We start from the raw sequence: 59,676 nt of genomic DNA on the forward strand, positions 1-59,676 counted from the left end.
GTGTGCTACATAGGTTTTCCCAGCATTCTAAGAGCTAATCAATTAGGTTGTCAACTGGTGGTTTATAGCTCAGCTCCAGCTTGGTTTCTCAGTGACCTGCAGTCCAAAGCATGTGAAGTCTTCAGTAATAGGGTCTTACATCTAGTTCTGGTAAGCAACTAAGAACCTTAGTCTGTAATGTTAGGGAAGCATCAGACGCCTTCCTGTCCAACAACTCACTAGAAGGTATCCCATCCTGGCACTGAAAATTTTCCAATAACATCCTAAGGCTGCGAGCACACCATTATTCACTTTCATGGGATACTTCTACCCAAACATTTTGTTGTTCTTGTTTCATTTTTCTAATGCAACAACTGATACAGAAAATAAACATAGTACATATAGTTATGGATACTTAAATAAATTATATTTGAAGTGAATTAATAGCAGATAACTTTTAACTTAATTGTGTTCCTAGGGACTTAAATTTACTGGAATTATTTTAAGAAGAAATACTGACTTCTTCATGGAAAGGAATTTGAAGGGATAAAAAATAAAACCCACCATGGATATAAGTTATATTCCTCAAGATTTATCCAGCTGTCCCACATTTGAAAATAAGTCCTGTCCTTTGAGTAGCCGCTCTCCCCATGTGCGAGGGATAATGTACTTGCTTATGACTGGAGCCATGCTCATCACCATCTTTGGGAACCTGGTCACTATGATTTCCATATCTCATTTCAAACAGCTTCACTCACCCACCAACTTCCTGATCCTCTCCATGGCGACTACGGACTTCCTGCTGGGTTTTATCATCATGCCATACAGCATGGTGAGATCAGTGGAGAGCTGCTGGTATTTCGGGGATGGCTTTTGTAAATTCCACACCAGCTTTGACATGATGCTGAGCCTGACTTCCATCTTCCACCTCTGTTCCATTGCCATCGATCGGTTCTACGCTGTGTGCCACCCTTTACATTACACCACCACAATCACTGTCTCTGTGATCAAGCGACTGCTGGCCTTCTGCTGGTCGGCCCCTGCCCTCTTCTCTTTTGGTTTAGTTCTGTCCGAGGCCAACGTTTCCGGGATGCAGAGCTACGAGATCCTTGTGGCCTGTTTCCATTTCTGTGCACTCACATTCAACAAATTTTGGGGGACGATATTGTTCACGACCTGTTTCTTTACGCCTGGCTCCATCATGGTTGGTATTTATGGCAAAATCTTCATTGTTTCCAAACGACACGCTCAAGTCATCAGCAGTTTGCCCGAGAACACAAAAGGGGAACTGAAGAAAACATTATCTAAAAAAAAGGACAGGAAAGCAGCGAAGACCCTGGGGATAGTAATGGGGGTGTTTCTAGCTTGCTGGCTACCTTGTTTCCTGGCTGTTCTGATTGACCCATTTTTGGACTACTCCACTCCCATGATCGTACTGGACCTCCTGGTGTGGCTTGGATACTTCAACTCGACTTGCAACCCCCTCATTCATGGCTTCTTTTACCCATGGTTTCGGAAAGCTCTTGAGTACATAGTGTCAGGAAAAATATTTAGCACTAATTCAGAAGCTGCAAATCTATTTCCTGAAGCACACTAATGAAAACCTATCACAAAAGTGAAGCAAATATAGAAAATGGCACTGCTATTATTTTTGACCTGGAACCATACCTTTTACCCAAGATCACTGCAGATGCTTGCCTATGGTATTGAGACTTGGTCAAGGTAGCTCTTTTAGGAAGTTAAGGTGACTGGGCCCTTGAAAGTAAGAAACAGGAATCTTTTGGTCTATCCTTGCAGTCTTCACTTGCTAGATATCAAATGATGATCTGGATTCTTATCTTTTGTGTAAAGGAGATCTGTTTTTCCACAACCTGGGCCTCTCCTGGGAGGAAGGTCTCTCCTAAGATTTAAATCTAAGCCCTAACATTGTGGTTGGTCAAGTTTTGCCCACAGAACTTGAGGTCATGGCTAGCCTCTTCCTGAGACAACCCTTAGCCCAAACCAATGAGCTGTCCCTCAACTCAGCTGAGCTGGAAAGTCAGGCCCACCACAATAAGCTGATAAATACATTAGTTGGGGAGAGGGCAAGCCCTCTGATCTGCCTGACCACTTGGGAACCTCCAGCTGCTGGTGAGTTTCCCTTAGGCTCTGCCAGGCTGGCCAAGCAAGGGGGGAGAGTCCCCTCGCTCTCACTTTCCACATGGGCTCCTTCTCCCCATGGCAGGAACTCTTTGTACTTTCTTTGCTGTTCCCTCTATGGTTTTTTCCAGGCCCACCACGTGGGCTCTCAAGCCATGTGGGTGTCTTTCTTCGGCTCTGTACTTCCCTCAGTAAATATAATAATTTAATAATTATCCTTCTCAGTCTTGTTTTGTTCAATTCTTTGCTTAAGATTAGACACAAACTTAGGGTTTGGAGTTCAAAGACTTTCCGGGACACCTAACACCCCTTTACAGCATCTCAGTGAACACCCTTCTATCACCTACCCAAGAGTTCATTTCAATGGCTAGGACCAGCCAATTTCAATACAGTCATCATTTGTTATTTTTCAACTCTGTATCCAGCATGCACTCACCTCAGATGGGCGGGGAAGATATACGAAAGAAATATAAAGCGCAATATAGAAAGAGTGACCAAGAGTTATCTATGAGACAAGGTCTAGGAATGAAGAAAACATAAAATCCTCATGGTTTGGGTTCCTTTCTCATTCCACTGTAGGGATTCAGAAGGTCCCTGTGTCCCATTTGAGTTTTTATTACACAACTAGAACTTTTATTTAATTGTTTAAGAAATCTTTTAATTTAATTTACTTATTTATTAGAGAGAGAGAAAGGCACATAACGAATGGGTGCCCCAGGGCCTTTAGCCACTGTAAACAAACTCCAGATACATGCATCACCTTGTGCATCTGGCTTATGTGGGTCCTGGAGAGTTGAGCCTGGGTCCTTTGGCTTTGTAGGCAAGTGCCTTAACCACTAAGCCATTTCTCCAGCCCTTATTTAATGTTTAATTTACAAACTACTTATAAAAGCAGAATTTATTTTTTTCTATATTTGTAATTTATTTATTAAGCCAGGCATGGTGGCACATGCATTTAATCCTAGCACTTGGAAGGCAGAGGTTGGAGAATCACTGTGAGTCTGAGGCCAGCCTGGGACTACATAATGAATTCCAGGTCAGCCTGAGCTACAGTGAGACCCTATCTTGACAAACAAAAACAAAAACAAAAAAAGCATGTGTGTGTGTGTGTGTGTGTGTGTGTGTGTGTGTGTGTGTGTATGTATGTATGTATGTATATTTGCAAGCAGAGAGAGAGAGAGAAGAGAGACAGACAGAAAGAATGGGCATGCTAGGGCCTCCAGCCACTGCAAATGAACTCCAGATGCATGTGTCTCTTTGTGCATCTAGCTTTATGTGGGTACTGGTCTTAGGCTTTGTAGTCAAGTGCCTTAACTGATGAGCCATCTCTCCATCATAGTGATAGCAACTTTTAAGTGACAGCCATCGCCTAGTGAATTCCTTAATGTTTTATTTGTATTATCAAATTAAAATATTTAACTTTCTTTTTGATATTTGTCACACTATTATACTAAACATTTCTCCAAGTTAAATAACTCTTAAGTTAAATGACTTACTTACAAATATGTTCAGTTTAAGATTCTTAGTAATTGTAATACCATTTAGCAAACTATGCTTTCCAACTTAAAACTCACACCTAGCTCAATTATGAAATAATACACACTGAAGAGAAATCATAAGACTATTGTGGTACATGCTCTTCATGTTAAATTTGCAAACACTGTAAATGCTACCATGGGTAAATATACAAAACAGACTTTCTAAGCAAAGCACAAATGATATACTTCATAGGAATCTATCATCAATGTCTTAGTGCCATGCCACAATCAAACATTTTTTATTTATGGGCTGGAGAGATGGCTAGTGGTTAAGGCACTTACCTGCAAAGCCCAAGGACCCATGTTTGACTCTCCAAGTCCCATGTAAGCTAGATGCACAGGTGACACAAGATCAAGGTTGCACATGCCCACTAGGTGGCACAAGCATCTGGAGTTCAATTACAGTGGCTGAGGCCATGGCACGTCATTTCTTTCTCTCTCCTTAATTTTTTTGTTTTTTGCAATTTGACGTATTTGAGTTTTACTATAGTTAAACTAGGGATGCCTAGCCTGTAATTGTTTTGCCTTTTGCAAATTAACCTCTTTTGCTGCTCCTGCTTTTAGAAAGATCATCTTCCCAGGCAAGGAGCCTCGGCAAAGCTGTCTCTGGTGATGGCTGAAGTGGAGAGAGTCCAGTGTCCCACTGAGGCATCCACCCAGAACCTGTGGCTCAGGCTTTGTCAAGCTGACGGTTCTCTATGGTTTTATCTTCATGCTAAATTACTGTGTTTACTCAAACGTCACTGAAACATTTGAGTTCTTTTCTGGGCTAATCAATTAAAGCCATTAATAGAGCTGTAGTAGGTATATAATGCTTACATTACTGTTAAATCGTAAATAGCCATAAACCAGATCATTTTTAAAAAACATTTATTTATTTGCAAGGGGAAGGGAAGAGAATGGGTCCCCAGGGCCTCTAGCCACTGCACATGAACTCCAGATGCATGTGTCACTTTGTGTATCTGGCTTTATGTGGGTACTGGTCGAAGCTGGGTTGTGAGGCTTTGCAGGCAAGTGCCTTAACCACTGAGAAATCTCTTCAGTTCCTAAATCAGATATTTTAAAAATGATGTATACCCAAATAATACTAGCAAGAATAAAACCACAGTAACAATGCACCTCCGCAGAGTGACCTTCCTAAGCTCCTGAGGAGCTAGCATTCTTGTCTCATGTCTGAGAACCTGTTCTGAAGAACCCCTGCTTCATGCTTCTAGATTCTGTTAAGCCCACAACCATCTTGGTTGTCCAACCCTAGGTTGGTGCTTCCTACAGCACTATTTGAGTTAATTTCATTGTTTTTGTTTTGCCTTTGAAGTCCTCTAATAGCTCTCCTTTAAACTATTTATTTGTTTGTTTGTTTATTTATTTATTTATTTTTGGTTTTTTGAGATAGGGTCTCACTCTGGCCAGGCTGACCTGGAATTAACTATGTACTCAGGATCTCTTGAACTCATAAGGATCCTCCTACCTCTGCCTCCTGAGTGCTGAGATTATAGGCATGTGCCACCACGCCTGGTTTATTTATTTATGAGAAAGAGACAGAAAGAAAGAGGGAGAGGGAGAGGGGGAGAGAGAGAGAGAGAGAGAGAGAGAGAGAGAGAGAGAGAGAGAGAGAATGAGTATGGGCATGCCAGGGCCTTCTGCCACTGAAAATGAGCTCTAGAAGCATGTGCCTCTTTGTGCATCTGGCTTTATGTGGACACTGGGGAATTGAACCCAGGATACCAGGCTTTACAATCAAGTGCCTTTAACTGCTGAGCCATCTCTCCAACCCTCTTAATAGCCCTTAAAACAATTTTTGAGCTTAATTTCTTTTGATTAAAACATTATTGTTTTCCTTGCTGTTTTCTTGACTGTATCCTGACTGAAGAAATCTAAATTTATTTTAAAAGTTCACTAAAGAGGACTGGAGAGACTGCTCAGTGGTTAAGGCACTTGCCTGCAATGCCTAATGACCAGAGTTCAATGCCCTAGTATCCATGAAAAGCCAGATACACAAAGTGGTGCATGTATCTGGAGTTCCTTTGCAGTGACTAGAGACCCCATTTTATTTTTTTTCTCCCTTTCTCTCACCAGCTATCATCTCTTTTTCCTTGCAAATAAATAAATAACTCTGTATATATTCTTTGGTTTTTTTGAGGTAAGGTTTCATTCTCATCCAAGCTGACTTGGAATTCACTATGTAGTCTCAGTGTGGTCTTGAACGCACAGCAATCCTCCTACCTCTACCTTCTGAGTGCTGGGATTAAAAGTGTGTGCCACCACACCTGGCTTAAATATTTTTTTTTTAAATTTATTTATTTATTTGAGAGTGACAGACACAGAGAGAAAGACAGATAGAGGGAGAGAGAGAGAATGGGTGCGCCAGGGCTTCCAGCCTCTGCAAATGAACTCCAGACGCGTGCGCCCCCTTGTGCATCTGGCTAACGTGGGACCTGGGGAACTGAGCCTCGAACCGGGGTCCTTAGGCTTCACAGGCAAGCGCTTAACCGCTAAACCATCTCTCCAGCCCTAAATAAAGTATTTTTAAAAATATACTAGAACCCATGTGTTTTTTGTCTGGGTAGGTGTTTAGAAAGAGAATTCTTGTCATTCTAGATGAGTATAGAAAGAAAACTCTACCGCTCCAGTCATCCCTACTCACCAATGTGTTTTGTTGCATGAATAAAATCCCCAAAAGAGACAATAAAGTTAGTTTTTTTTTAAAAAAAAATTTATTTATTTATTTGACAGAGAAAAAGAAAGAATGGGTGCACCAGGACCTCCAGCCACTGAAAATGAACTCCAGATGCATGTGCCCCCTTGCTAATGTGGGTCCTGGGGAATCGAACCTGGGTCCTTTGGCTTTGCAGGCAAATTCCTTAACCTCTAAGACATCCCTCCAGCCCTAAAGTTAGTTTTTAACAACTTGATTTAAATACGAGTAACTTGATTCTACCTTGCTTGAATACTGAAGTCTATGATGTTCTCCAAAGCATTGTATATTTAAACTTAGTGATTTAAACTTGATTAATGATAAAATTATTGATAGAAGTTAAAGTTACTTGAAACTTAGTGTACATTATCTATGAAATGAATAGAACCTCTTTCCCCAGTGATCATACTGATGGAACTTCTCCCTCTCTCTCTCTTTTTGAGGCATGATCTCACTCTAGCTCAGACTGTCCTGGAATTCACTGCGTAGTCTCAGGCTGTTCTTGAACGCACAGACATCCTTCTACCTCTGCCTCCTGAGTGCTGAGGTTAAAGTTATGTGCCACCATACCAGGTAGACTTGTGTCTTTTTATAGGTGTTTCTGGATGGGGACAGTGCTGGGGATCAAACTCAGGGTGACGTGCATCCTAGACAAGATCTATACTATTGGGCCACATCTTCAGACTCCTCATTTGTTTTCTTGCTTGCTTGATTTTTTTTTTTTTTTCAAGGTAGGGTCTCACTGTAGCCCAGGCTGACCTGAAATTTACTACATAGTCTCAGGGTGGCCTTGAATTCACGGCGATCCTCCTACCGCTACCTCCTGAGTGCTGGGATTAAAGGTGTGCGCCACCACGTCCGGGGATTGCTTGAATTTTTAAAAATGTATTTATTTTCAGAGAGAGATAGAGAGAGAGGGAAGGAGAGAGAAAAGGAATGGGCACACCAGGGCCAATGTTACTGCAAAGAAGCTTCAGACCCATGCACTACTTTGTGCATCTGGCTTTATGTGGGTACTGGGGCATCGAGCTAGGGCCATAGGCTTTGCAAGCAAGTGCCTTAACTACTGAGCAATCTGTCCAACAGGCTTGTTTGTTTTTTAAGATACAGAATGGGGCTGGAGAGATGGTGTAGTAGTTAAGGCACTTGCCTGAGAAGCCTAAGAACCCACGTTCTATTCCCCACTACCCACATAAGCCAGATGCACAAGGTGGTGTATGGGTCTGGAGTTTGACTGCAGTGCCTAGAGGCCATGGTGTGCCCATTCTCTCTCTTTCTCATAAATAAGTTAATAAAATATTTAAAATAAATAAATAAAAACATTTTTTAAAGAGAGAAACAGGGGCTGGAGGGATGGCTTAGCTGTTAAGCACTTGCCTGTGAAGCCTAAGGACCCCGGTTCGAGGCTCGGTTCCCCAGGTCCCATGTTAGCCAGATGCACAAGGGGGCGCATGCGTCTGGAGTTCGTTTGCAGAGGCTGGAAGCCCTGGCGCGCCCATTCTCTCTCTCCCTCTATCTGTCTTTCTCTCTGTGTCTGTCGCTCTCAAATAAATAAATAAATAATTAAAAAGATATATAAAAAGAGAAACAGAAGACTCACTATGTTGTCTAGGTTGGTCTTCAATTCCTGGGATCAAGTAATTCACCTTTCTAAGCATCCTGAGTACTAGAACTTGGCCCACTTCTGGATTTTGGTTTTTAATTTGGGCCAGGTTATTTATTTGAAAAACTGTAGATTCACAGAACTGTGGTCTGTAGGAATATCCCTGACTTCTACATAACAGCAAAAGAAACTATTTTAAAGAGTCAATTCTTTTTTTTAAATTTTTATTAGCATTTTCTATGATTATAAAAAAATATCGTGTGGTAATTCCCTCCCCCCCCATACTTTCCCCTTTGAAATTCCATTCTCCATCATATTACCTCCCCATCACAATCATTGTACTTACATATATACAATATCAACCTATTAAATACCCTCCTCCCTTCCTTTCTCTACCCTTTATGTCTCCTTTTTAACTTACTGGCCTCTGCTAGTAAGTATTTTCATTCTCACGCAGAAGCCCAATCATCTGTAGCTAGGATCCACATATGAGAGAGAACATGTGGCACTTGGCTTTCTGTGCCTGGGTTACCTCACTTAGTATAATCCTTTCCAGGTCCATTCATTTTTCTGCAAATTTCATAACTTCATTTTTCTTTACTGCTGAGTAGATATCCATTGTATAAATGTGCCACATCTTCATTATCCACTCATCTGTTGAGGGACATCTAGGCTGGTTCCATTTCCCAGCTATTATAAATTGAGCAGCAATAAACATGGTTGAGCATGTACTTCTAAGGAAATGAGATGAGTCCTTAGGATATATGCCTAGGAGTGCTATAGCTGGGTCATATGGTAGATCAATCTTTAGCTGTTTTAGGAACCTCCACACTGATTTCCACAATGGCTGGACCAGATTGCATTCCCACCAGCAGTGTAGAAGGGTTCCTCTTTTTCCACATCCCCACCAACATTGATGATCATTTGTTTTCATGATGGTGGCCAATCTGACAGGAGTGAGATGGAATCTCAGTGTAGTTTTAATCTGCATTTCCCTGATGGCTAGTGACGTAGAACATTTTTTTAGATGCTTATATGCCATTTGTATTTCTTCCTTTGAGAATGCTCTATTTAGCTCCATAGCCCATTTTTTGATTGGCTTGTTTGATTCCTTATTATTTAACTTTTTGAGTTCTTTGTATATCCTAGATATTAATCCTCTATCAGATATATAGCTAGTGAAGATTTTTTTCCCATTCTGTAGGTTGCCAAAGAGTCAATTCTTCACTAAGGTCTAAAGAATTTGCTTTGAAAATATTATCTTTCTCACCATGGTGGCATATATCCCAGCACTTGAGAGGCAGAGGCAGGAGGATTGTCCTAAGTTCAGAGCCAACTTGGTTTACATGTATGTTGCAGACCAGTGAAGACTGCAAAGTGTGACATCTCAGAAAGCCAAAGAAATAAGTAAATAAATAAAAAGTGATCATTCAATCTAGCACTTGGTAATAAGTAGAGTGAACAGCTGATGGATTTCAACTAAATTTTCTCTCTCCCTTTTCCCCTATTTCACTTTCCTCTGATCTTTCTTTTCTTATTTTCATTTTTCCATCCTTTACATCTTTTCTTATGGAAAAGTTGTCTCTGAGGCCATTTCCATGAGAGCACAAAAACTCTCTGGAGTCAAATCTCTGGTGACTCACTGTGATCTCTGTACGCAGCACAGAGATGGGTGTGAAAGGACTCACCTGTCCACAGCAGGACACAGGAAAGGCATCCTCACGAGGCCTATTTTGTGCTTAAATACTGAGGAAAGCACAGCCTGCTAGTCACCTCTCTCCAGGAGCTTGTAGCTACGTGTCTACTCTGCAGGGAGATGAGCAGGGGACTGCGTCAGAGGACCAAGTACAATGACCATAAACTGGTAAGACTCTGGCATACCACGTCACTCTTTGTTCCATGTTTGGAGATCTAAATTACCTAACTAGGAAAACAAACTTGGGTAAAGTAAAGAAGACTATATTAGGAGAGGAAAAAAATACATTTTTCTTTTGGCTTTGTTGTTGGCATGTCGAGTAGAACTACACTTGTCATACTGAAACCAGGCACATTTAAAATAGATGACTGAAATTCTCAAGAGCAAATGATGGATAGATTTGACATTCACTTCATAAATAATATCCTTCATCTAAGAATATACATGAGTGAAACATTAAAGCAAGGTAAAATCCCTTATTTTTATATAGTCCCCAAAGTAGAGGGTTTGAGTTACGTAATTGGTAAAAGAAGAGAAATTATACCAATTAAAGCACCTGGTATGTGTCTTCTTCTAGCTTTCCCTATGTATTTGTAATACGCCATTCAGGTGTTGAACATTCTCTCCTGATTTAAGGGAAAGACATATGTACTAATAGAGTTTAGGCATTTAATATTGTTACTTCTTTTTTCACTCATATTTGCTTTGAGAGTTTAGGTACTTTTCTGTCTTTCTAGATTTCTGAGACAGGATTTCTCTATACAGTCTGTATTCATCTCAAACTTACAGTCCTCTTGCCTCAGTTTCCTGAATGTGGGGGAACAAATATGTACAACCACACCTAGTTTGTATTTTCAGTCATTATTTCAGAGTGTTTCTGTCTGTTTTATTAATCTGTAATCATTTCCCTTAAAGAAATAACTTGAAAGAAACTGCAACTCCTGTTCCTCTCCAAAATTGCTATTCAGTGTTTCTTTTCCACCACCTATGACTTCCTAGGGGATGGAGTATAATACTGTAATTAACTTAGTTTTGCTACTGGAGCTAAGGGAAATGATACTGGTGGAAGAGAAAAAGCAAAACTACTTCCTATAATAAGTGAGTGATGCTATGGAGGGTTTTACTTAATTGTTATCATATTAAAATTACTGCACAAAACTTTATTTGAATGTGAATCTTCATAAAAGGATCTCTAATGTATCCAATTTTATACTTGCAGACAAAACTTACCTCTACCTCACTTCCATTTATCTTGTAAAAATTCCCTTGGAAGAACTCAGAAGCCAGAAGTCAGAATGCATTAGGTAGTTACTGGCCAAGAGATTTCAATAAAATGAAGCCTTTTTTTGGGGGGGAGTTTCAAGGTAGGATTTCATTGTAGTCTAGGCTGACCTGGAATTCACTCTGTATTCTCAGGGTGGCCTCAAACTCACAGTGATCCTCCTATCTCTGCCTCCTGTGTGCTGGGATTAAAGGCATGTGCCACTCTGCCCAGCTTTAAGCCTTATTTTTTACATTAATCTTAACTATTCACTTTGGTAATAATTTTAGAATAAATGTATACATTTTACTCTATCTTCTGCTTTAATCTAATATCCAGCTACCTAAATATTTTCCTAGTATGTATAACTAACTATGTAACAGGAACATGAGAGGATACTGTTAATTTACATAAGCAGTTCATTCCATAATTTATGAGAATGAAAACTGGGGTATAGATCACTGGGAGAGTAACTATTCAGCATGCATAAGGCCTTGGGTTCGATCCCCATCACTTCCTCCCAAATTTACTTTTCAAGCCCAAGTTACATTGTATCAGTTCTCTGGGGATTAGGTTTGCAAGACTGAAATTTAAAACTTCAATAAATATACAGTGAAGTATTGGGTGCTTTACTGGTTTATCCAGAGGAATAACATTGCTTACAGATAGTGGTAAATGCCCAAGTAATTCTGTGGTTATTGTTAGTTATTATTAAAGTTATTTTAAAAGACATTCAAAACAATTATTTTTTTTAATCATAAAATCAAAGAAGACAAGATAAATTTGATTTATTAAATGAGGTAATTAAATGTTTAAGATTATATTACTTTTAGTTGGGCCTGGTGGCACACACCTTTAATCCCAGGACTTGGGAGGCAGAGGTAGAGGTAGGAGGATCGCCATGAGTTCAAGACCATCCTGACACTACATAGTGAATTTCAGGTCAGCCTGGGCTAGAATGAAACCCTACCTCAAAAAAAAACAAACAAAAAAAGATTATATTACTTTTTGTAGCTTAGAGTTTAGGGCTCAAAAGACACATTATCAAATAATTTGTGCTATATGTGCTGGTTGACAGTGCATAATTTATAAATGAGCTTAATAACTCTTTATCCTCTTTATATTTGACTTCTTTATGGCTTGTAACAATTTGATTATTACAGTTAAAATATTATAGAAAGATAACAAAATGAGAAAATTAATGACTATATGCAGAGAAAATAAAATGTGCCAAAGGTAAGATTTCAAATAGTCCACAGACATTGGAAATAATTACTTAGATATTATAACAAATGACAGAAATATTGTTTTTTAAAAGTGCTTGTATTCTCATTACTATTTTTTTTTCATGCAAATCTGACTCAGGAAGTGCTTGTGGGTCTATTTTCCCCAGGGGTCAGTGAGTTTGAGTCCATTCCCAGGCCAAAGTCCATTTTCTCAACTTGGTTTTAGACCTCACAAATGCTTAATATTGGCCTTCAGTGCTGCACCCAGACTCAGCACTGGAAAAACAAATGAAACCAATGCCAAGGTCTGGTGAGTCAGTCCCATTGCTTTCATATTATAAAGGCTACAAAATGACAGCTTGCACAATGAACACTCCTCTGTGTCAAATCTAGTACCAGTCTGAAATGAAATCGCAACCCTGAGGTCCTCAACCAGAGGTTAAATTCAGAAATGTATCTCCTAAATGAAATGAGAGCCTATGACATCCAGAAGATCTCGCTTGAGTTATTTTTCTCCTTTTAACATTGTTTACGTATAAACTTGTAATCTTCAGCATGTCTTTATTTTGGCATACTATTACTCTAAATTCTGTATAATATATTCTTCACATTAGAGAGAGAAATGTTTCCTTAATTCATAAGTGGCAAGATTAGAAACATTTCAATTGCCTTGTTTTATTTTTTTTAATAGAAGCAGTTCACCTTCTGTTTCATGTAATGTAAACATTAAGTAATAGTTTCACAGGTCTTGATCATTATTCAAAGACTTAATGTTTACCCAGGAAACTGGTTAATATGAATGGGACAGGATAAAGTCTTAATTTGCTCATGGGCTTGAAATCTTGAATCAAGCTACAGAATGTTTCAATGGAATATTCATCCATATGTGTGATTTGGATGTTGGATGACAGAACAGAGTATCAGTTCAGTTTTCTCCAGCCCCTTCCTGTCTTAGGCTAACAACATTCATTGGCTTCTTCCAAGAGTTTAGGAGAACACAGCACACTTCCAACCCTACCCCAGACTCAGACCCTGTGCTTCAGAAAAATCCATAGGTGATTTATGCTCACATGGTCAGCAGGGACTTAAAAGCTTGCATTGAACGAGCAAATTGGCCAGGCCTCTACAGATAATTGCCCTGTCGGTGAGTTTCAATTGCTTCTTTCACAGAAAAGAACCCATCACTTTTGGAAAAGAGTCCTAGTTCACACAAGGTAGAGACAATGGATTCACCTGACCTCCCTAATCTTCCAGAAGCACAGCTTTGCTTTGCTTTGGCTAACGATTCATGCCCTAGAAAGGAGCGATCCGCGGCTACAGTGTGTGTCATGTACCTTCTCATGACTGGGGCGATCGTGGTGACGATGCTGGGAAACACGGTCGTGATCGTTTCCATCGTCCACTTCAAGCAGCTCCACTCCCCGACCAACTTCCTCATCCTCTCCATGGCCACCACAGACTTCCTGCTGAGCTGTGTGGTCATGCCCTTCAGCATGATCAGGTCCATCGAGTCCTGCTGGTACTTTGGAGACCTCTTTTGCAAAGTACATAGCTGCTGTGACATCACGCTCTGCACCACCTCCATTTTCCACCTCTGCTTCATCTCTGTGGACCGCTACTACGCTGTGTGCGACCCTCTGCATTATGTCACTAAGGTTACCATCCCTGTCGTGGGGCTCTTCCTCCTTCTCAGTTGGTCCATTCCCATCCTTTTTGCTTTTGGCCTGGTATTCTCGGAATTAAACTTAATCGGCACAGAAGATCTTGTGGCAGCCATGGACTGTGCAGGTTTGTGTGTGCTGATATTTAACAAGCTCTGGGCGGTGCTTGCCTCCTTCATAGCTTTCTTTCTGCCTGGGACCGTCATGGTGGGGATTTACATACACATTTTCACGGTAGCCAGGAGGCATGCAAGGCAGATTGGCACAGGTCCTAGGATGAAATGGCCTGGCTCGGAGAGCAAAGAGCAAGTGACATCCAAAAAGGAGAACAAGGCCACCAAGACTTTGAGCATCGTCCTGGGAGCGTTTGTGTCGTGTTGGCTCCCCTTCTTTGTTTTGACCATCACAGACCCTTTCATCGGCTTTACAACCCCTGAAGATTTGTATGACGTTTTCCTCTGGCTGGGTTATTTCAATTCCACATTCAATCCCATCATCTACGGCATGTTTTACCCTTGGTTTCGCAAGGCATTGAGGCTGATAGTCACGGGAATGATCTTCCGCCCTCAGTCTTCCACCTTAAACCTGTTTCCTGGGCATCCTTAGACAACGCTCCCTAATCAGGGAGATACTTTTCTAAGAGAATCTTGGATGCTCCTTCTTCTGGTAGAAATAGGCCTGGACTAACTAGAGGAGGAAACTGGGCTAGAGGTATGATGGCCACTTGAGAGAGATCAATGGATCCCAGTCTTCCTGGGGTAGCCAAGCTCCCAAGATGGTCCATTTATGGGCTTCTAGGGAAGGCACTCCTAATGAAAATAAACTCCTTCCACCAGCTTGCTAAATAAAGCTTTGGATTTTAGAATCTCATTCCTTTAGCTTAAATCCAATGGCATTTTCCTCACTTGAACTTCACAGATTATGATACTGACACTCTGTCTATTGCACTGAGGGGACTTTCACTTGAATGCAGAACATCAGAGGCTACAAAACAGTCGGGTTCCAATCATGGACAGACGTGTAGTACATCTGAGGTTATTGCTCTCTTGCTTGAATATATGGAAAGCCTGAGCTATGGAACATGTGGGTGACAGGAGAAACAAACAAACAAACAAACAAAAAAAAAAAAGCAGACAGTAATCATTACTAATACTTTATTGGTCCAGACATGAACCTCTTTTCACAAAGAATTGATGTGAAGTTTGTAATATTTGATAAAATTCAACTGTCATTAAATGAGAAAAAGAAGTAAAGAAAGTTTTAGGAAAATGTTCTTTTTCCTAAGTCACATCTTTGATGTAGGTATATATATGATATGTGCACATACGTGTGCAAATGCTGATTTTCAGTCAGCAAACTCAAGTAGTTCCCTTGCCCATAGCTTTAAGATATCTCTTTTCTCAAGAATGTCTTGTCTCATGTCTTCATTTCACTCACTTTTGTCCCTTATTATCTTATTTTCATCTTTCATAATTTTTGTATTAATATCAGAATAATTGATTAAACAGACTCTTTATCTTCTCTTGGACTGTCCAAATGACATCATGCTTCCGTGGTAGGACACCTGGATCTTGAGGTTTCCCATGTTCATGGAGATACCTACTAAAGACCTTCTTCATGAGCCTGTTTGCTTTTTTGGAATCTACCTTTGCTCTAGTACTTTTAATTAGGAAATTATGCCTTAGTTCAAAACATCTTAAATAAAAAAATTCTTTTTAGTTGGGAATTCTCCAGTACTTTCTTCATCTGCATGTTGTGTTGAATATTTGATCTTCCAGAGGTCAGGATTTGATTATCACAATTTTTGGTATGGAGGACTTTAAGCAAATCACTTTTTTTTTTTTTTTTTTTGCTTTGTTTTGTTTTTCAAGGTAGGGTCTCAGTCTAGCCCAGGATGACCTGAAATTCACTATGCAGCCTCAGGGTGGCCTTGAACTCATGGCAATCCTCCTACCTCTGCCTCCCAAGTGCTGGGATTAAAGGCATGTGCCACCTCGCCCGGCACTATTATTATTATTATTTTTTAAATCATAGGACTGTATTTGGAAGGTAAATTGGGCTTTAGAATGATTGGCAGCTGGTTCTTTCTTTCTGGTTGCAGTAATTTAATCTTTTAGGAGACTTCCTCTCTCCAGAAAGCTGAAGGCAGCATTCAGTGACTAACGTATTCTTTCTTCTCAAAGGGTCAAAGAAATGGGAGGAGTTTCTCAGAGGTAGAACTCAGCCCGGATCTTGAAGCAGCAGTAGGGCACCTTCATGATAGGGCGGTTTACCATTACTCGCTTTCCTCCTGGCAGCTCCTCTGCAGTGCGGACTCTGGAAGGATAGCCGTTCATCCATTACACCCTGAACTCAGTGGATCCTTACAATAACACAGAACCAGTGCCAGTATCCAGTGACCAGAGCCTGAGGCCATGGAATCACTCAACTTTTTTCGTAAGAAAGCTAAAGAAAGAAGAGTTTCTGGCACAGTTGGATGGCTCATCTCCAGTCAAAATCACCCTGTGCTTTAATAAAGATTGTTATAACTTGTGACAGTGTCCCTGCACATGCACTGAGTGTTCACAATCCTCTGACACACTCTTCCCGAGCTAGTGCAAGTGGAAGTGAAGCACCTCATTGTGCGTCTCTCCACTGCACACTTTCCAGGACTCCTCCAGGTAGCTATTTTCTGAGGAAGTTGACGGGTGCCATGGATACTTTAACTGTGTACCAAAATCCATTCAGGCCAATAAATATTTATTTAGAACCTAATGTATGCCCATTGCTTCTCTGAGTGCTTAATGGTTCAGAGGCAAATGCAATAAACTCTGTCCTCAAGGGACTTATGACCTAGTGGGAGACACCACAGCTACTCAGTGACACTGAAAGGTGGTGTGTGTTGTGTTACAGCTGTGCTTGGGAAGTTTTGAGGGCATGGAGAAGGAAAATTTAGCCTCATTTGGGGTCTAGGGGAGAGTGCCTGCATTTTAGGTCAAAGGACCATATCAGCAGGATCAGTAAGGGAAGCTGAGCCTCCACTAGAACTAGGATCAAAGCTGGGGAAAGCAGCTATAGCTTCAGAGGAAAGAGGACTGAGCCAATCTCAAGAAGCCTTGCTTAAGGGGACTAGTTCCGTATGGCCAGTTGTAGCCACTGAAGTAGGGCTTCGTAGCTGAATCTGGTGGGGGAGTCAGGAGCGAGCAGCTGCCTCTGCATAAGTGAGTGCCCTGCAGTCCTGGCCCATGAATCTTAAGGCAGATCGAGAAGCTGGGTGGAGAGCAGAGGCCAGTGAGCTCAGCTGGAGCCTGGTGGGTACCTACCTCTGTCTATTCAGCATCACCTTTCAAATACTTGCAGAAGGATGGCTGTAGCTTCACTTGTGCCTTCCAAATCTCACACACGTCCCTGCAATTTGGGATTAGATTAGATTAGATCAGATGATTAGGTTAGAAAGAGATTTGGGGAGATGCAGTTTCTAGCACACTTTGTCACAGAAAATAAAACAAGCAAAACAGCACACTCTCTGTGTCTGAATAGTCAGTTTAGCCATCCAGTGAGGACAGGGGAAGCCACAGGAGTCAGGAATGGCTTGGGGAGCCTCTTATGTATGCTGCTAAGAAGCTCCCTCCATTCAGTGAGTAGAAAACATTGAAATAGGTGTAAATTCCCAATATGATATATTTCCTCTCTTTGAAAAAATAATTTGAATTTTATATAAACTATAATGGGATTTTCTTTTTTTAATCCCCTCATCCAAGCTCCTATTGCCTTGGAGGTCCTCCTCAGTGGGGTTATAGTGTTCACTATGGGGTCAGGAAGGTCTCAGTCATTTCCTGTGGGGTAGTGGAGGGACCATGCTTCAAGATATTTTTACCCACTCTGTGACATTTACAATCTTTTTTTTTAAAATTTTTTTATTTATTTATTTGAGAGTGACAGACACAGAGAGAAAGACAGATAGAGGGAGAGAGAGAATGGACGCGCCAGGGCTTCCAGCCTCTGCAAACGAACTCCAGACGCGTGTGCCCCCTTGTGCATCTGGCTAACGTGGGACCTGGGGAACCGAGCCTCGAACTGGGGTCCTTAGGCTTCACAGGCAAGCGCTTAACCGCTAAGCCATCTCTCCAGCCCACATTTAAAATCTTTCTATCCCCTCTCCCACAATGTTCCCTGAGCAATAACAGGTATGTTGGTAGACTGATTTAGTGTTGAGTTCTCTATAGCCTCTGGGTTTTTGTTTTGATAGGTTTTGATTGATCATTGTGTTTGTCATCAACCTGGGGCTGGTTATCAGGGACTAGCAGTAAGAGAAGTATTCACGTTGCCTCTTCCCCTGCAATTTCTCCCGGGCCCTGGCAGATGTGGTAGAGGTGGCACATCTCACGGTGGGCAGTCAACTTATTTATCCTATTGATGGATCTTGGTTCTCCTCCATTTTTTCTACCATCTGTAAAATAAAGCAGGTTGAGAGATTATTATTACTATTACTATTATTATTTACAAACCCATGCTTCTTCTCTAAAGAGCAGTGGAAACTTCTCTCTAAAGTCTGTGAGTCTCCTGACAATGGGATTCTGATTTTGTTTCCAGGACTAGATATGAGTTCTCTCGCACTGTGTGGGCCTCATGTTTAATCAGAGAGCAATTGGTTACCCATGGAGGCTGCATGCCACTGTTGCACAAATGTGTATTTCTTGACCAACTGGTTGATTTTGTAGTTTGCAGAGTCTCCTGCTTATTCATGTTATTAGTGACCACTTCCTTCCAGCAGCTCCCATAGTGCTTCAGGTGGTTGCTAGTTTGTTTCCTTTTCAGTTCCAGCATGATATTGCGATGTCCTGTGACCACAGCCAATGGTGTCTTCAACAATAGGCTCTTATTGTTTAGCTCTGGTAGGTAATTAACCATTGTGGCAATGGCCTGCATTGTTTGGGGGACCTCATGAGTATCCCTGGCCAACAGCTCACTGTTGGGGGCCAACCCAATTCTGGTCCTGGGGACATATTGGCCAGAACCTATGGTTTTCAAGTTAAGCTTTTTCCACCTTCTGTCCAGACTGTCCCCCTCCCCCTTTATTGGTGGTTATGTCTTGTAGAATACTAGTCAGAATGAGAGTTTCTAAGAAACTGACTCATGCTATCTTAATTTTTGTGTGATTCCCTTCCCACCCTCCCAACACCCTATCCCTCTAAGCTTCCCGCACCTCTGATGTTTTGTCTATCTTCTAATTGATCAGGTAACTCATCCTCTTCCAACACTGTATTTTAATATCTTTTCTCCTACTTCATGAAAGCATTTTGGTTCCACATAGCCGAAGCTGGCCTATAGATCTCCGTCCTTCCGCCATAGCCTGCAGTGTTCTGAGATTGCAGGAGTGCACCTCCATGCCTAGCAAACTGTTTGATTCCAGGGAACCCATACTAGATGCCTCAGTGTCTCATCACTGACTGAAAACAGTGACTGTGTGGGCCGTGGGATGGTATTTAGGGTAATAGACATTGCTTACTCAGAAGAAAAGGGATGAAAGACACAATGTAGAAGCTGGCATCTGGAGAGGTCTGTCCAATGTTCTCACATCAGGGAATATTTTGTGCTCTGTCTCACAGAAACAGACTAGTCTATCTTTCAGAGTATGGACCCTCTTTGCTGATCAGAAAAGCTGATTTTTAATCTCCACTATATAAACTAATATTTTTCCTTTTTTAAAGATTCTTGTCTTTAGGAGGAGAGATTTTTTCACAGGTCCTTATAGATGTAGAGTGACACTTACTAAAAAAATCCCTCTGGTTTTGTAAATCCAAGTTACCATAATTAGTCAGGAGATAATCTGCAAACAAATTTGGGTTCGACAGTTTGATAGTAGCATTCCTTGCCATACATGATGATGATTAAGTAATGATCTCTGATATCCCATAAAATATTTCAATAAAATGCATCCAAATATACATAGGGACTTTCAAAATTAGGAGGAACTATGATATTTGGACTGTTTTAAAGCCAGTGGTAGGGTTTCATGCACAGCTAGGAAAGCAGAGTGTGCCCAAAGCATACATAAGACCCATAGAATTTTTTGAGCAAAACTAATGAGTATTTTTCCATCTGCTAAAAAATAGCACAGACCTCTTAGAAAGAGCAAAGCAAAACGTCAGGTGGCATAGAACTAATCAGTGAAGGGTGAGGGATGTAGCGCAGTTGGTAGAGTACTTGCCGAGCGTATGCAAAGCAGTGGGTTCCATCTCAGCAACAGGACACTTGGTGTGCTGACACACCCCCAAAATCCCAACACTGGAGATGGAGGCTAAAGGATCAGAAAGCTCAAAGCTCCCCTTTGCTACATAGCAAAGCCAGCCTGGGTTAGAGACTCTGTCTCCGAAAAGAAATTAGCAAAAAACAAAGCACTGGAGGAAGGAAGGAAAGTATAGTGAAGGTATTAACTACAAAACCAATAGGAGAGATCCATGGTGAGCTATCTATCTGTAAACGTGGACCTGAAAAGGAAGGGAGCAGATCCACTCCCACTGAGCTAGGCAGGAATGGATTCTTACCCAGGGAGCAGCAAAGAATTGCCATCCCCCAGCCATGGGCAATTCACAAGGCCTGTGTGAGAGATGAATGTATGTAACAGGCTTCATTAAAGAGGAGCATGGGCTGGAGAGATGGCTTAGTACTTAAGGTGCTTGCCTGGGAAGCCTAAGGATGCAGGTTTGATTCTCCAGTATCCATGTAAGCCAGATGTGCATGGTGGTCCATGCATCGGGAGTTCATCTGCAGTGGCTAGAAGTCCTGACACATTCATTCTCTCTCTTTCTCCCCCCTCCTTCCCTTCTTCCCTCTCTCTATCCCTCTCCCTCATAAATAAATACAAATAAAATATTTTCAAAAAGAGGAGCAGGAACTGTGATAGGCACTGACTTATATTGGAAGCTAGGAAAAATTTCCTCCTTCCATGAAGAGTATTTATAGGAGCTTAGAAAGAGACAGGGATCTATAATATAGTGTTGTATAGGCTGCTATACATGAAAGACATACACAGTTGAAGGAACATATGGGTAGGGCATAGATCCAAAGACTAAGTATTTATACTTTAAATGTAAGTCTAAAAGAGATTTGGCAAGATGTGGGAGCTTGGAAAGATATCAGAATGTTCCTGTGCTTAAGACATTTACCAGCATGCTTGGATAAAATATGAATTCCTTGAGGGCTACCCACAGAGCAATATAAGGTAGAAACTTAACCAAATTTTTGATTCCAGGCCTTCATACAGGAAGAATGCAGAATAAAAGTGGATTAATAAAAAAGAGAAATCAATCAATATTCACTGATCACCTACCACACTCTAGTAAGTGGTAAATGTGATTTATTTAATCTTTGAAAAATTGTAAATATTTTTATTTTTATTTATTTATTTATTAGATGGGGGGTGGGCATGCCAGGGCCACTAGCCACTTCAAACAAACTCCAGATGCATGTGCCTCCATGTACATCTGGTTTATGTGGGACCTAAAGAACCAAACCTGGGTCCTTAGGCTTCATAGGCAAGTGCCTTAACTGCTAAGCCATACCTCCAGTTCGAATCTTTTAAATTTTTAGCACTCACTGTAATCTATAGATTAGAAACTCTGATTCTCAGAGAGATTTAGATAGCTTTTCCAAAATCATACAGTTCAAATGTGCTGGCTTCCCTTCACGGTTGACACCATGCTTGACAGCCTTTTCAACTTTTTCACGCCACCACTAGTTTTTGACATCTTTATCTGGTTTGCTTATTTCAACTCTGCCTGCAACCCGATCATCTATGTTTTCTCCTACCGCTGGTTCAGGAAGGCACTGATGCTCCTCCTGAGTCGAGAGATCTTCTCCCCAAGGACAGCCGCTATCGATTTGTACCAAGAGTGACTCCTGTGGCAAGCAGGGGCTTCCAGGGCTTAGGTGGAGGAGAAAAACAAACACTCTTGTCATTCAGTGTTCTCCTAGAAGAATGTATGAAAAGGACCCAGTGAGGCCCCTGGATATTCAGTGGATAAACCAGAATGCTGGGGAAGTATTTGGCATCTAAGTCATTGCTTCCTTGAATTTAAGAGATAGAATTTGACAGCCCCAAGGTCTGCATTTCAGAGTTCTTTTCCCACTTCTGACACATGCACCACCTAGGTGAGACGTTGCCTGTCTTTAAAATCTTCCCTCCCCTCTGCCGTAGTTTCCTCACTTACAAAATTAAGAGTTTGTATGATTAGAGGCCTGGAGGTAAAATACTGCATTCTCATACTTCAGGGAAGCACGTTTGGGTGATAATTTGGTTTGTTTCACATTTCATGATTATAGTCAATATTTGGAATGTCTCATTTTCAAAATGTTCATTTTATAATCTTTGTCTCCCTGGAATTCAGCTGTTTAAAATTTGCAAGCTTCAGGGCTATGGAGCTAAATAGAGAGTTCGTTTGCAGAGGTTGGAAGCCCTGGCGCGCCCATTCTCTCTCTCTCCCTCTATCTGTCTTTCTCTCTGTGTCTGTCGCTCTCAAATAAATAAATAAAAAATTTAAAAAAAAAAAAAGAAAAGACCTGTTCCACAAAACACCATAATATGTTCAGTATGGACATTTATTATTTTTTATGTGCCTCTAATCATTAATCATTATTTTGTTCCCTATAAATATGTTAATTAAATTATGTTGCTTTCTTTTTTATTTATTTATTTTTATTTATTTATTTGAGAGTGACAGAGAGAGAAAGAGGGAGGGAGAGAGAGAGAGAGAGAGAGAGAGGACAGTGGGTGCACCAGGGCTTCTAGCCACTGCAAATGAACTCCAGACGCGTGCGCCCCCTTGTGCATCTAGCTAACGTGGGTCCTGGGGAATCGAGCCTTGAACTGGGGTCCTTAGGCTTCACAAGCAAGCGCTTAACCACTAAGCCATCTCTCCAGCCCTATGTTGCTTTCTTACAACTTAGTCAAATACACCATAGCTCACCTTCATTGGCAGTGAATGAGTAATGCACATGAGTTTATATGTGTGCAGGTATAATAGATGTCTGTGTAAGCATAATAGATTTGCATATGTGTGCAAATATAAACTATATATATGTATGTAATAGCTGGGAAATGGAACCAGCCTAGATGTCCCTCAACAGATGAGTGGATAATGAAGATGTGGTACATTTATACAATGGAGTTCTACTCAGCGGTAAAGAAAAATGAAGTTATGAAATTTGCAGAAAAATGGATGGACCTGGAAAGTATTATACTAAGTCAGGTAACCCAGGCCCAGAAAGCCAAGCGCCACATGTTCTCCCTCATATGGGGATCCTAGCTACAGATGACTGGGCTTCTGTGTGAGAATGAAAATACTTAGTAGCAGAGGCCAGTAAGTTGAAAAGGAGACATAAAGGGTGGAGAAAGGAAGGGAGGAGGATACTTAATAGGTTGATATTGTATATATGTAATTACAATGATTGTAATGGGGAGGTAATATGATTGAGAATGGAATTTCAAACGGGAAAGTGTGGGGGTGGGGAGGGAGGGAATTACCATGGGATATATTTTATAATCATGGAAAATGTTAATAAAAATTAAAAAAAATATTTGCAAGCTTCAACTGTCTTTTTTCAATGATCAATGTGGACATATGTTGTGAAACTGATAACTTTCATTTTCTTGTAAAATAACCCAAATTCGAAATATGTGGTTGGTTTTATATATATAGTCGCCCATACCTTGCCATTTTAATTTTCCAACTTTCTATATGTGTCACACAAGTTAAGCTTCCTCTTTTCACAGTGGCCAGTCCATGGCTTCCAGGAAAACCAAGCACCTGAGTGCCACAGGCCTGTATGGAATGGAACCAAGGGTTCCAGAGCACTGTGTGCTCTGTGGAGAGCTGCTGGTTCAGCAGCATTTAGTAGGAAAGGCACACGAGAGAGAAAAAAACCCCACATATCCATCATCTTTAAATTTCCTCTCTAATTAGTTGTCCAACTATAGAACCTGGTATTGAAAAGAAAACTTAAAACTACAGAGACTTGTGAGTACTATTCAGTTCCCCAGTACCCATGTAAAGCCACATGAACAAAGTGGTACATGCATCTGGAGTCCATTTGCTGATGCTGGAGTCCCTGGTTTGCCCATTCTCTGTGTATGTCTCTCTCTCTCTCTCTCTGCTTGCAAAACAAAACAAAACAACAACAACAAAAAAAAAAAAAAAAAAAAAAAAAAAAACCAGCCATGTGTAGTATCACACACCTTTAATCCCAGGACTTTGGAGGCAGAGATAGGAGGATTGCCATTAATTCAAAGCTACACTGAGACTACATAGTGAATTCTAGGTCAGCCAGGGTTAAAGTAAAACCCTACCTCGAAAAAAAAATTAAAATATCTTGGAAATAGCCCAATCTGTAATATAATTATATGCCAACTTATTTCTGAAAGCATTAATCTGTATATTCTGCTGGCAGGTACAATAAGATCATTAAAATTTAGAGTAACAATGAGCATAAATAAAATTGTACCATTTCTGCAGCAACTCTTCTGTGATATGAAAATATTGATTTTTATTGGTGACAAGAATCAGAGCAGGTGCTAATATCACTGTGGGTCTTGCTTATGTTAAAAATGGAAGGAGGAAATAACCCTTCACATAAGGTTAGTAGTCAGGAAGATAGACTATATTTCCCATAGAAGTTCATGGAAATGCTCGTTTAGAAATCACAATAGCTTTGTGATCAGATGTGGACAGAGGCAGTGGTTGTTTGATGTCCTATCAACTCCTGACAGGCTGGCCCCAGTGAGCTCTTGCTTTAATCAAGGGCACTCTGTTGGAAAAGAAGACAAAAACAGTAATTATTTATTGGTGTTTTGATGATTGCTCCCATTTATTTTCCTCCTCCTCCTTCTTTTGAAAAGACCTGTTCCAGGCTGGAGAGATGGCTTAGCGGTTAAGCACTTGCCTGTGAAGCCTAAGGACCCCGGTTCAAGGCTCGGTTCCCCAGGTCCCACGTTAGCCAGATGCACAAGGGGGCGCACGCATCTGGAGTTCGTTTGCAGAGGTTGGAAGCCCTGGCGCGCCCATTCTCTCTCTCTCCCTCTATCTGTCTTTCTCTCTGTGTCTGTCGCTCTCAAATAAATAAATAAAAAATTTTTTTTAAAAAAAAAAGAAAAGACCTGTTCCACAAAACACCATAATATGTTCAGTATGGACATTTATTATTTTTTATGTGCCTCTAATCATTAATCATTATTTTGTTCCCTATAAATATGTTAATTAAATTATGTTGCTTTCTTTTTTATTTATTTATTTTTATTTATTTATTTGAGAGTGACAGAGAGAGAAAGAGGGAGAGAGAGAGAGAGAGAGAGAGAGGGGACAGTGGGTGCACCAGGGCTTCTAGCCACTGCAAATGAACTCCAGACGCGTGCGCCCCCTTGTGCATCTAGCTAACGTGGGTCCTGGGGAATCGAGCCTTGAACTGGGGTCCTTAGGCTTCACAAGCAAGCGCTTAACCACTAAGCCATCTCTTCAGCCCTATGTTGCTTTCTTACAACTTAGTCAAATACACCATAGCTCACCTTCATTGGCAGTGAATGAGTAATGCACATGAGTTTATATGTGTGCAGGTATAATAGATGTCTGTGTAAGCATAATAGATTTGCATATGTGTGCAAATATAAACTATATATATGTATGTATATATATATATATATATATGTATATATATATATATATATATATAGACAGAGAGAGAGAGAGAGCGAGCGAGAGAATACGTGAAGGAATATAAATGTGTCAAATTATATGTCATATATGCCTGTGTACAAGGTTTCTGAGCAAAGCAACTTCCATACTAGGAGCCCCTTGCATCATTTCTGAGTATGTGTCCTATAATGTTAGTCCTGCAGGGGTCTCAAGAATGCAGAAGTTACAGGCGCAGCCTCCACACAGGAGCAGTAAGTGAGAGGATGGGGCTCCCTCTCCTGGGCATTGTCAGGAACTGCACAGCTTCTCTGGAACTGAGGTGTCTGCAAAGTCGGAACAGAAGGGCAACCTCCATTCAGTAACCCAAGAAGGGACTGTTCACATCAGAGAAGTGGTCACCTATGGCCTGCGAGTGATGCCTGCTCTATGCTCTTTTCCTTCATTTTATACTCTTCTCTCACTGCTGTTTCACCCATTCCTGAGCAAATATCTAAGATCCACTCATGCTGGGCTTGGCTGTTGACTCGCTCAGCCCACTTGCTGTGTGCATTGTAAGTCCTGTGGTCCTTGCCAACAGAAGCTTTAAGAATAATACATGGTGGAGGAAAAGGAGCATATTCGGGGGGGGGGGAGTGCTTGCCACACATGAGCTTGGCTCCCTAGTACCCATACAAAAGCCAGGTATAGTAATGAATTCCTGTAATCCCAATGCTGAGGAGGCCCAGCCAAGAGGATCATTAGGGCTCACTGGTTAGCTAGTCTAGTCCAATTGGTAAGTTCTAAGTACAGCTAGAGTCCCTGTCTCAAAAAACAAAAAACAAAAAAACAAAAAACAAAAACAACAATAAGGTGAAGCTCTGGGAAGATGGATAAAGAACTTTCCATGTAAGTATAGGTACCTGAATTTAGATTCCCCAGCTCCACCCAAAGCTGGATGCTGTAGCATGAACATCTGTGATCCCAGCACCTTTGCCAGTGAGAAGTGGGGCAGAGACTAGAGAATCCCTTGGAAGCTCCCAGAAGTTGCCAACCAGGTAGCCTGGGAAAGGTGGTAGAGAACAAGAGACCCTGACTCAAATAAGATGGAAGGCTAGGACCCACACCTGAACTTCTCCTCTGCCTCCCACATGCACACATGTACACACACACCTGAATGCACACACACACATAATACACGGCTCATTTCAGCTCTTGCATTTCTGCCATCAGAGAGGTTGACCTCAGTAGGAGCTTTTCCTTGAGCCAGGTTCCAGGAGAAGGGGACACATGCAAGCAGAACTGATGAACAAGCAGCTGGGGCAGAAAAGCCAAAACATTTAAAAAAAAAATCATTTGTATCATGAGAAACTGCTGACAGATTGTTACTCTGGTGTTTTGAATGAAACTTTTGGAATTGCTTTACCAGTTTAATTGGGAGCCACAAAAGCCCAGATAAAGAGTATCACCCTTAGATCCACCTGCATGTGTCTTCTCAGGGAGGCTGCGGTACCAGTGGTCACATTGTGGACAAGTGTTCAATGACACAACCACACTGTGACCATTTAAGAGTTTAGCATTTACAGATTCAGAGGACACATGGCATGCCTGATGGCCACCATGCAGAGGTCAGAGAACACAGGCAGGGAGATGGAAGGACCTGTAGCTTTATTACTCTCATGGGCTTCCTGGGGGAGGCAGGAAAATAGGTGGGGCTCATGTAAGCAGGCATGAGTCCCATGAGGTCACATTGTGACTGAGATGTCATCACTGCACATAGTTGTTCATGTGGAATGTGGAGCCACCAGAACCAGTTAAGCAGACTACCGCCTGGTGTCCCACAAGGAAGTGGTATAAAGCAGGTGTCTGGATCAGCCACCATGAAGAAGTGGTGTGTGTGTGTGTGTGTGTGTGTGTGTGTGTGTGTGTGTGTGTTAAAATTGGAAACTATCAAAGGGGACTGCACCCTGCTTTTTTGGTATAGAAAAGTCCAATTTATATTCAAGATGGATGGCGAGGCAACACTGAGTTGTAAGCATTCACCCTCACTGGAAAGGTGAAGACAAGCTGGGCATGGTGTGCACACCTGTAATTCCAGTACTCAAGAGCCTGAAGCAAGAGGATTATGGGTTCAAAGCCAACCTTAGCAATGTAGCAAGCTTCAACTCAAGTTTAAGAAGTGATGCTTCCTGGGCTCTGTAAAATGAGACAGAGCTGACTTACCTCATAGTAGGTGCTCAGTTTTCTTTTCTTATCCTGTTTATGGGCCTAGGGTCTCCCCAGTATATACTGCTGTTACAGTTACTTTCACATTGCTGGGATGAACACCCAACCAAAAGCAGTTTATGGGAGGAAAGGGTTTATTTCAGGCTTATAGAGTCCAAAGGAAGTTCCATCATGGCAGAAGAAGCTGGCTCACTCCAGCATGCCTCACAGGTGGGGGGTGGGGGGAAGAGAGGGGAGGAGGAGGGAAGCCAAAACCAGTAAGCACCAGCAGCCAGAGCTCAAATTGCTCTTTGCATGCTTAATAGGGCAGGACTATCAGATTTACTCAGAGACACCTCCTCCTCCCCAGCAGGGCTCCACCTGCTGGAGGCTCAAGTTGCAAGTTCAATCTTTTCTTTTCTTTTGTTTTTTTTGTTTTTCCAGGTAGGGTCTCACTCTAGCTCAGGCTGACCTGGAATTCACTAAATAGTCTCAGGGTGGCTTCGAACTCATGGCAATCCTCCTACCTCTGTCTCCCGAGTGCTAGGATTAAAGGCATGTGCCACCTCGCCCGGCTGACATTTAGAAGACTTTTGAGGAGCATAACCTCTCCTTTTAGCCAGAGAACAATGTAACCTTCCCTCTAGGTCTGTGACTTCTGACTTGGTTCTCCCACCTATGCAATCAGAGAGCAGCTTGTTTCCCCTAAAGCCTGTGGGCTGCTCTTGCTCCAGTGGGTACACCTTGTCTGGCTGGTTGACCTTCTAGCTTGCAGGATTCTCTGTTTGTGTTCTTGGTGGCCATCATTGCCCCGCAAGTCCTGTAGAACTTTCCAGCACTATGACAGCTAGCAAGTGGGTAGCTGGCTTCCATCGCAGCTCCAGTGTGCTCTTTTAACGTCCTGTGACTGTAGCCCGTGGTGTCTTCAGCAACAGGGTCACAGGCAGGCCATCTGAAAACCAAATGTTGCCTTATATACCTGTTCATCTCTTCATTTCTTCCTAATGTGGGATCCACAACTTCCACTGAGGGTGGGAGTCCTGGAAAAAAAAAGCCCGAGGGGCCTTGAAGCCTTAACACTCGTAGCCAAACTCTGGTTCATAAAGTGTGATGCTATTCCAAGTGCCCGGAATGTGATTTTCTTAGTCTCTCAATTAACATTTATCCAGAAGCTATCGTGTGCAGGTGTGATGATTCCAAAATTCCCGAAATGTCAATGCTGAATTTAAAAAAAATCTTTCAGTATCTTCATATTGTTCATGACCTCAAAGTGGCTGACACTACCCACACAAAACATGCCTCACAGGAGAGAAGAAACATGATGGCATCGAAATAGAAGAGAGACTGTTTGGAAAGAAGAAGGGGCTCAGTGGAGGTGGTAGAGGGGACGGTGGGAAAGGGTGTGTGGTGGGAGGGGATTATGGTCACGGTATATTATCTGTATGTTTGGAGATTGCCAATGCAAAGTTTCCGTGGAGCTTTCAGTCCAAAAGAGCAGGAACAGAGAAGGCAGAGCCAGGTCAGTTCTCAATAAAGGGACAACAAAGAAGTGCCACAAGCAGAAGGGGGAATGGTCAAGGTTTCTCTTTTCTTTGGTTTTTAAAATTTTTATTAACATTTTCCATGATTATAAAATATATCCCATGGTAATTCCCTCAAGGTTTCTCTTTTCTTCCCCATGAATCAAATGTAAGGTGAAGGAGTCAGACGACAGGCATGGCCAGTTCAGATTTGGTCTTTTCATGTAATATCACCAAAGTTACTCCCCAGCGCTTCAGTTTTTAGTAAAGTGGAGATAAACAAAGCCATCGCCTAGTGCGGTGACAAGGTCAGACAATAAGGTAACTACAGTGATTGTCACAGCCCGTGGTATGGTATGAATTCCATAAATTGTCACACTCATAAAGACCTAAAGGCAATGGACTCACAGTGGCTGATGCTACCTACACAAGACATAACAGGAGGGAAAAAAACAATGACATCAAAATAGAAGAAAGGAGCCCGGCGTGGTGGCGCACGCCTTTAATCCCAGCACTCGGAAGGGAGAGGTAGGAGGATCACTGTGAGTTCGAGGTTATCCTGAGACTGCATAGAGAATTCCAGGTCAGCCTGAGCTAAAGTGAGACCTTACCTCGTAAAACAAACAAACAAACAAAAAAAAAAAAGAAGAAGGAGGAGGAGGAAGAGGAGGAGGAGGAGGAGAAGAAGAAGAAAGGGCAGTTGGAAGAGAAGGGCTTTGTTGGAGGGGGGAGGGTAGGAAGGAAGAAAAGGAGGGTGGTAGGAGGAGACTCGGACTGTGGTATATTGTGTATGTGTATAGAAGTTGTTATTAAACAGTTTAAAAGAAAGATTTAAAGGGGAGTGGTATTTGAGCTGGGTTTTAAGAAATCAGTAGCTTCTAAAGAGAAAATGTAGGGATTAACTTCCTATTGCAATCACAAATGACCACAAACTTAGCAGGTTATAATGAAATAACATTATTATACAGTTCTATAGGTCAAAATCTGAGATGGGCTTTATGAAGGGCTACAGACATGCTGCCTACAGTCGTGCTCCGTCCAGAGGCTCCAGGCAAGACTCTGCTTGTTGCTCCTTCCAGTGTCAAGGCTTCTGCATCCCTTGGCTTGTGGCCGTGTCACTTTGACCTCTCCTTCCATAGTCACATCTCTTGGCTCACTTTCCTGTTTTTCTTTGTGACCCTCTTATAATCACGATGAGCCCACCTAAGTACTCCAGGGTAACCCCATGTCTCAGGAGCCTTAATCATGTCAGCAAAGTCCATTTGGCTTTGTAAAGCAACGCTTTCGTAGGTTCTGGGGATTAGGGCATATGTGTCTTTGTAAAGCTATAGTTCTCCCTCATTTCCCATGAGTCCTGGCTGCCCAGACCATTGACATTGTCTATACCACAGTCCTCGTTCCCCTCCTGCTCTCCCTATTTTCAAGCCACTCTGCTTCTCTGATAGTTTGAATACGATGTCTCCCACAAACTCGTGTGTTCTGAATGCTTGGTCACCAGCCAGTGACAGTTTGGGAGGTAGAGGCTTGCTATAGGTGGCACATTGTTGGGGGATAGTTTAAGGGTGTGATAGCCAGCTCCCACTTGATGGACTTCAGCTCCTTCTCTTGCTGTTGCTCTCCTCCTGCTGTGGGAGAGGTGTTGTTCACCCTTTGCTCATATCACGCTTTCCTCTGCCACCATGAAGCCTCCCCCCAAGACTGTAAGCCAAATAACAAAACAAAACAAAAACAAAATTTCCTCCCATCAGCATCTTTTGGGTGGGTATTTTGTCCCAGCAGCCAGAAGGTAAAGTACAACAACTTCATTCTGGGAGAAACTCCTGCCAATTGGGACGGTTCACGAAACCAAACTTGGACCACCTGCCTTCATGACTGACTTTGGGAGGGAAGAGGGGCAAGAAGAGAAGGCTTTCCTGGAACCCATCTCTCAGACTTCAGCCCAGAGGGAAGGGTCCCAACACTATATATAGAGAAAGCAAGAATTGACCGTCAGCTGAGAAGTATTCCCATCAGAAGTAAGCATGATTTTGTGTGGGAATACACAACATTAAACTGCCATGGACTACAAGAACTCTGTACAACTCCACGCCCTGTCATATTCTCACTCTTCTAGAGACTTCCAAGCCTTGTCCTTTGGAGTGCCACGGAGCTGCCCTGTAGCTGTGGGATCTGGCGAACTCTCTGCTTCCTTGAGCACAGTACTGTCGCCCCCACCTCTGTCAGTGCTCAGCGTCATCTTTTCTCCTTCTGTTGCTCTTGTATGTTTCAGTTTTAACTCTGATCATCGGGACTGTGAATTTTAGTCTCAAAGTCAACTCAAACATCTTTCATATCACTAATCATAACATAGTCTCTCCCCAGCTAGCGTATACCAGAACTTTCACTATGGACACCGTGACAGGGCTTAGGACTTAGAGCCCAGAACTCCAAGTGTCCTAAGTTTCAGCCAGCATGATGCCATTTCTTCAGGCTCACAGAATGGGTACAAGTAGAATCTCTATGCCTGATAGTCCTGGTTCCAAATCCCAGCCATCCAGTCCGTCTGGACTGTGTAGCTTTTACTGTCTAGACTTCAGTAACTCTACTGTAAGAGTAAATGAGGGTAACGATGTCAGAGACTTCCCTAAGAATAACTGACAAACAGTGATGTGTTTAACTACAATGCAGGCATACACACGAAAGATTCAAATCTCACGTGCTTTATCAATACGGCCAGGATATCTACAGGAATGGATTCCATATAACTGAGCCCGCATACAGCGAGGGGTGGGGGCTTCCTGGATTGGCTTACACCATAGATACTAGGTCACCAAACAATGGCCAACTGCAGGCTGGAGAGGCAGGGAAGCCAGGAGCTGCCCAGTCCATGAGCTGCAGACCTCATGGCAGTTTTAATGCAGCACTGAAGACCTGGAGCTCTTTGGAGAGTCCACATTGGAAGGCCAAAGAAGTCGGAGTCTCACGTCAGCAGAGCCGGTGATGAAAGAGAAGCCACTGAGAAAACCTTAGCTAATGTCTCTGTTCAATGTCTTACAGATTTGTAGAGAAAACTCTTCTTGAACAATCTGGCTGCAAGGTTTATTTTTGTCTTTTTAAAACAATTTAAATTTATTTATTTTTTTATTGACAACTTCCGTAATTGTAGACAATACCCCATAGTAATTCCTTCCACCCCTCACTTTCTCCTTTGAAAATCCACTCTCCATCATGCCCCTTCCCCCTCTCTATCAGTCTCTCATTTTCTAAGTTATTCCACTTGGTGAAAGTGTTTATTTCTCAGCTGACATATTATTCTTCCATCCTCTATGGTGCTGGGAGTCTTCCCTCTGGACTGAAGTCGAGAGCTGGGCTCCAGGAAAGCCTTCTCTTCTCGCTCCTCTCCCCTCTGTCCCTGTAGGAACATGTGCCATTTGGCTGGAGCTCCAAGGGCCAGTTTTGGAAACACTGTAGACTGTGTGGTCCCGAAGGGCCCTGGACTCTAACATGATTGAGACACCAAATGGGCAGCAAGCACCCCATTGCAACTTCGTTATTACTGAAGTAAACGCTGATGTGTTTAAGTCAGTTTCTGCCAAATCCAAATCCTTAGCAATAACTTTCACTAAGCAAAAAGGAAAGTGTGGTGGAGACATTGAGAGGCAAACATTTCATTTGTGCGGTTACTTTTCCTGTCACTAGGGGGGCTGTGTACCTGGCCGCTGGATATTACACTGCATGCAGTGTGTCATTTCAGGCAGAGCCGACATGGAGCCTCAGGATAAAAAAGCTGAGTCCCTAAAATCTAACAAGCTTGCATCATGGAGTTATTGATGTTTAGGTCGGATGCTAAGATAGTGCTCAAGGCTCATATTTGGCTTCACATGTGAGCAAGAAATAAGCTTGTGAATATGATCTAAAAGTTATTAAAACTCCTCACTCTTCTTTGAGGGACTGTGGGCAGTTAATGGTTGCGAAGGGATTGGCAGTTATTTTCCTCAGGTTGCCCAGGCTCCAGTAAATAATACCCTACCCACATTCATACAAACAACCGTAAAACACCTCACTGAGTCTTCCTCTCTCCTTCTCACACATGCACCCATGAAAACAGGAAGGAGACTAGTTGGGAAGAAGGGTAAAAACTATTGGCAGAATAAACTAAATATTTTCTTACGGAATTCACTTAATTTTACTCCTTTGTGATATTTCTTCCTGTTTCATTCATTTGTTTTTTATTGGCATACATTCATTGTACATAGGTTAATAACTTAATAAACATTTTTATTCAAGGAGATTAAACACATTCATCCCCAAGACCATCTCCTCTCACCCTCCTCCTGCAGACAACCTCACTTCTACTTTCATGTCATATATATTATTTATATGATTTTCTGTATCTATGTGGAATCTAGACTCCACAAATGAGATAAAACGTGCTACTTGTCTTTATGAATCTGAGTTGTTTTCTTGATATGATAATCTCCAGCTGTGTCCATTTTCCTACCAATGATATCATTCCATTCTTCATTATGGCTGAATAGAACTCCGTTTTATATGTGAACCACGTTTGCATTATCTATTTATCTGTTGAATATTGGGCTGTTGTGAACAGTGCAGCAATAAACACGGACGTGCAAGAATCATTGTGGTATGTTGACCTATGTGTTTTGAGTGTATACCCAGTACTGGTATAGTAGGGTCATATGGTTTTAGTTTATTTTCCTTTTTTTTTTTTTGATTTTTCAAGGAAGGGTAACCCAGGCTAACCTGGAATTCACTCTATAGTCTCAGGCTGGTCTCAGACTCACAGTGATCCGCCTACCTGCGCCTCCCGAGTGCTAAAGGTGTGTGTCACCACACTCCAGGTTTAGTCTTTTGATGAACCTCCATATTGGTTTCTACAGTGGCTGGACTAATGTATATTCCCACCAGCAGGGAATAAGTGTTCCCTTTGCCCCACATCCTCACCAGTGTTTGCTGTTGCCTTTGTCATGACAGCTGTTCTGGTCTCAAGCTCCTGATCCTCCTGCTTCTTCCCTCTTCAACCATTTCCTACTGGTGTGCACCACCACAGCCCGCCATCATAGGCATTCTGGCTGTAGTGAGACGGATGCAGTACTTTTTTTTTTTCTTTTTATTGAGAAAGAGAGAGAATGGGAGCCCCAGCACCTTCAGCCTCTGTGAATGAACTCCAGATATGTGCGCCCCTTATAGTACATGTATGACATTGCATGCTTGCATCACTTCACATCTGGCTATGTGGGACCTGGAGATTTGAACATGAGTTCTTAGGTTTTGCAGGCAGGTGCCTTAACTGCTAAGCCATCTGTCCAGCCCTACATGTAGTATTACTTTTTCTTTTTTAATTTTTGTTTTATTTTTATCTGTTTATTTCATAGAAAAAGGGAGAGAGAGAGAGAGAGAGAGAGAGAGAGGGAGGGGGAGAGAATGGGCATTCCAGGGCCTCCAGGCACTACAAACGAACTCCAGATGCATGCACCCCCTTGTGCATGTGGCTTACGTGGGTCCTGGATAATCAAGCCTCAAAACCAGGGCCCTTAGGCTTCACAGGCAAACACTTAATTGCTAAGCCATCTCTCTAGCTCTACTTTTTATTTCTCAATAGCTAAAGATGCTGAGCATTGTTTCCTGTGTGTATTGTCCATTTGAACCTCATCTTTTGAGAGCTGGTCATTTCATTAGCTTAGTTATTGCTTGCATTTTTTAAACGTTTAGTTATTTGAGTTTTTGTATCTTTTAGATATTAATCATCTGTCAGATGTAGTGCTAGCAGAGATTTTCTCCCATACTGTAAGGTAACGAATTTGGGCTTCCAACATAACCTAGTACCATGCATTTTAACCTTAATCACCTGCTTGAGCTATTGTTTGTCCTTTTACAAATATGCACCACCCAACAGGAATTCGTGCTACAGTCACAGTTTGTTAAAGACAAAGATGGGATGCTATTACTCATGTCAGTGTCGTTGATTATTTACTTTATAATGTGCACATGCAGCCCATGTTTGGTAAGTGAAAGGAAAAGAAAAAACCCAATACCGGAATGCTTGCAAATTGAGTTATATCCTACATGGTTCCTGAAACTTACAAATTTTGTATTGAATGTGAGATTTATGATAGAGACTCCCCCTAATGAGTGAGCAATGTTCAATGTGCTCGAATAGCCCAGTGTGGCTGTGAGTGCTAGCATTTACCCAGAATGCAGTAGCGGCAAAGGAGTGCCACATAGTCACCTTGACCTCATCCTGGCTTCTGCCTCCTACTCCTTTAGAAGAGGAAACAGTGATGTAGGCGGACAGTGGTTTAGTGATGTATCAACCTCAACAGTCTGGTCAAGACAGTGAGCATTTGCAAATCACTCCCAACACATACACACACACACACACACACACACACTCCACATTCTGAAATCCCAGGAAAGACTGAAAGACTGGGTAGATTAGACTTCTGTCCAAGAAGTTGCATTCATATAATATTTTGAAAAATATGCAAAGGAAGAAAGAACTTCGAGAAGGCTATTCACACCTGAAATTTTTCATGGGCTAGAATCAAGCAGAAAGCTTTGAAAGGTAAAAGAGGAAAGGTGATCAGAGATACTTTCAGAAATTCCAGAATAAAAGGAAAGCAATAGATAAAAAGAAAGGAGGGAGGAAGTGAAGTGCAAAGAGAGAGTGTACTCAGCTCAGAAGCAATAGACAAACAAGAATGCTACATGTTGCTGGGCATGGTGGTGCATGCCTTTCATCCCAGCACTCAGGAGACAGAGTTCAAGGCCAGCCTGAGACTATATACTGAATTCCAGGTTAGCTTGGGCTAAAAGCAAGACCCTACCTCAAAAAATAAAGGCAAAACAACAACAACAAAAATAATTCAATGTGTCCTGGTCAAGTTCGTGTCTTGGGAGCAGTGGCGGCAGCAAGGTGTACATTGAGCAAGAGCAGAAAACGCAGAATCATCTTCTCACCTGTCCCCTCTCCACTGAGCCTCCCTACACAGTTTAAAAATGTGCTCATTGGGAACACATAAGGGTATCTCCCACTTCCTTAGCCTGGTTGCTCAAATTTGTTCCGTAAACAAATTCATGTTAGCTGAACTGTTTTTGAAAACCTGACCACTCACAATAACTTTAATAGCTTTCTTAAACCAGGGGTAAAATAAAGCATAAATCAAAGGATTCATGGCTGAGTTATAATAAGCACACCACACACAGATCTCATAGATGTAGGTAGGGGTGATGAATCCCATGAAAGCATCAATCAAAGAATCAACACTGTATGGTAACCACGAGATCATAAACGTGATCACTGTGAACCCCAGGGTTTTTGCAGCTTTTCTCTCTCTCTTGGCCACCCTGGCTTTGTAACTCTCAGAGGATGATTCTGTCTTACTACTAATATTTTCAATCTTTTTAGCCTGTTGTCTAGCCACCAAGAAAATATTACTGTACAGGATTACCATAACAAGGGTAGGAATAAAGAAGGACAGAAAATCAATCAACACCCAGTTCTGATTTACAACTACCTGACAGCCTCCTACACAGTTGAGGGCCTTGGACAATTCCTCCAGGCCGTCGTCGTAGACACCCGTGTAGAACACGGCTGCGCTGTACACCAGGGGCAGGATCCACGAGATGCTGATGCACACCCCGGACACAGACCCTGTGAACTTGGTGGGATAGGCCAGAGGGTCAGTGACAGCGATGTACCTGTCGATGGAGATGCAGCACAGGTGGAAGAGAGAGGAGTAACAAAACGCCACGTCGCAGCACGTGTGGAAAGTACAAAACTTGTCTCCAAAGTACCAGCAGCTCTCGATGGACCTGACCATACTGAAGGGCATCAAGGTGACGCCCACCAGAAAGTCAGCAGCGGCCAGGGAGGCGACCAGGAAGTTGGTGGGAGAGTGCAGCTGCCTGAAGTGGAGGATGGACGTCATCACCAGGAGGTTTCCAAACACGGCCAGCACAGCCCCCAAACCAAAGACTGTGTAGAGGATGAGCCGGGGCCCGGGCGAGTAGGGAGTCTTCACGCAGGATCCATTCACGTTCTCATAGCAGAGCTGCAGGGCTGCGGCTGCGGACGAGTTGCTGCTCATGGCGCTGAGGTCAGCACGCTCAAAAGTTCTGCCTTGTGATTTTCAAGAATTTCGGATTTTAACTTTTAATCCCTCATGGGGAAGAGATCCACATCAATCCAGCAGGATGCCAGGGATAGGATATGATCAGATATTAATTCTAACATATATATATATATATTTCATTTTCATGATAAATCCTCCAAATTACCTAGAACAAAACAAAGTCCAACAAATAATATATTGTTCAAAATGACTGGTGTTACACTTGAATTAGCAAATGCCTCTATTTCTTAATTTGGTAGATTTTTCTTTTGCTCCTAAATACATCTTATTTTTACCTCTAGCCTCCGTCTGAGCTGCAGTCAGTGACATGAGATGCAGTCACAGGGCCCATAGGTCACCTCCTGGAGATTTGCTTCTGTGTTGTAGATCTTGCTCAACTGCCTAAATGATGTGGTCCTGCAGTTAAATACATCCCAATCCCGGAGGAAATCCTTTGATGGAATCCCCATAGTGCAAGGTGCGAATCAATAAGATGGCTTTCAACAGTGATTACTAGGAAAGTTATTCTACAAAACAACTCCCTCTTCTACATTAATTCTAATTGACATCATGTGTTTTGGTTAAACAATTCTTTTTTTTTTTCTTTTTTTATCGACTTGAACCATTCCATTCTTGTCAGTCATGACTTACACACCGTACTGGAGTTTTGTTACAAAGATACAATAGGGTGATAAGGTTGAAGGGTCAACTTGGCCTTTCTATGCTGTTAAGAGCCACTTCAACAAGCAGAAAAGATAATATGCAATGAGGAAAACTTGACATTTATGAGCTATTACACAGAGGCCTTGAAGAACTGTCAGGTGGTTTACAGGCGCCAGCTTTTCTGAGGTAACAGGAAGGAGATGCGCTCCTCTCTAGAGGCATTGTCTCTGGGAGCCTGTATTCAGTGTCTCTCCATCCACATGATTGATAGTATTTTCTTTTAAAAATATTTTTATTTATTTGTTTGAAAGCAGAGAGAGAGAAGGAGAAGAGATACAGAGAGATGAACGTTCAAGGGCCTCCAGCCATTGTAAATGAACTCCAGATGCATGCACCACTTTGTGCATCTGGCTTTACATAGGTACTGTGGAATCAGGGTTATTAGGCTTTACAGGCAAGTTCCTTAACCTCTAAGCCACCTCTCCAGCTCATTCACATGATTGACAGTCAGTGACTACTTTGCACATTTGTTTTGGTGCCTGGGAGTTGGCCTTTCTGCCCCCACAGCTAAGAAAGTAATGCACAAGGCTGGGAATGTGGAAACAGTCCTCGGTCACATCAGCAATCCTGGAGTGGAAAAGTGCAGAGCAAGGGAAGTGTTCTCCAGTGGCCCCTGCCCAGGAAGAGATCAGGGCTCTGTCAGCGTAGCCTTTGTAAACTTGGTTTGAACATTACATACTGAGAGGCATTTTTATTAGCCTTGCCAACCACTAATCACTATTTTAAAGAACATTTTTTACAATTTTCATACATGTATGTATATAATGTATTTTGATCACAATGCCTTCTTTAATTTTTTTATTTTTATATATTTGTTTGAAAGTGACAGAGGGAGAAAGAGGGAGATAGATAGAGAGAGAGAGAGAATGGACACGCCAGGGCCTTCAGCCACTGCAAATGTACTCCAGATGCGTGTGCCCCCTTGTGCATCTGCACAATGCCTGCTCATTACTTTTTTTGGTCACCCTCCCTCAGGCCCCTTCCTCTGACTGAACCCTTTCCTCAATCCTAGTACCTCTTTTATTTTGATATCTTATTTTTGTCTTTATTTACCATCCATGATGGCATCATCAATCACAACTTAATGAAATGCATAGTTTTAGCTACATATCTTTCAGATACTTCCCAATATTTTCTGAGTTTTTGATTTTGTGAAACAATGTGATTTGTTTATGAAAACAACGCCCTATCCCAGGCTTTCTCAGCCTTTGCTTCAGTGACCTTTTGGGGTCCATGTGTGCTCATGTGTGGAAGTGTGGGTGCTAGCATGCCTGGCACACATGGGAAGGTCAGCTGGACAACTTCAGGTTACTCTTTGCCTTCCATTTTATTTGAGGCAGGGGTGCTTGTTGTTAACTGCTGTGATCACCAGGCAACCTGGCCAACCAGCTTCCGGGTTATTGTCCTGTGTCCACCTTCCTTCTTGCCCGAGGCACAGTGGGATTTCAGGTGCTAGTGCAGAGCTTCCAGCTTTTTCATGGATTCTGGGGATCTAAACTCAGGTATTCATGCTTGCATGGCAAGCACTTTATCCACCGAGCTACCTCTCCAGCTTTTCTACTGACTTTTGAGATCTGAGGACACATGGAGATGGGAAATGTCCTTTTGGGTAAGTATCATCCTTGCTACGGATTCAGTAAAATTCCTCTATTATGACAGCTAAAAATATCATCAAACATTGTTAAATGACATCTGGTAATAAAACCACACTACTTCCCTCATTAAGACCATTGTACCAAGTAATAAAAAGTGACAAACAATGCCTACTATTTTGAGCATAGACACAAATAGATACTGTATCATTCTTAAGTGTATTTATTAAATGAATTCATCCACACAAAACATATTAAGCAAATGCCTGTACTGGGTAGAGCAAAATGTGAAAGCCATGCCTGCTGTCCATGCTCATAGAGACATATGTATGTCGAGAGAGAAATGTGCAGAAACACAGCAGTGGGGAGATGGATGTGTGACTTCAGGCGTGGTAAGTTCTGGAAAGGAGAACAACTATGCTTGTGATGGCAGTGGCAGCACCAAGACAAGCAGATGCAGCCAAAAGGGACCCTGAAAACAGAGTTAGACAAAGGTGTTGCTTCAAGATTTGTACAACTTTAAACAGATTTTTAAAAATTTTTTGTTTGTTTTTATTTACTTACTTAAGAGTGACAGACACAGAGAGAAAGGCAGATAGAGAGAGAGAGAGAAAGGGTATGCCAGGGACTCCAGCCACTGCAAACGAACTCCAGATGCATGCACACCCCTGTGCATCTGGCTAATGTGGGTCCTGGGGAATAGAGCCTTGAACTGGGGTCCTTAAGCTTCACAGGCAAGTGCTTAGCTGGTAAGCTAGCTCTCCAGCCCAAGATTTGTACAATTTTAAACACTCTACTTTTCTACTGTTGCCCAAACTGATCAGAGGCATCCAGGGTACTTTGTGCTTTTGTGTTTGGGTTTATTTGGTAAAGAGCCCCATGCCCTTGCTGATGGGGAATGTAACACCTCTAAAGTTCTTGCTCATGTGTGACACTCTCCGTATTGCCCCTGAGGTCATCTTCAGTAAATGGGTGCTTAACAGACAGAACTGGGCAGAAGTCCTACTTCCCAGGGTTTACTATTCTAACACCCAGGGCAGGGGTTTCAGACAAGCTTTTGCTTCTTGCATCAGCAAAAGTTTTTGTTCTCATTTCTGCATTTGATCCTTAGTTTGCTCCTCAAAGACATATTTAAAAGTGTGCCAACTGGGCTAGCTCCCTGGTGACTGAAGGTGTGAAACACTCCTCATTATGACCAAGGTAAGAGAAGGGTGTGATAATGACGGTCAGTGCCCAGACTCAAAGCCTAGTAATGAGAGGACGCAAGGAGTCATCTGCGCCTCTCTCTGAGGATTGGGGGCTGGAGACAATCACACACCAAGCAAGTCAAGGTGTGAAACTGTAAATGGGGAGCAGTGGGCATTGAGTACAATGCAGTAAGTTTGTCTGATAATCTCCCAAGCAATTCCTCAAGTTCATGAATAAATGTATCTATTCTCAACTTGATTCACTACCTCTCTCAGGTTTGACAAATCTTGCTCACAAATATTTGCAAAGCGTTTATGGGATACTTTGAGGAAGCTGGTGAATGGCAATCCATCATTTTCCGCCAATCACCACCTCCAAGTAGGCTTTAGCATGTCTCCCCTCCATCCTTAGCCACGCCCCATGTCTCCCCTCCATCCTCAGTCATCACACCCCAGGTGCCACCGATGCTGTTCAGTCACTGAGAACTGGCAACTTCTGTTTTTTGTGTGCTCCAGCTTAACACTTCAGTACATACCACCTGCACGTGGCCGCCTGGTTTTAGGGAAAAGAAGTACCTTCTTTTTCATGCCTCAGCCTCTCTTTCCCCTAACACTGTCCTCCACCCCATTCCATAGAAAGAGAGAGGAAACAGGGGAAAGGATGGAGAGAATGTTCTACCTCCCTTTGTGTGCTTCTATCCTCGGTCTGGAGCCTCCAAATCATGCTGATCTTCCTGCACATTGCAAACTTCAACTCTTCCATAATCTCCATGACAGGCATCCACACCCCACAGTTTGTTACATGAGGCTTATGATGATCTTGTTTGAACCCCTGCCATTTGCTCCTAGCTCCCATGCAATGCATCACAGATCGGCGGTGTCCCCTCAAATGAGGCATCCAGGGGAAGGACTGAGACTGGCCACTTATGTTCTCAGGGCTGTGTGGAATCAGGCATCTCTCCCACATGGTAGCAGCAGTATAGGTTTCTCCTTCTTGGTCCACTCATCTTCCCACCTGTCTCTCCAGTTCTACCTTCAATCTGCTCAAAATAAACAAAGGCTATTGAATAAGGAAACCAGAAAGGAGAATGAAAGCTGAATCATCTTGCTAATATATTTTTCAATTTATTGGGGTTGTCTGGACACAATGACCCCAGATATAAAATTCCATAAGGTTCCTTCTCATGGACAGACTCTAAACAGAAGTTGGAAAGAACTTAATGCCTTGGCCCACCCACAACAGGAATGTGTGTAGTAGACAAACATTCTCCAAAGAAGTCACATATGCATCACATGGCAGAGCCTACAAATGAATGTCTGCCTCACGGAGGGTATAGCTTATCAAGCCTATAATACTACCAGACACAAGGACAACTGTTCTTTCAAGTCTGCTCTAACCCAGGGGGTATATATAAGACAAGAAGTGGAGAGGAAAGAGTAAAAAAACCAGCTCATACTTCTCCCATTCTCAGTCCCCGAGGCTTAGGCATGGATATAACAGGGCAAGGAATTAGGGCAGGAAAATGAATGCTAACTGGGACACAGGTTATGGTATTGTCTTAATCTCAGTTAGGATGTACTTTGGAATGGGCCTTTAAAAGTGGAAATTGAGTGGAAGGCTGTGGGACTTGTCCAGGTTGTTATAAAGGTAGAGAAGGAAGAGTGACCAGAACTAGTTTCTGTGCATGAATAGGAAAACTATAAAGCCATTTTATATTTGTAATGCAGCAAGGTCAAACCAGTCCTCAACTAGACTGAGTTCTATAATCCACAATTCCTCATGTAGATGGAAGGAAAGGCACTGATGACTTAGGTCCCATTCTATATGGTTTTCCCCAATAACTGAAAAATCTCAGTACTCTGCACATACACCATGCACACACACTACATTCTGAACAAACATAAAAATCAGGGAAGACAACCATATAACCCAAGAAACACACTGCAAAAAGTGGCTACAACATGAGAAATTATTGTTTCTCTTACCTCTCAATAAAACCAGAAATAAATTTAATCCCCTGAAAGAGTATCTACAGATAATGATGAAATGAATATAATAAAACATAATAAAATTGGTTCTAGAGAAAGTTTCATGTGGATTAAATAAAGGTTTGGGTTTCAAATTTCAAGTGTGTGACCACCAACCAACACAAACAGATGAGTATAACATGCTTTTTTCATTAGTGAAAATTAAAAAGATAGAAATTACCAGAAATTGGGAAAGGTGTTGAAAGGAAGGTGAAAACAAAAAGGGAGGTTGGATTTGGTCAGTGTGTGCTTTGTACATGTGTAGTGATAACACAGTGAATCCAAACATGTTAATAAATATTTTAATGTGTCTATCAAGAACAAAAGGAGAAAATATAAACACTTATCTCAGACAAATCTGAAACTAAGATCATAAAACATCTAGGAAAAGGGCCAGATGAAACTAGTTAGCTTTAGAAAAAAACATTTTCTCATCACTATTCTAGACTCTAGTAGGAAATGCAGATTTTTTTCAAAGTTCTGAGGGATATCTTTTTAAACAACTCTAATACTAATTATAATTACAATTGAAGTAATATAAATCCTTCATAACTAATTCAGAAAAAATGTTTTAGATATTATTATAGAGCAGGGAATAGTTATATGGCTATAGAAACAGACCAGTCCAAATAAAAGAGGAGAGCTGAGGCAGTGCTCAGAAAGGAAAGGTGATGCTGTGACCAAATGTTGGAGCAGATGAGGAGAATCTTTGACTTTCTGTGCAAAGCCCAGACTCTGTGGATAGCCAGACACCACAGGAGTGTGGCCAGCACCTTCTATGTATTCACAAGACCAACTCTCAGTGCCCAAAATGCATCCTATGCCTAAAAAGTGTGGTTTAGACTATTCTAAAAGGACTTTTTAATTCTAATATCTAAATATCTAATATCTAATATGTAGTAGTATGAGGATTAGAAAGGGGAATGGGGGAAAATACACACTTCTGGTTTGCAAACTTTTCTGTTAATTGAATTCAACAGTCAACACACTACAGTTGGAGAGCTCAAACAAAAGTCATTTCCATGCATTCTCACATCCAAATACCACAACTTTGCAAGTATAGGAGCTGGAATGGTGTCTGATCAGCACCACAAAGCATGGTGGTCTGATTCCACACAGAGCCATATTCATTCACTAGCTGAGGACTTATACGTTTTCTGGCTCTTTCATTTTTGTTAACAACCTCCACACATACACAAAATGTACCTGATTATAATGCCCTCCCAATACCATCCTTTGTCCCCATATACTGAAGCCCATCTTCATTCTGACTCACATTTAATTATTTTTTTAAATAAGTGAAGCCTCTCTCTCTCTGTGGTGTCTGCATGTATGTATGTTTGCATATGTTATAGTCCAAGACGTTTAAGCTCTGACCTCGCACCTCCCACCTCTCCACAATCACAGAAGTTCTGAAAGGCCCAAGAATTCAGAAGCCCAGAAGTACTATCACACTCCAAAGAGAGCTTAAGCGGGCCCCTGCATACCTCAAACTCCAGGCTTTACTCTCTGTTGAAAGCAAGTAAAGAATCCCTCTTCTCATTATATCAGAGCCCGCTCCTAATATAAAACTAGGTAAAAAGGGCATGAGATAGCCCTCAAGGATGGGAAATGAGTAATGAAGTGAACCACTTATTTGGTTTCTGTAAATAGCCTGCACCATAAGCCTTAATAGTCCACACTGTAAGCCTTAGTAGCCCGCACCATAAGCTGTAGCAGCCTGCCTCAGACCACCAAGGTCATAGGAGGCTGATACCATACTCTGCTACCCCCACCTAAGGACCTGTGCAAATGCTGACCTCCAAGGTCATAGGAGACTGGTACCACACTCTGCTACTCCCACCCAAGGACCTGCGCAAATGCTGACCACCAAGGTCATAAGAGAATGATTGGTCCATGAGGGGCTTGAACAAATTAAACTAATTGGCTTAGAAACTATGGGGTGGCACAAACTGACTGGCTCGCACCCTGCGGGCTCCTGATATTAAAAAAATGATTGGCCTAATGCACAGGCTTTGTTAGAAACCCTATAAAAACTGTCCTGTTCCTGCATTCGGGGCTCTGCAGTCCTCTACCCCTGTGCGGTGTACGACTGTGGGCCCCAGCGCGCTTGGAATAAAATCCTCTTGCAGTTTGCATCAAGACTGCTTCTCGTGAGTGATTTGGGGTGTCGCCATATCCGGGCAGAGCGTGGGGTCCCCCTCCTGGGGTTCCTTCAGTTCCATCAGTCATTCAGCCTTGGTTGAAGTGGTTGCAGCTGCTTTCTGGCACTTAGTTCACGGTGTGTAGCAGACATGTGTGCACATTTGTGTGTGTGCAGATGGACAACCATGGGCATTGACCCTCAAGGGCACATACACCCATTTACCTCATTTGAAACAGGGTCTCTCACTGGCTTGGAGTCCACCAATTAGGCTAGACTAACTTAGCCAATAAGCATCGGCGATCCTTTTCTGTCTGCCTCCCCAGCATAGGATTACAAGTATATGCCACGCACCCAGCATTATATGCAGGTAACAGGGACCCAATTCAGGTAATTATGCTTGTAATACAAGCACTTTGACAACTGAGATATCTCCCCAGCCATGTTTCTTGTATCCTTTTTATCTCTTTGTTTTGCCTCAATGCTCTGGTTAAAACTGCTAGTATTATATTTAATAACAAAGATAAGAGTAAAATAGCTTTGGCTCATTCCTTGTTTAAAGGAAACATTTTCTGTTTTGTTCCATTTAGTACAATGTAGACTAGGGCTTGTCATAGCTTTTATTAGGTAGAGATATGATACCCGTGCACCTAAGTTATTCAGGGCTTTTATCATGAAGGGATATTGAATTTTATCAAATGAATTTTTAGCATCCATTGAGATAGTGTGCATTTTTCACATTGATCCTATTTATGTGATTAGTAACATAATTGACTGGTTTGTTCATGTTAATCATCCTTGTGTGAAAGGGTTTACTATTTAAAAAAATTTTAAGTCTATAGCATGTTGTTTTAAAACACATACAACACTAAAGTAAAGCAATTTCCATGTCTAATAATTTAACATAAGCACCACTTTCCCAAGTTACACTTCTTCTTCCTTTAGTATTCAGACCTTAAAATTTATTTTGTCTTTTCCAAGTGATATTAACACATTGCCTAATTCTGCAAATATTTTCTCATGTATTAGATTTTAACTCTTTAAGTATTTCCGTACATTTAAATACAACAGTGATATCCAAAATCAAATATACTAAAAAATCTGAGGTAATGTTGATGAGTATTTGGGAGCTAAAGGCAAATTCTTGGCAGCCCAGTCACTTAAAATAATTCTCTTGGTTAACTAAAGAAAAACCCACCAGAAGCCATAAAGTACCCTCATTTGTATCCGTCTCTCTCATGTACAGTCCTCAGAGTGGCTTCAGCTACTTGTCCAGAATCACAGTAGATGGAGCTGAATGTGGGGCTGACTTCCCAGATTCCCACTCTAAACTACTGCCTCCTCACTGACACCTGTTCCCATTCCCCAAGCCCTTGGATGCAGGTCAAGTCATCGCTTCCTGCCTGGGACCTGGCAATCTCACTATTCCTTTTCCCTGATTCCTACAAGGACATAGTAAGATTACAAAAGCCCACTGCAGCTTCTGACTTTTTAAATGGTACTGGGGGACCAAATGTGGCTACTGCAGTTTAAGCAGTGAGTGCTTCCATTAAGCTACCTCCCTATGCCTTTGAAAATGTATTTTAAAAATTTTGCCATATCATGGGTGGAGAGATGGCTTAGTGGTTAAGCTCTTGCCTGTGAAGCCTGAGGACCCTGGTTCAAGGCTTGATTCCCTAGGACCCACGTTAGCCAGATACACACGTTTGCAGTGGCTGGAGGCCTTGGCACGCCCATTCTCTCTCTCTATCTGCCTCTGTCTCTGTCGCTCTCAAATAAATAAATAAAATTGTTTTTAAAAAAAACGTTTGCCATATCAGGAACTATAAGGAGCTATTGCAAAAACAAGAAAAATGCAAATTTAAAGAAGTGTATTTAGATTTTAGCGCAAATTTTCCCCAGATATTAGCCAATTCTAGAAAAAGTATTTTAACTGATGAAGAGTCAAGAATAACTTTTACTATATCATCAAAGTTAATGGGAAAATGCTATATTTTAGGACCCAGGAGGAAAGTAAGCCCAGGTTATCTCCAGGACCAGTGGGGTTTTTTTTGTTGTTGTTTTTGTTGTTCAACTCTCAAATACTATTATTCTCTTAACATTAGAATAAACGTTTCCCTCAAATATTCCCAGTTTCTATGATGAGGATTAATTGGATGGTGTAAGATTGTTTATTTATTCTCTTAGCTACACATCAGAAACAAAGGCAAATTATCTGTGAGCAAGATCATATCAGCCCAGCCCTCAGATTATTAGCTGATTATTCATATACATTGTTTCAATCTCAAGTGAAAGGATTCAGATAAAAAAAAAGAGCAGAAAACACTATAGACAATTTAGAAACAAGAACAATTCATTGTATGCTTTACAATAACCAAGTTGAAAATTTCAATATACCATGATAACCATAGCCTAGAAAATTATCAAGTTTGGAAATATCAGTAGAGAAAGGTAAATAATTTTTTTAAATAGAAAGTTTAAACTAAAAAAAAAATACTATTGGTCCCTGAGTTTTAAGCCACAAAGAATCCAGACCTTAGGCGTGTGGCAGTCTGCAGGAGATACGTGCTGGCTGTACCTTGGCTCATATCTAGTAGGTCAACATTGATGTTAAGGAAAACTCTCTCTCTAAACTTCAGGGAATCTTCATTTTGCCACTTCACAGTCCTTGTAGAAGGCAGTTCCCTTACCTCTTATGTCTGGAAGTGGTGGGAGAAGCTAGTTTCTGTTCACTGGTCTCAGTCTATGGAACTGCAGACACCAGTGGTTCTGATAGTCTTTGTGGTGGCTGAGTCAGTTACATAATCAGGTGTGTGACTGAGGGAATCTGGACACAAAAAATGATAGGGCACAGGCCTGTGAGACAAAGAAGAAATCAAAATCAAGTAGCAATACATTATTAACTGAATGATAGAAAAAATACAATCAATAGAGGCCAGGGAGATGGTTCAGTCATTAAACATGAAAAGCCTAATGGCCTGGGTTTGATTCTCCAGTACCCACATAAAGCAAGATGCAAAGTACACATGCATCTTAAGTTTGTTTGCAGTGGCAGGAGGCCCTGGTATGTCCATTCTCTTTGTCTGTATCTGCCTTTTCCTGCCTCTCATTCAAATAAATAATATTTTAATAAAACACACTACAATCAATAAGGTAAAAGCAAATGAAATGAATTTTTGGATACAGGGGGGAATTTCTGACATGAGCTGTGATTAACAGACTGTTTTATTTTCAACTCGTATATAATGATGGAAACTCAATTGAAAACACAGCAATATTTAAAGCCCTGGAAAGGAGCCAAGATGGCAGAGAATTGTTAGTCAAAGCTATAAGAGAAGTGAGACACACTAAGATGAACAAATCTTCTCCAAAGACTCTTCACAAACATCTATCCCTTGTGTGACTCATAGAGACTATCAGAAAGTGGGAAACTGTTTGTTCCATCTAAAGTAGCTATTGGGAGAGATTTATGAACATTGTATATCAGGGCACATCAGAGCCTCTGATCCCCTAATAATCAGTCTAAAAGGAAAATAAACCTTACCTAGGCTAAAGGAAACTAAATATGTCCAGGAAGAAAACATATTATTGAGAACCTCTGTAATTTTCATACTGAATTCACGGTACTAAGTGAAAACTAGTCATTTCATGAGTTCAGACTAAATAATTGAATGGGAAGTGGAAAGAATGACCCATAGAGAGCTTAGATGCTGAGACTCACAGAGGAAGAGCTTTAAAAAGAAATATTAACAGAAAACTGAAATGTAGAAGGAAAGGGATGGAAATTCTAGAACAGAAAAATATAATACTGAATTAAAGAGCTCAATTACAGTGCAACTGAGTAGAAAAAGCACACAGAAAAGTTGTGGAAATACAACCATAACAACATCTTCTGGGATCTTGTGCAGAGATCTACATGAGTACAGTATGCATCCCAAAAGTATGAAGTTGAATGAGTAAAGCAGAAGGAATACTTGAGAATCCATTTGATTGACAGTTTTCAACATTGGTGAAAGGGATGCTGACCAAGTAGACCAGGAACTCATCAAAGCTGCTTGCTACTGTTAGTATGATGGTCGTGTTAAAATCAAGTGGGCTGCTTTGCTCACTTGAGCCAAGCTCTAGTATTTATAGGAGCTACATGTGTGGCCTGCTAACTGACTAAAAGCTATAAGAAAAAAAAAAAAAAGCTATGACTGAAATTCTAAGAAAATTGTATGAAATATTTGGCTTACTGAAGCTATTCTATTTTCAGAAATACAAAGTAATTACCAAGAGACAGTTTGAGCAAGAACTATTGTGTTTCTGTTTCTTGGGTGGATACAGTCATTAGCAAAAAGCTGAGGGATGAGGTTGGTATGTAAAGGAGAAAAAACTGGAAAGAAAATTTTAATGGGGTAAAATCTCTGGGTCTTAGCTGAAGATGTTGAAAATGAAAGGACTTGTAAAGTAGAATTGAGAATGGCTGGTCTCTGGGTTTCCATAGAAGCACAAACCTTTCCTAAGAGCTATAGAAATTATAAGACATGGTCTCTCTTCTGCTCAAGATGGCGACTGCAGAACTGCACCACACCTCCCTGGGAAAGAAAGGCAAGGCATTAAGGGTTCACTGGTCTTTTAGGGGAGAGAAGTCTCTAATAGATCACCACTGGGAGGACACAGAGGGGAAAGAAGGGAATCGCTGATTCCCTCACTTCCAGGTAGTCCACCAGTTCCCCCCCCACACCCCAAGCAGCCACCATACCCACAGTCCCAACTTCAGGATACTCCTGCACTTACTGTAGAAAAGCAGACCCAGGCCAGCATAGTTCCACTTGCCTCACTGCACAGGGGCAATTGCCCTGCTACTGCCACCCTTGTGTGACCTTAGACAGGCTCTGCCTTTTGGCCTGCTTGAGCTCAGGCTCCATCAGTCCATCTGCCCACCAAATGAGTGCCGCCCATCTGCTCATGCAAGCTTAGCCTGCTCTGACCATTTGATTGCTTACTGCTCAGGCTGCCAGCCCATCCACACATGAGATCAGACCCATTCCACAAGCTCAGGCTCACTCTGCCTGTTCACCTGCGCCAGCTCAGGCCCAATCACCTGTCTGCCACCAGCCGCCTGCCAGTGTCCCACTGCTAGTGAGCTCAGGCTGCTTCAGGCTGCTTTGTTGTCCCAATGTCCTTCCATGAGTGAGTTTAGGCTGCTTTGGGGCTTGGCGCTTCCACGTCCCTCCATGAGTGAGCTCAGGCTGCTTTGGTGTCACATCGAATGAGAGCACAGGCTGATTTGGTATCCCTGACACAGGCTAGCTCAGGCTGCTTCAGCATCAGGCCTTGCTTCTCACTGTATGTGAGCTCGGGCTGATCCACCCACCCATGTGTTAGCTCAGGACCACACTTCCCATCTGCTTGCCTGCTGGCTATCTCAGGCCAACTCCCCCAAGAGACACCACTTCCCCCACCCATTGAGACCACTGTCCTACTCTCCCTGCCCATACACTGTGATGGGCAGAACATAGTGCAAAAGAAATAAAAATCATATGAAAAATCATATGCAAATAAATCCAGTAAGATCACCCAGTCCCACAATGAATGTCTCTAACCAAAATATAGAAAAGATGGGCTGGAGAGATGGCTTAGCAGTTAAGCGCTTGCCTGTGAAGCCTAAGGACCCCGGTTCAAGGCTCGGTTCCCCAGGTCCCACGTTAGCCAGATGCACAAGGGGGCACACGCGTCTGGAGTTCATTTGCAGAGGCTGGAAGCCCTGGTGTGCCCATTCTCTCTCTCTTCCTTTATCTGTCTTTCTCTCTGTGTCTGTCGCTCTCAAATAAATAAATAAATAAAAATATTAAAAAAATATAGAAAAGACATTAGGATCAGAACACCAAAATGAAGCTATGAACAGTGCAACCCTGACCAAGCTACTGGAAGAACTTGCAGAAAAGCAAAAAAGGACTGATAATCATGTAGATGCCAGCATCACTAGACTAGAACTAGTAGATAAGAAAATGGAAGGAGTTCAAAGTCAGTTAAGAGATATGAAGGACAGTGAAAAAAGAGGACCTCAAAAATCAGCTGGTGATGCTAAATGAAGACATAAAGAAATACAAGGATGAATTCCCAGAAGCATGAAGAAAATCAAAAAATGATGTGAAAAGGAAGCTTGAAAGAGGGCTGAAAACTATACATAGAAAAGTAGTAGAAAATGCAAACCTAATTGAACAAGTCCAATACTCTTTAGAAGATCTCAAGAATAGAGTCTGCCAAGTAGAGGACAGAAACATTGATCTGGAAGAAAAGACAGAAGAAACAGTTCAAGAGTACAAAAGTTTCAATAAGTTCAAAATTTTCTGTGAACTGAACATTAGGGAATGGAGGGATACCCTATAATGTCCTAACATCCTGATCATGGGAATGCAAGAAGGGGAAGAAATTCAGACCAAAGGCATGGAGGACTTATTTAACAAAATAATCAAAGAAAACTTTCCCACTCTCTCAAAAGAAAGGCCCATCAAGGGCTGGAGAGAGGGCTTAGCGGTTAAGCACTTGCCTGTGAAGCCTTAAGGACCCCGGTTTGAGGCTTAACTCCCCAGGACCCACGTTAGCCAGATGCACAAGGGGGTGCACATGTCTGGAGTTCGTTTGCAGTGGCTGGAAGCCCTGGTATGCCCATTCTCTCTCTATCTCTCTCCCTCTGCCCTTCTCTCTGTCTGTCACTCTCAAATAAATAAGTAAAAGTAAACAAAAAAATAAAAAAGAAAGAAAGGCCCATCAAGATACAAGAATCTAACAGAATTCCAAACAGATTGGGTGAAAGGAGAAGCTATCCAAAACATATTGTCATTAAGACTCCAAACATTGACATCAAAGAGAAAATCCTAAAAGCAGCTAGGAAAAAACAACACATCACTTTTAAATGTAACCCCATCAGAATTACTTCAGACTTATCAGTGGAAACCCCGAAAGCCAGAAGGGTCTGGAATGGAACACAACAAAATCTAAGAACCTATGGCTTCCAACCCAAACTACTTTACCCAGCAAAAGTATCCCTCATAATAGATGGTGAAAGAAAAACTTTCCATGACAAAACTCAGCTTTACAATTACGTGAACACAAAACCAAACCTACAGAGAGTATTTCAGGAAATTCTCCACAGAGAAGAATCAAATAATCAACCTCAAATTCCTACAAGCATCAGATCACAATAACCAAACTCAGAGAAGGCATAAAAAACTTCAAAGTCCATGAAAACAACAAACCACATATACTAACACATTATGGCAGGGATCAAATCAAACCTCACAGTCATTACCTTAAATATTAATGGCCTTAATTCACCCATCAAGAAACACAAGCTAGGGCTGGAGAGATGGCTTAGCAGTTAAGCGCTTGCCTGTGAAGCCTAAGGACCTCGGTTTGAGGTTCGGTTCCCCAGGTCCCATATTAGCCAGATGCACAAGGGGGCGCACGTGTCTGGAGTTCGTTTGCAGAGGCTGGAAGCCCTGGCGTGCCCATTCTCAATTTCCCTCTATCTGTCTTTCTCTCTGTGTCTGTTGCTCTCAAATAAATAAATAAATACAAATAAATTTAAAAAAAAAGAAACACAAGCTAACAGGATGGATCAGAAAACTAGACACCTCAAAATGTTGTCTTCAAGAAACACAGCTAACCATTAAAGACAGACACCTCCTCAGGGTGAAAGGATGGAAAACAGTATTCCAAGAAAATGGGAATAAGAAACAAGCAGGCATAGCTATATTAGTATCAGATACAATAGAGTTCAAACCAAAATAACCAAAAAAGACAAAGAAGACCACTTCCTACTTATCAAGGGAATGATCCATCAAGAGGATATCAAAATCATAAATCTTTATGCACCAAACACAGGAGCACCATGGTTCATAAAACAGAACCTACTTGACAATAAAACAGAAATAACCACAAACACCATCATAGCTGTGGACTTCAATACACCATTATCAGTAATAGACAAATCATCCAAACAGAAACTCAACAGAGAAATAAGAGAGCTCAACAAAACCATAGAACACTTAGACCTAATGGACATCTATAGAACATTCCATCCCAAATCCACAGACTGTACAATCTTCTAAGCACCCCATGGAGCATTCTCTAAAATAGATCATATACTGGATCACAAAGTTTGCCTCCATATATTTAGGAAGATTGACATAATTCCCTGCATGATATCAGATCACAATGCTATATTGCTGGAAATTAACAACAAAAGACCCACCAAGAATCCCATCAGCTCCTAGAAACTGAACAGGACACTTTTAAACAATAAGTGGATAGTGGATGAAATAAAAAAAAGAAATTGTGGAATTTATAGAAATGAATGATGAAGAGAATACATTGTACCAAAACTTATGGGACAAAATAAAGGCATTCCTCAGGGGAAAATTCATAGCACTCAATGCCTTCATAACAAAGACAGAGAGATTCCCAGATCAATAACCTAACCATCCACCTAAAGGCACTGTAAAAGCAAGAAGAATACAACCCCAAAAGCTACAGATAGAAAGAAATAATATCAGAGCAGAAATTAATGAGTTGGAAACTAAGAAAACAATTAAGAAAATTGACAAAACAAAGAGCTGGTTCCTTGAAAATATAAGATTGATGAACCCCTGGCCAATTTGATCAAGCAAAGAAAGAGTCACTTCAAATTAACAAAATTCGAAATGAAAAAGGAGAGATCACAACAGACATAAGTGAAATTGGGAAAATCATCAGGACTTATTTCAAAAACCTCTACTCCACAAAACTGGATAATATGGAGGAAATGGATAATTCCTGGACACATACAATCCACCAAAGCTAAGTTCAGAACAGATTAATCTCCTAAACAAACCTATCATACTCATCAAGATTGAAAAAGTAATAAAAAAACCTCCCCAAAAAGAAGAGTCCAGGACCAGATGTCTTCTCAGCTGAATTCTAGCAAACCTTCATGGAAGAAATCAAACCAATCTTTCTCAAACTGTGACACACAATTGGAGAACAAGGAAACTCCCAAACACCTTCTATGAAGCTAGTATCATCCTAATTTGAAAACCAGGTAGCGATGCCACAAGAAAAGAAAACTACTGGCCTATTTCCCAGATGAACTTAGACACAAAGATCCTGAACAAAACCCTCCCAAACTGAATCCAACAACATATCAAAAGCATTATCCACCTTGATCAAGTGGGATTCATCCCAGGAACACAGGGCAGGTTCAACATATGGAAATCTGTCCATGTAATACACCACGTAAACAAGGTTAAACACAAAAACCACATGATCATTTCGATAGATGCAGAAAAGGCCTTTGACAAAATACATCACTTCATGATCAAATCATTGAAGAGAATTGGCATGGTTGGTTCATGTCTTAACATAATAAAGACAATATACAAAGCTCCTAAGGCCCAAATAATACTTAATGGAGAGAGACTGGAGGAATTCCTATTGAGATCAGGAACAAGACAGGGGTGTGCACTCTCTTCTCTGCTCTTCAATATACTACTAGAAGTCCTAGCTCAAGCAATAAGACAGAAGAAAGAAATAAAGGGGATACAATTTGGAAAGAAAGAAGTTAACCTAGCTCTATTCACTGGTGACATGATTCTATATGTAAGAGACCTGAGAGACTCCATCCCAAAACTCTTGAAGGTGATTAACTCTTATAGCAAAGTAGCAGGATACAAAATCAAAACACAAAAATCAGTAGCCTTTCTACATGCAAATAACAAAGATACAGAGAAAGAAATAAAGGACATGGTCCCATTTTCAATAGCAACAACAACAACAAAAAATACCAAAATACCTTTGAATAACTTTAACCAAGGAAGTGAAAGATCTATACAATGAAACATAAAAACACTAAGAAAAAAAAAAATTGAGAAGGACTTGAAAAAATGGAAAGACCTCCCATGCTCCTGGATAGGCAGAATTAACATTGTGAAGATGTCAATCCTACCAAAGGCAATATACAGAGTTAATGCAATTCCAATTAAAATCTCAACATTGTTCTCTACAGAGATAGAAAAAAATGATCTCAAAGTTCATATGGAAAGGCAGAAGGCCTCAGATATCCAAGCATATCCTCAGCAAAAGAAATACCTCTGGAGGCATCACCATACCTGATCTAAAGCTATATTACAAAGCTATGGTAAAAAAAAAAAAAACAGCATGGTACTGGCATAAAAACAGGATATAGACTTCCGGTTAAGATGGCAGCATAGGTACCACGCCAAAGCAGCCTAGGGGGGAGAAAAGACCAAAAAATCTCAGCAAAGTACACACTTTTACTAAAAAGTGAGGTGTATAGGAAATTAAAGTGGCAGCGGAGAAGTACCAGAAAGCCACCAGGCTCGGCTCCAGCTGCAAGAAAAGCCAGGTGCGGAAGCTTCCACTCACACTGGCACTCTCTGCCACTCAGGAAACATGAAAGGAGAGCGGCGCTGAGCAATGGAGGAGCAGACCATGAGGTAGAAGAACACGTGGAACAGCCAGAGACCCAGAGCAGCTGTGGCTCCCTCCCCTCCCCCACTGCCTGAGCCCAGCTCCAGCTAACAGAGCAGGGGTCCCAGGACCAAGCCAAGTGTACTTGAGCCAACAGCAGGACCCAAGCAGGAGCAGAGTTTGGCAGCAACATCAGCGGCTCTGGCACCGGTAACAGCAGCCCCAGCAGCAGCAGACCCAGGAGTGGCAGCAGCAGCAGATCCCACAGCAGCAGCTTCAGTGGAAGCAGCGGCAGTGGACCCAGCAGCAGCAGCTTCAGCAGCAGTGGTGGCTCCAGCAGTGGAAGCTACAGCAGCAGCAGCAGAGTCAGCAGCAGCAGTGGGCCCAGCAGCAGCAGCAGCTTTAGCAGCAGCGGCTACAGACCCAGCATCGGCAGCTTTAGCAGCAGCAGTTCCAGCAGCAGGGGTGCTGATCTGCAGGGCCACAGTTGCCAGGCTCGGTTTGCACCACAGGAAAAGCCAGTGCCCAGCTTCAGAAATCAGAACAGCAGCCCAACGACGCAGGCAGCAACTTGACTGAGACCAAAATCATCCAAGGTAACTGGGTTTGCACCAGGGAAGGGTCTCACTTGGTCACAAGCCGACTTGGATCTCTCAACAGACCAGAAATCTTAACCTCTATGTTGATAGAGGATATGGTCGTTATAATAACTACTCTTGCATACATACTTGGGGCTGTTTTTGATTGAATGTGTACAGTGTTTAGTTAAATTTTAGAATCTACCTGTATTTTATTCCACTCAGCTTGTTTGAATACTCCCATAGCAGGGAAACTCAACCCCTAGGAGCACCTTTGTAGATACTCTGAGAGTCTTAAGAACCACACCTAATACCTTAAGCTCCTACCCTGAAAATATATAACACCAAATCAATTGATACAGCTAAGAATACCCAGCTAGCTAGAAAATCCAAGTATTAACTTAATCCAAGATGCAAAAATATATACATTATAAAAACAGGAATATAGACCAATGGAATAGAATTGAGGACCAGGACTTTGGTTCAAGCAACTACAGCTACTTGATATTTGACAAAGGCCCCAAAAATATAGGCTGGAAAAAAGACAGCATCTTCAACAAATGGTGCTGGACAAACTGGATAACCAGATGCAGGAAATTGAAACTTGATCCACACATCTCGCCATACACAATACTCAAGTCCAAATCAATCAAAGACCTCAATATAAGACCAGAAACTTGAATACTACTGGAAGAAAATGTAGGAAGAACTTTCCTTGATACAGTAATGGAAAAAGACTTCCTGAACAAAACACCAGTAGCACAGGATCTTAAACAGTCATTCAACCAATGCGATCACATGAGGCTGAAGAGCTTCTTTACAAACAAGCATAAAATAAGGAAATCCAATAGATTACCCAAAGAATGGGAGAAAATATTTGCTAAATATCCAACTGAAAGAGGCCTAATCTCTACAATCTACAAAGAACTTAAACACCTAAACAATAAAAAGTCAAACAACCCACTCACAAAATGGGGCAAAGAGCTGGACTAGCAGTTCACAGAGGAAGAAATACAAATGGCAAACGAACACTTAGAAAATGTTCATCATTCCTAATCATCAGGGAAATGCAAATTAAAACAACTATGAGATTCTACCTTACCCCATTAAGGATAGCAAACATCAAAAAACAAATGAACATAAATGCTGGAGAGGATGTGGTGAAATAGGAACTCTCATTCACTGTTGGTGGGAATGTAAGATGGTACAACCACTTTGGAAAGTAATATGGAGACTCCTAAAAAAATCTGCCTATCGAGTTACCAACAGACCCAGTTATTCCCTTACTGGGCAAGTACCCTAAAACCTTCAAGCCTCAGTCCAGAGAGATTTGCTTAACCATGTGCCTCAATTCGTAATAGCTAATAGCTTGAATCAACCCAGTTGTCCATCACTAGAAGAATGGATAACTAAGATGTGGCATATCTACACAATGGAATTTTACATAATAGTAAGGAAAAAATGACATAATGAAATTTGAAGAAAAATGGTTGAACCTGGAATAGATCATTCTCAGTGAACTTACCCAATCACAGAAAGATAATTGCTACATAATCTCACTCATCTACAGCCCCCAACCTGAATCTACCCAAAATGCAGACATACCCAGCAAGCGTCTCAAGGACTAGATAATATGGTGGGTGGGAAGGGAGCAGAGGGCAAGGGAGAGGGTGGGGGTCACAAATCTAGACCCAAATGGCAACAGTACCATAAAATTCTATATCCTAAAAGGCAGACCAAATGTTTGAACCTTCACCAGGCCCTTAGAAGGAACACCTGAGTCACAAGGCACTGGAGAGGGTATGAGGAAGACTGACCTCAATCTTCTACAGCTTCTCTCTCTCTCTCCTCTCTAACTCTTTTGTATTGGTTATCTTTTTCTTCCTTCTCTTGGTGGGCACTGACCTGTAACTCCCAGTACCAGCAGGTGGCTATCATCCACAATGAGCTTTTGATCAGAGAGACCTACAAAGTTTCCTAAAAGAATGACAGATTTCTGTCAGAGTACTTGATTACCCACCAAAGGTTAATGGTAAGACCCTACTGCTGAAGACACCATATGCAGTTGACACATAACATGGAGTGACATGGCTGGAAGCTGGAAGAGAGTCAGTCTCCAGACAGTCAGCATGTTTAGTGCCAGAAGGTGCTACATGGGCGACTGGGGGAAAATGACCAATATCTGTCCAAGCAACTTATGGTCTAACCCACTTAGCAGAAAATAACCTGTTGTGATGCTCACACCAGTGCAATAGTGGCACACAGCCATGATGGGAAACCAGCTGCTCTTGATTTGGCTGACTGATCCACACAGTGGAACGGGACCCCTAGTTGGAGCTGGGAAACCTGGGAAACATGTCAGAACCATATCCAAACATGAGCCTGCTCTCCATTATCAAGCTACCACCAATCATGGGCTACAAGAGGGCCTAAACCTATTAAATTCTCTATAAAAACAAAAAGGTTATCTCATTTGTCTGGTGCTAACTTTATGCTCCATTAGAGAATCTGCTTCTCTTTTTCAGATAGATGCAGATCCTAAGGAGAGAACCACCCCATCATTCCTTAAATGGGCCCCAGCTGAAACTAAGAATAATTGGCAAAATAAGCAAGGGTGCTGTTTTCTCGGTGAACCTGGTATCAGCATAAGGGTGAAGGAGATCGACATAAAGAACTATCAATTCATACCAAGTCAGGTATCCAGAGACATAGAGGTTCTCAATACCTCATCAGTGAAGCAGACCCAAAATGAACCCAACATGGTTCAGGGAAATTTTGCGGAAGAGGGGACAGAAAGAATGTCGGAGTCATACGTTTGGTCATGATACACGGAGACATTTCCTCCTACCCATAACTGTGGGCCAACTCCACAATGCATGACCCATATACCTCAAAAAGAGGGGCCAAGGGGAGGGGGTAGGACATTGAGGAGGCTAACAATGGTACCAACTTGACTGTATTCACTGAGTACAAACTAATTAATGAAAAGAACCTTAAAAAAGACATGATCTCTGAAATCAGCAACAAAATAAATTAACAGATCTCAAAATGGGCTACATAATTGAGCTGTGAGCTACCTGTAAAAGACATCAGCCAGGCTGGAGAGATTGCTTAGCAGTTAAGATGCTTGCCTGCGAAGCCTAAGAACTCATGTTGAAATCTACAGGTCTCATGTAACCAGACATTCAGTGATGCAAACATACAATGTTGCACATGTGCACAAGGGGGTGCAAGTGTCTAGAGTTCATTTGCAGTGGCTGAAGGCCCTGGCATGCCCATTCTCTCTCTCTCTCTCTCTCTCTCTCTCTGTCTGTCTCTGTCTCTCTTTCTCTCTCTTCCTCTCTGTCTCTCTTTCAAAATAAATAATAATAAAAGACATCAGCAGATTTGTAGCTCTCCCAAGGTATAGGGGAATGTGTTAAGCCCATCACAGTTAGAAAGCTGTGAATACCCTTTTTTCCACTGTGAAAAGTGTGGTAATTTCATAAGAGATATAGATGAGACCCCCAAGAAACCATCCAGATCTTATCAGGTAGAGGCTAGGGAACACTTCTCATGCTGGACATGCAGCCTGGGAAGAGAGTGAGGAGACCAGGCATATGTTTTTGAGCTTAAGATTGTTGCATCCCATTAGATAGGGGCTAATAAGAGAATTAAAGATGAGCTACTAAAAAAATATCAAGTAAATGCA

At 41.8% G+C, this 59,676-nt stretch overlaps 3 protein-coding genes across 3 annotated transcripts; 2 read left to right on the forward strand and 1 right to left on the reverse strand.

Moving 5' to 3' along the window:
* The first annotated feature begins 544 nt into the window (after nucleotides 1-544).
* On the forward strand, nucleotides 545-1,576 carry LOC101597940 (trace amine-associated receptor 3). Its single transcript, XM_004651194.2, has one exon. It carries the CDS (start codon nucleotides 545-547, stop codon nucleotides 1,574-1,576), a length of 1,032 nt encoding a protein of 343 aa, XP_004651251.2.
* An 11,784-nt stretch (nucleotides 1,577-13,360) lies between these two features.
* On the forward strand, nucleotides 13,361-14,405 carry LOC101598231 (trace amine-associated receptor 4-like). The gene has a single exon (XM_004651195.2). The coding sequence runs from the start codon at nucleotides 13,361-13,363 to the stop codon at nucleotides 14,402-14,404; it is 1,044 nt and encodes a 347-aa protein (XP_004651252.2). The 3' UTR covers nucleotide 14,405.
* A 21,812-nt stretch (nucleotides 14,406-36,217) lies between these two features.
* LOC101598825 (trace amine-associated receptor 6) lies at nucleotides 36,218-37,255 on the reverse strand. The gene has a single exon (XM_004651197.2). The coding sequence runs from the start codon at nucleotides 37,253-37,255 to the stop codon at nucleotides 36,218-36,220; it is 1,038 nt and encodes a 345-aa protein (XP_004651254.2).
* Nucleotides 37,256-59,676: the final 22,421 nt, after the last annotated feature.

This window comes from Jaculus jaculus, chromosome 9 (genome assembly GCF_020740685.1).
Source record: "Jaculus jaculus isolate mJacJac1 chromosome 9, mJacJac1.mat.Y.cur, whole genome shotgun sequence".
Lineage (NCBI taxonomy): Eukaryota > Metazoa > Chordata > Mammalia > Rodentia > Dipodidae > Jaculus > Jaculus jaculus.

Bases quoted from the DNA above. Each gene is read 5' to 3' on its own strand.
- LOC101598825 (XM_004651197.2), bottom strand. From the start codon at position 37,255: ATGAGCAGCAACTCGTCCGCAGCCGCAGCCCTGCAGCTCTGCTATGAG.
- LOC101597940 (XM_004651194.2), top strand. From the start codon at position 545: ATGGATATAAGTTATATTCCTCAAGATTTATCCAGCTGTCCCACATTT.
- LOC101598231 (XM_004651195.2), top strand. From the start codon at position 13,361: ATGGATTCACCTGACCTCCCTAATCTTCCAGAAGCACAGCTTTGCTTT.